General features: G+C 40.0%; 2 protein-coding genes across 4 annotated transcripts; one reads left to right on the top strand and one right to left on the bottom strand.

Annotated features, from left to right (window-relative positions):
• The first annotated feature begins 14,863 nt into the window (after positions 1-14,863).
• IL7 (interleukin 7) lies at positions 14,864-22,487 on the top strand. The gene is made up of 5 exons (XM_068397205.1): positions 14,864-14,993; positions 15,143-15,285; positions 18,991-19,077; positions 19,862-20,014; positions 21,488-22,487. Exons 1-5 carry the CDS (start codon positions 14,864-14,866, stop codon positions 21,638-21,640), a joined length of 666 nt encoding a protein of 221 aa, XP_068253306.1. The 3' UTR covers positions 21,641-22,487.
• A 4,358-nt stretch (positions 22,488-26,845) lies between these two features.
• On the bottom strand, positions 26,846-67,015 carry ZC2HC1A (zinc finger C2HC-type containing 1A). 3 transcript variants are annotated; one of them, XM_068396468.1, is made up of 10 exons: positions 66,944-67,015; positions 54,574-54,647; positions 53,732-53,848; positions 53,388-53,523; positions 50,054-50,202; positions 48,957-49,056; positions 47,934-48,042; positions 37,164-37,286; positions 32,217-32,324; positions 26,846-31,519 (listed from the first exon to the last, which is right to left on the bottom strand). In XM_068396468.1, the coding sequence occupies exons 1-10, from the start codon at positions 66,957-66,959 to the stop codon at positions 31,333-31,335; spliced, it is 1,119 nt and encodes a 372-aa protein (XP_068252569.1). In that variant the 5' UTR covers positions 66,960-67,015; the 3' UTR covers positions 26,846-31,332. The 3 variants fall into 3 exon arrangements, with proteins under 3 accessions (XP_068252569.1, XP_068252570.1, XP_068252571.1); XM_068396469.1 differs by lacking the exon at positions 37,164-37,286; XM_068396470.1 differs by lacking the exon at positions 50,054-50,202 and having other exon boundaries at positions 48,957-49,073.
• Between the last annotated feature and the right edge of the window lie 5,074 nt (positions 67,016-72,089).

Below are 72,089 nucleotides of genomic sequence, written 5' to 3'. Positions count from 1 at the left end.
CTGTTACCCCTGGTGGCTGTCAGCACAGGCAAGTCATGAACTGACTCCACCTTTGTCCCACCCAGCCATAAGCCCATCTCCTGCCATGGTAATCAGGCTCTCACCTGTGTCTCAGGCTACCTCTGCAGAAGGAGTTTATCACCAGGCTGATTTCATTCTGTCAGGCTTCCTAGGGACAGCTAGGAGAGCTGACTAGGGAAAAAGAAACAGGCTAGCCCTTGAGTTTATTCAAAAAGAGATCTCCAACATTATCATAATTAGTGTTGCACAGGGAAAGTCATGCCCACTTCACTTTCTTGCTATTTGGTTTTTTTTTAGACACTGTTTTAAAAGAAGTATCAATCTGTCATATTTATGATCTTCAATTCTTGTCTGTGGCGGGGCAAGATAACCACAAAGTATTCTCACAAAGTGTTTCTGGAGGGAAAAGCAAAATGCTGCAGCCTTCTACTCCCCTGTGCCAACAGATTGTGCAGACAACCTGAGAATCACAGAATAACAGAATGGTTAAGGGTTGGAAGGGACCTCTGGAGATCATCTAGTCCAACCCCCTGCCAAAGCAGGTTCACCTAGAGCATGTTGCACAGGGTTGCGTCCAGGCGGATTTTGAATATCTCCAGAGAAGGAGACTCCACAACCTCCCTGGGCAGCCTGTTCCAGTGCTCTGTCACCCTCAAAGTCAAGAAGTTTTTCCTCATATTGAGATGGAACTTCCCATGTTTCAGTTTGTGCCCATTGCCCCTTGTCCTGTCACTGGGCACCACTGAGAAGAGTCTGGCCCCATCCCCTTGACACCCGCCCTTAAGGTATTTGTGAGCATTGATAAGATCCCCCCTCAGTCTTCTCTTCTCCAGACTAAACAGACCCAGCTCCCTCAGCCTCTCCTCATAAGGGAGATGCTCCAGTCACTTGATCATCTTTGTGGTCCTTTGTTGAACTCCCTCCAGTATGTCTAGGTCTCTCTTGAAGTGAGAAGCCCAGAACTGGACCCAGCACTCCAGGTGTGGCCTCACTAAGGCTGTGTAGTGGGGGACGATAACCTCCCTCGACCTGCTGGCCACACTCTTCCTAATGCACTCCAGGATACCATTGGCCTGCTTGGCCACAAGGGCACATTGTTGGCTCATGGTGAACTACTTGTCCACCAGAACTCCCAGGTCTTTCTCCACAGAGCTGCTTTCCAGCAGGCCAACCCCCAGCCTGTATTGGTGCACAGGGTAATTCCTCCCTAGGTGCAGGACCCTACACTTGCCTTTGTTGAACTTCACGAGGTTCCTCTCTGCCCAGCCCTCTAGCTTGTCCAGGTCACGCTGAATGGCAGCACAGCCTTCTGGGAAGGGAAGGTTGTTACACCTCAGCTCCCTGTTAATGCCGGCCACCTTATCATTCACATGGAGCCGGTTCCTTCTCAGCACTCTCAGGCTGGCACACCAGGGCGTGCATCCCCGCTGCACACCCTGGGTGCAGGCCTGAAAAGGGAGGGAAGGAATCCCTGAGTAATTAGTAAGTTTGTTTACCAGGCCAGGTCTGGCCCTGCCCTGCCTTTGCATACTCCCCCTGGTTCTTCCTAAGACAATCATCCAAGCTATGCTCCAGGGCTTAGTAGCAGTGACTCCAACCTTGACAATCCTGAGCACTTTTTACTGTTCTGGACCTGGAAGCTTTTTGAAGTGCTTCTAGAAAAGGGGGAATAATAGATTTAATTGGCACCAGAAGGACCTGGGAGGTGGATATCCCACTGAATTCAGAAAGCCATGGGATAGAAGTAGGCATCCCATTTGATTCTCTACAGATGTGCTCCAGGGAAAATGCCTTGATCACTTTTCTGAGGCTCATGTTCGAAACACTTCCTGGGCAGGGAGCAGAAGGATGTCCTCCTGTTCCCCCTCCCTTATGGGGCTGCCCTGTCTTGTTCTGACCACAGCAATTTACTGACTGCCTGCGTAGAACTCCATCTTGGATTTACACAAACTTGAAAGGTCACTGTAGGATGGAAGTTTCCTTGGTGGGCTCCTAGGTAATTTGCCTACCAAAAGTTACTGACAACAGAGGGCTTCTTTGCAAGGCAATGGCTAAGAAGATATCTTTTGACAGAGTCAGTGAGAGGCAGGTTTCCAGCAGCTTAAGCCTGATTCCAGCACCTGGTTAAAGGTTATTCCAGGATCCTTCCTCAGGTAGCTTCTAGATGAACACAGGACACTTATTACATGGGGTCCAGGATCCTTCCTCAGGTAGCTTCTAGATGAACACAGGACACTTATTACATGGGGAACAGAGCCTTCTGCCGCACACGGACTCCAGCCACTGTGAACAGGAAGGATGGAATAGGAAGAGGCTGATAATCTTTCAAGGAACAAAAGTGAAAAAGCTGATAATTGCTAGCACTTCCCATACACTAGACAACTGCTGGTAACCTATATGCACACCAATATCATAGAATCATTTTGGTTGCAAAGGACCTTTAAGATCATCAAGTCCACATGCTGAAGTGCACTGAGAACATAGTCCAAGGGAGATCAGTCCTTGGGAGATGGAGTCTAACTGGTGGTGATGACAGTGGTGCTCACACACCATTGTGTCTTCATATTGCTGTTTATGTAATCCAGTTTCAAGGGAATATACTCCTGATATTTCAGTCCAAACTCTTTTTATAATGTTAGCTTTGCAGTCACATATGCACATCTGTATCAACCAAAAATACTGCTTATAAGACAGACTTGGCTTTTTAACAATTTTGCAACCTGCTCACATAGCACAGGTTTGTTTGTGCCATTTTACCCAGCTCTGGTGAGGCAGCAGGAGAGGCTGCTGCTGTCAAGGGGTTCATGGTCACTGTCTGTCATGCGGCCAGTGGAGTTCTCCATACAACACTGAGACCTTGAGTCCTACTTTTAATGGGTACATTCTCTGTTTACCATCTTCAAGTGCTAAGAGCCAAGGTGTCTTGGTTTACACAACAATAAAGTTTTTTTTTCTTTTATGAGAATTACAACATTTGGTACTTTGTATCTTGTTTCCTAGAGACTCACTTCCATAGAACCTCTTTTCCTAAAACCACACAAACCCAGGAAGTACCCATGTGTTCTGCTTGCCAAACTGAGAGTGACAGTGAGCTCTGATTATAGCCTAGAGACTGTTCCCAGTAAGGAGGAGTGGTTTACATGCCAGGGATATGGAGGCGACAGCAGGTTTAGCTTGTGCTCCAGGATCTGCAGCTAGAGGAAGCTGTCCATACAGCTCCTGAATGCCTAACTCCAAACCCATGAAAGCAAATGCCTGAGGTTTTGACCTGATAGTATATACACCAATAAGCACTGGGGAAGACATTTTGCCCAGGTTCACAAGCTGTGTTATGAGCACCACTGGGTAATGTTTGCATTCAGACAAGACCCTTATAAGCAGAGCAGGGGACAAGGAATAAGAGTTGGGGCAGGATAAGTGCAAGAAGGATGCCACATGGATTTGAGACTGCCATTTTGCCCAGGAGTACCTCAAGTATGGGTGAACCAGCAGTACCAGAAGTGCCTTAAGGGATCATAACAGAAATGTGAGAACACTATAGCCCAGGGATCTCTTTCCAGGGTGTTCCTCAGAAGCAACTGAAGACAGCGTATATGATGCCATGATGTCTGCAAGACTCTGCCCCCATGGAAGAAGATGTGGTAGTTCTACCACCTTATAAAACCACTCCTAATTTAGGGGTCCAGGTTGCCAGTAATGGACTAGCACTCCCAAAGAGGCCCATGTCCCCCTACTGCAACCCCTGTTCATGTCCTTAAATGTTTCAGTCACACAGTCTCACCTAGACACATCTTTAGCTGCCTTGCTCACAACCGTGTCCTAATCTTAACCATACACAGAAAAAAAGGCACTAAATTGTATCATCTGGGTCAGACAAGATAACAGACAACATTGGGCGTGACACACACTGAAAATGCCACGGCTTCTCAGTACCCGTATAAAAACACATCAAATAAAACAGGTGGCAAAATGAAACTCTGCCTGTGAAATGGCCAGTGAATTACTAGCAAGTTATTTTTCCTTCCAAAACTGTATGGCCCAGAAATCAAACAAACAATCCAGGGATAAGACATAAGAGATGTATGGTATATTTCTTCAATACTTCTAGAGAGGAAGTGGCTAAAAACTGCTGAGTCAGGAAACCTTTACTATTGATTTACTAAGCTTCATTAGCTGCATCTGCTATAGCTGTTGTTCCTTCAAAATTAAATGCCTTTTTTATAGGAATCTACCTTGAAAGAGACTCAAATCTTCAATGCAAAGTGGGGCATTCTAGAATATGTTTCTGAAATCACAACAGCTTATTAAAGATTGATTAATTAGACAGTAGCGATTATGGTGCAAGGCAAAGAGAGTCTGGACAACCATGTTTAGCTTTGGTCCTTCACCATCATTTTGAAAAATGCGACTTGAATATTTTGAGAAAAATTTCTGAATGTCATTTAAAACACTAAAAAAAAGCTACTATTGACCACTCATTTCTTCCTACTAGTTTTAGAGTTTACATTGTTATTTGATCCATTTTTGTAGGTTAGAACAATTTATAGCTCTTCACATATTTTCATTTCAGGTCACTTGCCATCTTTGAGAGCCAGTGTTGTTACCTCTGACGAAGAAGAGAACATAAATCAAAGACACTGAAAGGCTCAAACACCGCAGCAGCAGCACACACGTATCTATTCACTGCTTCAAAGTCAGCCTTTAAAATGGTTATCATAAAACAAAAAACACAGTACCTGCACACTGCTCTTACAAACTACATTTGCTAGGTGTTCATATAATATTGAGGTGTACTTTCTCTGGAAAAAAAGAAATTCAAGTCTCAGCATGTACTGACTGTTTTGATTTGCCAAGTGATGTTTATTGGGTAAACTGCATTAGCTCACCATATTTTAATTGTATTTTTTCTTCCTTCTTAACCACCCCCCCCTGCTCTAACCACGCACGGATCTCGCACTCACTGCAAACAAGGGAGAAATGCACATTTGTAATGGGGATCTTCAAAGACAGAGATGTGTTTGGAATTATTTTAGGGTAACTCCAGACAACAGCAAAATAAATGTCAGAAGTAAGTCAAATCTTCAAAGACAGAGATGTGTTTGGAATTATTTTAGAGTAACTCCAGACAACAGCAAAATAAATGTCAGAAGTAAGTCAAAGCTTCAAAGTGCAGATGCTCTCTTTTCAGCTGAGCTTCAAACCTGCAAACTAATATTTTGCTTAAAAATAAGCATGTAAGTTAGGCATGCTCAAATCAAGGGCTAAGCAGGCATGTGCTTGCAGGATTAGGCCCACAAAGTCCACACTTACAGTAAGTGATCTCTGTTTAAACAGTTTCTTTGTATCGATTGATTTTTTTTTTTTAAATCAATTTTAAGAATAGACTTCCTTTTCAAGATAGTTTACTACCATGCAATAAATGCAGCTCCTTGGTAGTAAAGGATGCATTTCATAAGATTTTTTAAGAGCATGGATTTAAACACATTGATGGGCCAAACAAGTGAAGTAAAAGTGGTGAAGATTGGGAAGGCACGGTTAGCAAAAGAAAAAAACCCTGAGGTTCACAAAAGTCATCACATTTAAATTTGTTTTCGTAGTTGGAGAAATTAGTCAGCTTTTTTTATGTATGAAAGATACAGAATATCCTTTCCTAAAATAAGCATTTATTCATGGAAGAGATTTTACAAAAAAAAAAAATCTTTCAGATGGAAGAAAAAAAAGTATTTCAATGAACTTAGTAACACACCTAAACCTTTAATCAGAATGGTTGTAATAGGACACATACATTTATTAATATAGATCCAAAGAAAGAGAAAATAACCATTAGCAAATAACCTTGCAATATATTTCCAAGATTTAAGACCTGAAACTTATTTCTCAGGTAGACTCTGGTTCTACAAAATTGAAGATATTTAATTTTACTCCCTGGCACGGTGTGTCGAGGAAAAGAAAGGGACAGTTTGCCATGGGTATCACTCACCAGCCACATTTTCTCAAGATAAATAATGGGCAATGAAGGAGAGGAGAAGAGAGGAGAGGAGAGGAGAGGAGAGGAGAGGAGAGGAGAGGAGAGGAGAGGAGAGGAGAGGAGAGGAGAGAGGAGAAAATTAAATAGAAAAGTTCAATAAATGCCTTTTTGTACTTGTATATGTAACATTGTAAAAAAGAGCCACCACTAAAAGACACAAGTTCACACAAATCATAAAATATAACTGATTATAATTTTGGAAAAACACTCTTAAAAGCACAACGCTAAACCCAAATGAACCTCACAGACCCTGAAATGCAATGAAATTTTCATAATTTCAATGTAGGTGAATATCTGCAAAGACCATTGCTGCTACCAAATGTCCCCCCCTCCCTGAAACTGCACTTGTTAAAGTAGGAAAAGCAAGAGAAAATGCATTGGCAGATACCATCCTCCCTCTTCTTTCTCCTGTGTCTCACTAAAGCAGAAGCAGGATTTTCATAACTTGTCCCAGATGAAATATTCATTTCTCCCACATTCGAGAGCCTTTTCTGAGACACCGAAACAGACAACCAGCTCGAAAACTTCCACTCGATTTGGAAGTGGGGTTGCGCTCGGTGAAGGGGGCAACCCCACTAAAGCCTCTCATTGCCATAGAGCTGATGTAAGGAGGTGATGTGGCCCACGGGCACAGTAAGGGCTGGAGTGTGGGCACACCCCAGGTGCCAACAAAGGGAGACCAGACACAGTGCCTGATGGACACTCCCCAGGTGCCTGCTGGACGCCTCGCCCGCAGCATCGCCGGGAGGAGGAGGGCTGTGTCCTGCGCTCAGCGCCCAGCCATCGTCCGTGCTGGAGTGCAGTCTGTGGTACCCCTGGCTGAGCAGGGACCGGAGCTCTTGGAGAAAGTGTCGAGGCTGCTCTGCTTCATTTAAATACAGATGTTTGAGGGTGCATTTCTGAAACCGAGCCTTCTTCTCGGTGAACTGAACTAGCATCCCTCCTCCTACCTGCAAGCAACCCTCAATTATAATAATTCAACAGCAAGCAGGAGAGCTTTAACAGGAGGGGCAGTAACAGCCCAGAAGGTGGTGGCAAGGGCTGTTTCTTGCTCCTTGGGCTGAACGTGCTGACCCACAGGCTGGAAGCCCAGAGGGGTACGAGGTTCCTTACGCCACTGGACCAACACACGCAAAGCCTGACTTACGTGCTGGGCTCTGGGATGTATTCGCAGCTAGGAACATGGATAGTGCCCCTGGCAGGCAGAAGTGAGAAGCCTGATTCCCACTACTACTGCCTTACACCACACCATCTCCTCCACATCGGTAGTGCTGCTCTTAGGAAACTCCCCCTTCCCAGTAGTGGTTTATCAAAATCCTTTTATTTGGCATGTTGTTCTTGATAAAAATCTTTATTGGCATCTTCCTGTATGGCAAGACAAGAAGATACAATAATCACTGCTTTCTATTGAAGGAATAAACTTTTCCACAGCTTGATACAAATATTTCCTGTGAGATTCCCATGCTTCCACAATTCTTAATAGTTCTCCAGAAATATTTTTTTTCTTTCCTAACCTCTATTGAGAAAATTACCTTGAATTCTCACAAAAAAAAAAAAAAAAGAGAGATATAAACATTACATTTGAGTGAATGTAAGATATAATTCCGCATTAAAAACCAGTGTATCAGTCAGTTCATGTTTTTTTCAGCACACACCCCAATGACAGGACAAATGATTTGTGCAGAAAAAGTAGCAATGGTAATTGAACAAAATGTGTGTTCTGGTGCAATGACAAAATCAGGTCCCTCGGTCTTGCTTAAATACGACAGAAGATTAGAACTTCCCAGACCTGAGTATTATTGGGTGCACAATAAACTTAACTCTGAATCCCAGTTAAGTAGGGTTCCTCTTGTGGTTTTTTTTTTTTTTTGGAGGGTGGGGTAGGAGGGAATATGTCTCTTCTTCTCCCTGTTAGATGAGAATAATTTAAGTACCAGACAATTTATTCTTAAAAATAAGAACATCAATAATGCTTTCCTGAGTTCCACCAGTTTGTGATGACTACAGCATGTACATTTTACTCCAAAATAAAATAAAAAAAATTATAACTTTTCAACTAATTTTATCCAATAATACAATCATTCACTAATGGTACTGTAAGTTTGCAAGCAGCCGAAAGTCAAATCTAAAGTCATGAGTAAAAGATCTTTTTAAGCTGACAAGCAACAGCTGCAGGAAGACAGCAACATTCCCAGAAGCACTTAGTCTTTTGAGAACTGAATCTTAACAAGAAATCATGTGCTTTGCAATCATGAAGCTACCCAGGAATACTGGTATTCCAGTGGAGGTTAATATGTAATGCCAAAATAGCTGCTTTTCTAACAGGTCAGGAGACAATTGGATCTTTAAATTTAAACTTGTTTAGAGAAACTATGCTCAGAAAATGTACTGAACAGAATCACGGAATACGTTCATCCATGAACAAATAAAATCACTGGTGCCTTTCAGTTGTTAGCTATGCAATTTGCAGTACTTTCTTTTACGGTTTTTAAAGTTATTTTGGAAAGCAGCGTGAAAGAGAAAACTGCACACATTTGCACTAATGCCCTGCATTAGACTACATTTTTCCAGAAGTTACTTGTTTGTAATTTTACTTAGTGAAATTATTTACATAGTAAAATTAATATATCTCTTACTAAAACAGCCCTATAAATTGTCAAGGTATTAAAGAGAAGTAGGACACCGAATGCCGGGGGAATTCTACAGAAACATTTCAGTTTTGTTCTCTCCCCAAAGGTTTTACCCACAGCCACATTCAAGTCACAGGTTAATTCAACTCCAGAGGGAGAGCTCTCTATTCACAGCTCGGCACCAACTCCGTTTCGCAAAATGGGGAAACTGGTATCAGTCATGTAGACTAGGAAAGTCTCAGATGGGGTAAACTTTTATACTTTCAAGACACCTTCAATGAGTTCTTGATTAAAATAGGCTCTTAAGATGATATTCATATAATTAGTCTTAAATTCTTTCTTTTAATATTTCAACTGGTTTGTGTCTGTTCTTTCTTTAAAAAAGAGGCAATTAACATCTGCTGAACATGGTCTTCTGCAGACTTGCATTCGATCTTTCTGCAGGTAATCTTTTAAAAAAAAATCATTGCTAAATCACTAAAAGAAGTACTTTGGAAACAAAGTGTGTATAACGATTCAAAATATTTTAAAAATGACATAAAAGTTACAGTCAAAGCTTGAATATTTAAGCACCCTCCACATGCAAATACATCAAATAACATGTATATCATAACTGTATGCCACAGTCCATGGTTAGGTCATAAAACAGGGATTGATTGGGATCTAAATACATTATTAAGGCCAAAGTACAGATCACACCATCTATTTGTCACTTTAACTAAAGAAAAAGTTCCACATACATTCAACGGACAGAATCATCACCTTCTTAAAAAACAGCAGACAAGACTCTGCCACGAGTGAAGAAAAAAGTAAAACTCCTGTTAACACCCCAGCATCACCTTTCAGAATCATGCTCCCATTAACGCGTAAAGCTACTATGCTGACTTCCTCCATCAATCACACTATTTTTTAAAAAAATTAAATTGAAGCAATTATCAGTCTTCCTGATGTTTCAGCCAGAAAATTAGCATAACCACAGCAGCTAAAGAAGTTTTCCTTTGTATTTTACACTCTATTTGCTAGTATCTGCATAAAATACCTCATTTTGTGAGCACATATGTACTATCATAAGAATTCAGAACTACTTGCCTAGATGGAAAGTTGATCTTGTGGATATGGGTTTGCATGACTGGAGCTTTATTTATAGTGCAGCTTTTTCAAAACCTTTGAGTTTTGAAAACGCCAGCCTCTAAGTGCCAGACCCTAGAAACAGCTAGTCGTAAATTTGCTTGCATTACACCAGGTACTATTCCCCCCAAAAAAGAAGAGTCCCGTGGCATTCCCCGACCTGCACACACCAGCAAATTCAAATGTGCATGGAGGAATGTTTTCAGACAATATTTGGCAGAAGAGGGAAAAGAAGACAATAAGTGGAAAAAAAAAGAGTGACAACTTCAGACACATCTAAGAACTAGATCATGTAGCTATTAGTGAGGTAAAATCCTTGTCCAAATTCAAGATCTGAGCCATCCATCACATCCAGCTTGGCACACATTAAGGGAACAAGCAAGGACAGGTGCTTGCTCTTTGTATGGAGCTGTGTTGATATGGATCACACTTGCTTGCCCAAACAGTGTGGTAGTGATGTGAAATTACTACTAAAGTCAACCTGCTCAAAGATGAAGGGGTGGAAAAAACCCTCACTCTTGAATCTTGCCAGAATACTTCTGAAGTATTGATTAAATTTTTCCCAAAGAAAAACTCATGAGAAATGTATACCCAATACAAGGCCCAGTGTAGTCCAGAGACAAGTAAAGAGTGCTAAGTGGCTCCTCATACGCGAATGAAGTGGCACAATTCCAGTACGAGAGAATGGGAGGAAACCATCCTGAGCAGTCTACACCTTAGCCATGTCCATATACTTGCTCTTTGATATTCACAACCCTATATCCATCGCCCCCCTTAGATAAGCACCCTTATGAGAAGGGAGAGGGGCTGTGGAATCAGCTCTGTGTGTTCCTGCAGAGCAGAAAAAGTGATGTAGAGCTCAAAAAGTATGTTGGGAGGGAAGGGATGTTAAGGGAATGCTACAAAGACATTTCGTACCCTATTTTATTCCAAGCCTTTTCACCAAAGCGTCAGTTTTTGCGCTCTTAATATACCTACCAAAAAAAAAAATAAAAAAGCTGGCTACAGCTATGTCTTTTAGAACTTGAGCTTCCTCTCCATTAAAACACCTTCACCTTCTCTTAATCCTCTCAGATTTCTCAAGATGAGCTATTGGAGGGGGACGAGGTCTGCAGAAAACCATCCGCCTTGTGCTTTTGAGCTGATGCCAGCAGCCTGGAGTAACCCTCGACCTCAGACGGAGCCCTCCCGGCAGTACCGCCTCCCAGGGACAGCTGAGCGAGCGACAGGGCACTGCGGAGCGCCTCAGAAACCAAGGCTCTCCTCCAAAAGAGCGACTCCAGAGCACGTTGGGCTTCTTTTCCCACCCTCTTTTTTTTTTGTTTGTTTTTTGTTTTTTGTTTTTTTTTTTTTAGGATTTCCTCCCCGCGGATGAGCGGCTCTTTCCACGCGCACTGCCAAGGTCCATCCTTCCCTCCCTGGCCGCGCACACGGCACTGGGCGTGTAGCCGGGACCCTATGTAATCCCCGCCGGCACGGCACGGCCCCGCCACAGACGCTCCGGGCCGCCCGCGGAGATCCCGCCGGCGCCCGCCGCTCTCGTCCTCCTCCGGCCCCGGCCCCTGCCCGCCGCCGCGGGACGCTCGCCGCCCTCCTCCGTGGCGGAGCGGGGATGCCTCCTCCCCTGGCAGCTGGCCAGCCGCCCGCTCCCGCCTCGCCGCGCTGAGGCCGCGGAGCCCGGCGGGGAGCAGCGCGGCTGCCGGCGGAGCAGAAAGTGAAAGTACCTGCCGCCGGCGGAAGCCCCATGGGAAAAGCCAAGCCCGGCCGTCCCGCAGCCGCCTCTGACAGCGCCGCGCCCCCCGCCGGCAGGCGGGCGGCGGGGGGCTGCTGAGCCCCGTCCGGCCGCCGCGGCTCCGCTCGCCCCCCACCCTGCGCGGCGCTCCGCGGGCCGCAGGCACCATGGGCGAGGCGGCGCCGCCAGCATGACCGCGGAGCCGCCGCCGCAGCTCCCTGCTACCCTCCCCGCGGACCATGCAGACCCGCGCGGTAAGCCCCGCTCCACCTGCGCCCGGGCTGGGCTGGGCTGGGCTCCGCCGCGCCACTCCGCGCCGCTCCGCATGCCCGGCCGCGCTGGATCCTCACCGGCTCCGCTGTCTCCGCGCTCCCCGTCCCGCCGCCTCGCCTGCTGTGGCGGCGCGGTGCCGCCCGGTGCCCTTTTAAACCCGCGGTGACGGCCAGGGAAATTCCCAGTTTTGCTTTTTTTTTTCGTCTTTTCCCCTTAGAATGAAAGTAAAAGCGGCCGGTTCCCATCCCGCCCGCTACCGGGAAGCGGGGTCCGGGAGTGGCGGCGGCACCGGGACGGTGCAGGGCGGGGGAGCTTGCGGGAAGTGTTGCTCCGCCCCGCCCCGCGCTGCACCGCGGGCACCTGTCGCCCCGCGGGGCGCGCCCGGAGCAGGTGTCGCGCAGCGCCGGGGGTGCCGGACCCCCGGGCCGGAGGAGCCCCGTCTCCTCGCCCGGCGGGCGGCAGGAGCGACCCGCGGAGCCGCGGCGCGTCCGGCCGCACCTTTGCAGCGCTTCAGCGAGGCAGAGGGAGAAAAACTCGGTGTTAAGCGCTCCCCTCGGGGACTGCGGGCCGCGGAGCGGGGCTGGGCGGCCGGGGCAGGGGGGCAGAGGGTGCCGCCCGCGGAGATGCGGGTGGTTTGGGGGGGCCGGGTGGCCCCGCAGGCAGGCTGCTGCAGGGAGCCCGGCCGGGAACGCGCCTCGGGGGCTGCATGCACAGGAGGAGTTTTTAATTAAAAAAACAAGGGGCTTTTTTATATTTGGAAATACTGGAACACTAAACTCTTCCTGGCTTTTCTGGGAGAATTGTTTGGGGCTTTCCAGATCTGACTTACGAGTTTTGGGGAGTTTACTGAAAGGATGGGATATTCCCAGTAATAGCCGCTCCCTTTCTTTTGAAGTGCTGGTCATATGGAGCACTATCAATTCTGCTTCTTTTCATGTTACCTCACTTTAAGAAAATTCCTTTCAAATTTCAGACTAAAGCTCCTGTAACTTTTTATGACTCTTCTCTTGAGGGGTTCCAGAGGACTCATTTAGGAACATTTGAACAGGTTTCATTGCCATCCTGTGATGGGTCAAGGGACTTCATGAGTGTGCAACATCTCTTTCAGAATTATCTGCTTTGGTTCTGTAATTTCCTCATTTAAAAAAGATTCACAATCTGTACAATACAGAGCAAGTAAAAATGAAAGAAGTGACTTTGCAGTTTTCACTTATTGTCTCCACTTGTTGCTGCACAAACCACGTTTTAGGGGATGGAGTCTGTTAGATTGATTTTAATTTAGAAGATTGTTATTTGTGTCTTTTGAAGCATGTTTTTGAAGCAGCATATACAAGTTGCTTGTGTCATTGTTATTTGGAAAAAGCATTGCAGTTCTCTGTTTTGCACTGGAATCAAGAAGTACAATGCTATATCGGAAAAATGTTGTCCTGTAATTGAGTTCTTGCATTTTTTTCTTGTAAACTTCATTTAAAATGTTAAATCTCAGACCTACAAACTGATAATTTGCTTGGAACAGGTAGCATAGAGATTTACAAAGGTAAAGCTCTGTGGAAGTCAGGTGTCCACTTGGAGCTTGAAGATCATAATAGGTTCACCTTACCTAGGTTTTATATGTACTACATGTAGGATCCATTTAGGATCCATTTAGCTCTTTAGGCTAGATTTTTTTGAGATGTTAATAGACCTCAGCTGATCAGTATATGAAAAGGTTAGAAAATTTGGTTTTCAGGCCATCAAATTTCCCATTAAAATTTGGCAGGCAGCTTGCCACAAGAATAATTGTGGAATTCAGCTTGTACAGGTAAAAATTTTCCAGTCCTGTTAATAGGACAGAGGTGTACATCACAGCGTGTTCACAAGTAATCTATCAGAAAAAAAGGCTTTGGTAGTCAGGAAAAGTGGTATACATTCTGCTTTGAAGCGGCAGTGTGGGGTGGGAGTCAGCTGGGATGGGCTGTGAGGGACTGTGTTTCTCTGAACAGCAGATGAGCTCATGGTGTGACTGTGGTTCTTGCATCACGGGGGTTAGGTGGCTCAGTAAATATTATGGTCAAGTTTCATTTTTTTCTTCTTAGTTATTCAAGATTTCTCTCTGAGGCTGGGATTTACTAGTGATACCCAAGTCCAGCGACAGCAATCTCTGAATGCTGAACTGGATGTACCCAGTGCTCCCATCCTCACTGGAGAAGAAGGAAAGTAGCAGCTAGGGTCAGGGCATCCCTTCTGCCTTTCCTGACTGCAGCCCCACAGTTACTCTGTATGCAGTTGTTGTTCTTACCGAGTAGCAGAGATGGGTAGAAACAGCTCATACTAGTCCAGGAACTGCTGTGATCTTTGCTAATTAATCCTTCAGCCTAAATTTCTAGCTGTGTTTTTTTTCCAAAACCTTCCATTTAAGCATCATCCTAGCCAGCCTAGCTGTAGGCCAGAGTCCAATTATGAGTTTCCTAATCCCAACATTGTCATGTACCCAGTCTCCTGCAGCCTTCAGTTACCCTGTTCAGTTGCTTCAGGCTCTTTTGATAATTTGGTCTTCTCTCTCTGCCCATCCTTACAGAACTCGTATTTTCCTGGATGTGTTTACCTGGTCTAGTGGAAGGTGTCCCTGCCTGTGGCAGGGGGGTTGGAACTAGATGATCTTTAAGGTCTCTTCCAACCCAAACCATTCTATGATTCTATGAATCTATGTCATGCAAGGACAGAAGACCAGGGGTCTGAGCAAAGCAAGATGGTCCACTGAAGGGAGAAACAAAGTGAGGGGCAGTGAGATTTGCTCCAAAAGATTGCAAAAATCTTGCAGAGAAGGGTGTGTTGCTGCCTTGTCTCATGTTATGGCTGCTAGTATGGATTTGTACATTTGGTCAGCCTGAAAATGTGTTTAAACACACTTTTGACGTAAAGATGTGTTCATGGGCATTTCTAGAATTTATCATATGAAAAATGGACAATTAGGATGAGATTCAGCTGCAGATTAAGACACTTGAATGTCTACACCTATTTGACTAAGGCACTTACTTGTCCACATATGTACTAGGAGGTTATGGTCCAATTATGGGCAATGGAGAGACCTTGTCAACGCTTGCAGTGAAGCCTGGAGATGAATTCAGCCCAAGCAGACACCAACTGGCTGGTCAGCTCAGTAGCTGTAGGCTCTTAACCACGCTGGCTAAATCATCCTTGAGTATGAGGGAGTTTAGACACCCAAATAGTGTCTTAATCTGGAGCTGAATCCTTTTTAAACTATTTTAACAGATTACAGAATGTATCTGTTAATACAGCGTACACTCTATGGCATTTAATATGTACTTAACTCCTCTTCTTGTAATCCAGCCTTTTTTAGATCTATCTTTCGGGTTCTGCCACTGCTCCTTGTTCTGTCTCCAGTGAATTCATCTAGCTGTGCAACGGGAAATAAAACAACTGATATCCGCGTGAAGTATGAGAATATACTAAGCCACGATATCAATGAGCTGGTAGGTAATAGCTCTCGGGCTTTCAAAAAATGTTGATTATTTTTAGATGATAACAAATAATAATTAAAAAAATTTCTAATGTTAACATACGATAAAAGACCAATTTAAAATCACACATTATCCTGGAATGGTGGCTTTATTTGAGGGGGTGCGACAATTCAGTTTCTAAAATCTGTGAAATCTGTGGATGCTGCCTATTTGCCTGTACAAATACTGTGATACGGGTGTTTGTGGCTGTGCACCATGTAGTTAGACACATGTATCATTTGGCCCTAAATAGTATAATACATTACATTAAAAAGTACTCTTTTCTGAAGTAATTTCATGACTACTTCTGTTTATGTCTTCTTATCAAGAGACAAAAGCATTACACAACCTGTAATTTGTTCTACTAATTGTAGACTTCTTGACTGAAGTTTTATGTTGTCCATTGAATACAAATGCACAGACACAAAATTCATATGACAATGAAGGTTTCTTTGTATTTTACCTACTAATATATCTTGTTTACCCAACAAAGAATCAACTTCCCTAGATGGCAGCAGAGAAAAACTTCTCAGTTGTAAATCTCCTCCATTATGGCTTTATCAGCCAGATTTTTTACAGTTTTGCAAAACAGTATCATAACAGTTTACCCATCTATGCCCGAAACCTACCTTCCAACTCTTCATCATGAATTATTAACAATTAAATTCATCTGTCAAAAACACTTTCATGGGAGAAAGCACTTTCCATAGTTGGATTAGCAGAGGCATTTCTATGAAAATGGGATTTTTCTGACATTTTGTCACTAAACGAGAACTCACGTTCTGTTGCAGTCTTAAATCAAGATCTATTTGAATGAAATGCAAGTGATATACAGGGCTTTTCCAGAGGTGGAATCAGGAGCCATTGCATTTCTTCACACTTACGATCCACCACCATCTTTCAGAGCATTATGCTAGTGGTTTCCAACCTTTCTCTACCAAGACACATCAGCCCTCATCTGGAAACAAAATACCTTTAGGGTCAGGGAATGATCATTTAATCTTCAAAAACATTCTGATCATGTTGTGTTTGTTGAGATTATTGGCTTATTATTAAGCATTGGAACAGGCTGCCCAGGGAAGTGGTGGAGTCACCACCCCTGGAGGTATTTAAAAGACGTGTGTATGTGGTGCTTAGGGACATGGTTTAGTGGTGGACTTGGTAGTGCTCGGTTTGATGATTCTACTATCCTGAACAGTGCACCGAAGTTGAACATATTAGAACAGATAAGTAGCCCCTTTAGTTTGTCATCTTATTTCTGACAAAGACAAGTGTTTCTTAGAGAAGAAAAATAAACTCCCTTGGTGAGCAGTTATAGGATAGCTGACCTATAAGAAAAAAAAATATGGCTGGAATAACAGCCTCTGGGAGGCAGATCCTGCTGTCTTCCTGTGGTGGAGAACCATGAGGCGCATCACAGCTCTGCTGGAGCTGCAGGGTCAGGGAAGCTGGGGCGGTGTCCTTGGATGGAGGTGGCAATACCTTGCCACTGCCCAATTCCTGGATGGAGCTTGATGCACTTGGTGCACAGGGTGCCATCAAGGATTTGAATGGAGCAACACCATTCTTCCACAAACATTTTGAAAATCTTTTTCTTTTTTATTGTAATAAATATTATAGAGTTTTTTAGGAGATAGAGTTTTTTAGGAGACTGTATGAGAACTAAAACTGTTATCCAGTTAAATAAATAAAAAAATAAAACCTTAATGAATTAATGTTTGTGAAAGGTAATGGGAATACTGAACTCTGAAGCTTTTACTTCCTGGAATAGGCATGTACAAGCAACTACTGTGCAAGTTTCTTCATTTTTCCTGTCTTTATTTTTCCCAGTTTAAGAGAGATTCATTTGTCTTCTATGTAAAATCAGTGCATAGTCTTGTCACTATAACTGAACAGAAAATATTATGGACATGCTGTTCGGCTGATAGTAGCTGCCCAGTAGGCACTTTCCTGCAATCGCAGAGCCAAAGTCAATAACTTTCAGTCCCTCAGCCTGATGTTTGGAGGCAGTTACGGAGGTGACTAGTGGGTTATATACTACACCTCCATAAGTTAATTTGATTGTCACTAATGCCTTTTCTGAGGCCAGGATTTCCCTTAGGTTGCTTTAGTCACAGCCAATAACCTGCCTTCAGAAATGTTTACTGTATATTATACTAAAGATAATCTGAGGAAGTCAGTGAGAATGGGTAAATCCCTTAGCAGTTAGCAAATGAAGCCACAAATATATAAGTTTTAGGGTGATTATTTATTTATCTATTTATTTTTAAAACTTGGTTCTGTGTGACTGCAGCAAAACTTCATTCTGTTGTGGTACAAGCAGAGATATGCATTATCTTCCAAATGTTGTTGTTTTCGGGTTTTTTGGTGTTTTTTTTTTTTTTTTTTTGGTCAGTGAATATTTGACTCTCAAAACTCTTCGTTTTGAAAACACTTCCTGGATGAAGTTCTATTCATCTTGGGTGAACTTCTGAAAAACAGGCAATATTACACAAAAATTTACAGAAAAACTTTAAGAATTGTCTAATGTGTTCATATGCACACCTAATTGAGGAGATCTAACACAATATTTTCATGAGCTGCCTTTTTTAAAGCCCTTCTAGTTGTATTAGGTTATCTGGATACAGGCTGAAGAGGAAAGCGAAGGAATTTTGTTGAGCTGGGTTCAGTTGTCATCTTGATGACAAGTGTGAAAGCAGAAGAAAAAAAGAACCAGAAAATAAACCATTGATAAAAGATTATGGTCACGCAAAGGGAGCAAGTGATATTGCTTAGGACACCTTCTGTTAGTGCATATGCGAAGTGAGTGCTACAATCTGTTTAGATGCCTGGGGCATGTATTTTTTGAGACAAACATGGACTAACATTGTATTTGATGTCTGTGTAAAATTTAAATATTCCTGTACATTTTAAAATGCCAAAGAACCAAGTAATTTGATAGAACATGAAGGTCTAAAATGAATAGGTTTGTGTCCAGTTCTGGGCTCCCCAGTACGAGAGAAATACAGAGCTACTGGAGAGAGTCCAGGAAAGGGCCATGAAGATGATTAAGGGACTGGAGCATCTGTTCAATAAAGAAAGGCTGAGAGAGCTGGGACTGTTCAGCCTGGAGAGGAGAAGGCTCAGGAGGATCTCATCAATGTATAGAAATACCTGAAGGGAGGGTGCAAAGAGGATGGAGCCAGGCTCTTCTCAGTGGTGCCTGGTGACAAGACCAGAGCACACACTGAGCACACACTGAAACACAGGAGGTTCCCTCTGAACATCAGAAAACACATTTTCACTGTGAGGGTGACTGAGCACTGGCACAGGTTGCCCAGGGAGGTTGTGGAGTCTCCCTCCTTGGAGATATTCAGAAGCCGCCTGGACATCGTCCTGGGCAACTGGCTTCAGGTGGCTCTGCTTGAGCAGGGAGTTGGACCAGCTGACCTCTAGAGGTCCCTTCCACCCTCAACCACTCTGTGATTCTGTGTGATTCTGTGAATACCTTTAGAAACTGTAGCTGGATTAGGGTTTTCTCTGCCTGCTTGCCAAGGAAAAGCTCAGAATTGTACACTGACCCTCCTACACCTGAGGAGATGCTACAGAACAATTTAGTGTTCTGCCAGCTGTTAGTGAGAAACTTGGCTCACTTGATTAAAAGTACTTCCATGTTTAAACATATATGATATTTTACAGGTAAATATGTCTGCAGAGTATCGTGACAGGTGCTGCAAGAATAAAAAACATGAAAATAGCAAAGTGTTTTTCTGCAACGATACTCAGGTAAAAATTAACTTATCAGAATTTGCTTTAGAGAATACAAACTCAAGTGGGTTCTTTGTACAGTCCAGTCCCTGAATAACATATTGTGATAGAGAGTAATGTTAACTTTTAATAGTCAAATCATGATATTCAGGGTTGTTCCTTTTTTGAATTTAGAATCACGCAATTTGTCAAGTAAATTGATATTTTTAAAATTAAAATATTAAGTGATTCCATATCCAAGAAATGCTTTTTTTCTCTACTATTCCAAAATAGTACAAAAAACTTATTTTATTTTGCCAAAATAGTACAAAAAACTTATTTTATTTTGCCAATGGAAGTAAACATAAAAATTTCCCAACATCTGTTTTCATTTTTCTACAGAACATTGTATTGACTAAGCTTTTCATTTCAGGTCCGAAAGCTTTAAAAGTAATCGTTTTGGCAGAGCTCAAATGACAGAAAGCACAACTGTCAGCTGTTGCTGCGAATTTTATCATGACTTGATAAAAGGACTGACTCCAAAAATCATTCACTGTTTCCCTAACTGATTTCATTATGGCTATGATTTCTCCCTAACATCCTTATGCTATTATTATTACTACTCCAAATTGATACTTTAAATATTTTGAAGAGATGGCAGGTAGGTCAGATTAGTCATGTGTTTTATTGGAAAAGATTGGCACTATGAAAGCAAAAGAAACTAACAGTAACTGATGGAGCTTTTTTTAAAGACAAACCAATATTATAAAGAATTAATGGTGCGCAGACTTTTCAGGACGTATTTTTCTTGCTCTCTTTACAGGAAATAGAATCACTACAGAGTATGGCATGCAATATGCTCAAATTCTTTCATAAGCAAAAAATCAGCAAAGACTTTAGATGGAAAGCAGCATTAGTCTCATGTGGGACGTTACAGGTTCTACAGTGCAAATGTGAAAGACATAAAAAAGAAAAGGTGAGTGGTAGTGATGGTCTACAGCTTATTGGAAGTATGACTTATTCCTTAGAGCTGTTCAACACAGAGTATCGTGTCTACATCTCAAAGGTACAACTATAATGCACATTATACATGATGAATTTTGCTCTGTATAGCATATGTCTTGTAACAGACATTAAGATCAGTGCAAAGACTAAATAAGGCAATGATCTGGAAGTCCATTCTGAAGATATATGCTCTGGTTCAGTACTGAAATACCTGAGTATTACCTCCAGTAAAAGACAAAGACCACAGCTGTGCGGAGAAGGCCTTTTAACTTCTCTAGTGTATAAAATCATAGTTGTTACTTCTCATTGGGGTTCTACCTTAAGATTAATGTTTAATTTGGTTTGTTTCAACAAAAAATTAGTGGGAGTTTCTCTCCTTTCCATAATCCCTTTGATATTTATTTTAACCACAATATCTCAAACTCAACAAGAACAGTTAAATATGAAAAGACTTGGATTTTTAGTCATTGGCAGAATCTGATCTTTCATGTGTCACTCAAATCTAGTGCAATGATCTACAGACTGCCATAACAAAGGAAAAGCATTCTTTTAAGTATGGCTCACAGTTACCCATTGAACACAAAAATATTGACCAACATCAAAAAGCCTCCCCATAGGCACCAAAGGATATAATTCTTTATGATTGGCTTAAATAGTTGAAGGCTGCATTTAACTCATTCTTTTTCTCCTTGAAATGGAGGAACTCCTATAATCTAGGGCCAGATATTCAAAGTAATGTTGGTGTTTATATTTTGTTTAGCCACCTGTGGTGAATCCAATGTTTGCCTTACCACAAAAGGTAACCCAGTTAAGTCATAGAAGTCAAAGAGTGTCACCCTTGAAACTCTTGCCTAACCTTGGGGATGCCTGGTTTTATTTAAAGGCCAATTAAAGTAATTTGGTAAAAATCATGAACAGTCATTGAATACGGACAAGACCCACAGTCATCTTGTCTCTGGGTCAGATCCTGAACACTAGGCCACAGCACCAACCCCCGGGAACAGGTCTGTCTTTTTCCACCAGTCTCAAGGTACCACACGTGTACTCCTATCCTTTGAAGTTTGGCTCACAATTTAATTGGCTTTATTTTTCCAGTACTTCAAATAATGGAGGATAAATTTTAAACCACTGACAGAGGATGTACATGTTCTCAGTTGCACACGCTAGTTTCAGCTGTCCATATTTGCTGTGTGTTAAAGCTGCGTTCTCCCAGTCTGGTGGGCAGGGGAGGCGGCAGGGCTGTGCTCAGCGTGAGAACATCAGAGGGATGCAGGCTGTGTACTGCCACAGCACGTTTTGTGAGTAGCCCAGCTTTCCGGCTTAATTACCGTGTAAGGTACCTCCATTATTTATTCAGATGTAATTGCATCAGTTTGTTTTAAAAGATGTCTATATGAGAAGAATAAGCACTTCTCAATTAACAACACAAACTGTTCTTTTTCAGGTTTGCATGCAGGTAAATACACATAGTAAAGAAGATACAGAACCAGGTGAACAGACCAAAAAGAAATGTAATCAAGAATTGTGTGAACTGAAAGAAAATATATCTAGCCTCCGATCCTGCTGGAATAAATTTGAAAAAATAATTTCTAGGTGATTCCTAGTGAATCCTGCTCTTTTCTTTCAAAGTGACATTCCTTGGTATCTTTGCATTTTATATGCATTCTGCGAGTAACTCTGCTCACTTATATGACCACTTTATGCCAGAATTCTGATGGAAAGCTACTGTACCTTTTTCCTGGAGATGGAATAAGCAGAAACGGCTAAACCAAGCTGCTGAAGCCCAAGAAATGGAAATAGAAGACCAGTGTTTGAAACAAAGAACTCTGCAGAAGGCTGTGTCCCACCTTCCTGCTCTGGAAACTACTCTGAATTTTCTGATCTTTCGACTAACTTTATAATACCGTCATATGAAAGCGATCTACTTATACGTCTACTGCAATTTATAAAAACATCTTACAAGCTGCAGGTGGAGAAAACAGTATGGAAAAGTAGCTGGTTTCTTTATACCTATGTAAACCACATCAAGGACCAAAAGGAACAATTTACCAAACAAGCAGCTGATCTTGGGTCTGTTCTGCTGATGCAATAACGTTTTCACCGTGGATATCTCATGGGTCTGCAAACTGATTTAGGTTTGGAAAAACAGGCAAAAGGTTAACTTTTTGAAAAACTTAGGAAGGGTACTGATTTTTGAGAGATGTAGCACACTTTTGCTGGCTGAAGTAGAGGCAAGACAGCGAGACCAGTGGAAGGCGAAAAAGGAGATGCCTGTTTGTTCAGCTGACTGGAAAGAGCACGAGCCTTATGTATCTGGTTATCCTAGAGTTAGCTGCAGGAGGAGTCAGAATTTCTTCCCTTCAGATGATTGTGATTTCTTATATGCAATTATTTTATATAACGTGTTCAACATGTTAGACAAACGTGCCTTAAAATGTGTGAATATTTTCAGAGAATAATATATTGGCATTTAACTAATAAAATGTTCATATTTAATTTTGGATAAATAGAAGTATTTTTATAGTTGTTTATAACTCTTGCAGTTTCTTACTTTGATATTATAACTCCTTTGGTAATAAAATATTTGTCTTCTATGGAATTGGGCTGTTGACTTTTTGGGTGTCATTACTCTGTTTTTGGCTTTTTTTTAACAGCTAGTCATGAAAAGCACAGCTGGTAATGTCACCTCCAGCTGCTTGGAACTTCCCCTTATAAAATACCTATTTCTTAATTGCTTATAACCTGACCAGCTTAGGTAGCTATTTCCATACCAGCTATCTGCCTTGGACTAAACATTTTAGGAAATCTTTAGTTAAGTCAGCCTGTCGTTTCCTGGTTCAGAGTAAGGTAACATACATTGTTGTATCTGTGCTAAAAGAAATTTTCTGTGGAACTACTCTTAAATTTTTTTGGCATTCAGAACAAAGACCTGAAAGAACAGTGGAATGTGCTTCAAAGAACTGTACAGATCTCCTTTGACTGGAATAAGATCTGCTGCACTGAATCCATGAAACCCAGCATGCCCTACTGCTAATGGTGAGGGAAGAGGTTACGAGGAAAGCAAACATACTGTTATGCTTTCCTGGAATACTACCCCCTCCAACCTCCCATCTATTTATGGTGAAGAGACTTCTTGAGGTAGGAGTAGTATCTTTGTAAAACTGTGATTGAGACTTTCACGTATGGTCTTTAGCTTTTGATGTAAGAGATTGCAACTTTAACTCCAAACACTAAAAAAAACCCTGCAGACCCAACCCATAACTCTTATGCAATAGGGAAGGAAAACATTTCCCAATATCATACTGCAGATAAGAGAATGTAACCACTATTGTAAGGACTTCTCTGGAAATCCCTTCTATGGAAAGAAGTCCCAGGAGACTAAGGATTACATTTGTCTCTGAGACTGAAGAACAGTTGCTTTTTTTTTTTGGAAATTCAGGAACAGTTGGAAAGCCAAGATTTATTTCCTAAGATCCACTTGGCAAGGAAAGGTCAGTGGGAATGAAAAGAAAAACAACAGATGCAGTATCAGCTACTATGAAACTAGAAGTTTAGTCAGCTTAAATGACTTTAAGCAGCTGCCCACAACTTAAATCTTGAGGCAAATCAAGCAGTTTCAGGCCTATCCTTGGGAAAGACCAAGGTCAGATCCACAGCAGAAATTTTAATGGAGTGATTATGAAATCTGATTGCTTCTCTTAATAAATAGCCTGCCTGCCTGATTCTTACTGCCAAATTTCCTGAGTCACCACTTACATGAAGAGACTAACTGCTGAATGCAGTGACTTGTGCTCTTTTGATTTGTTCCTTTCATTTGAGAACCTTCTCTGGTGTCTCCTGAAATTGTAAATGTGACAACAATAAACTGCTCTGCAGGAATGGGCGAAGGGGTGAAAATCTTGCAGTCTATCACCACCACACCTACCTCCCTGCCACTTCTGTTTATTTATTTATTTATTTGGCCACTGCAAAGAAGAAATATGAGTAGGTCAAAACCACGATTTAGAAATACATGGAATTTATGAGAAGGTGGCAAAGGAAGATAATCTAGGTATTTAGTAAAAAGAATTTTAGCATTATTGTTGCAAAGGATGAGAAAGCAGAAAGGGGTGACTAACCCCTGTGAGCAAGATAATGTTGCACATTTCTAACAGCAAGAATGAGTTAGGTGCTTTGTGGTTTATAATGAGAAAGAATTATTTCTGGTGTTTAGGAAGCCAGATCAAGGAAGGCCACTGGAAGAGAATGTTCAAATCTCACTTCACACCATCAAACAGGTCTTTACAGCTGTAGTTCTTTAGCTAAAGATGCAGGAGTAAACCTCTTCTGGCTGGTTATGTTTCCTTCCAGTTCCATCTCTTCAGCTTTGTGCTGAGAAAAAGAGATGTTGGCTCTGTGACAGGTTTCATTCAGCAGCTACTTAGGCTTTGGTTGGGTTTTTTTGTTCGTTCGTTTTCTCCTGCTCTCTGATTAGAATGGTTCATGGTGAACTAGAACAAAGAGGAAGCCAGCCTGAGGGCCATCATGGAATCTCAGTGGTGACAAGAGATTTTGCAGACTCTTGGCACATAAATGAATTTCATCCAGAATGAAGGGAAAATGTATCTGCCTTCCTCTGAAGAGGGTGTGGTGAAGCAAACAAAAGAGGCCAGTAGGAGGAACTTCCCCCTAAAAAGAGGACAGAAAAGAGGAATCCATCTCTACTCATCTCTATTTAGCCAAAAAAATCAGGAACCCAAACCCTTATTATGATTTCTGCTCACATAAATCAACTTCACAGGAAAAATGTAACTGCTGCTTTTTTTTTTCTGCTTAATCATTTAATCAACAAAACAGCGCTCTAACCTCATGAAGGAGAGCAAACCCAGATCAAGCTTAGGTTACATCATATGCCTTACAGCCGCCTTAAAAAAAAAAGAAGAAATTATTTACTACAGGTATCACAGTGAGAGCATCTATATAAACTACACTCTCTATATAGTTGGGAAAAAGCAGAGACAGAGAATCAACTTTTATGATCACACTGATTTAAATATCTGGTATATTTTTCAAGGTGACTGAGGAATGCAAATCTCGTCTCGCAAGTCAATTAAAAAAACCTGTCCTTTGGAAAGAATAACGAAGTGGGTTCTCTCCCAGCCACTAGGAGAAGACAGTGGATGGTCATCACATCAGGTCTGGTGTACTTGAGACCAAAGACATCACAATATTTATAAGGTTGAAACGATGTTACCTATTCCTATGCTATTTTAAGACATTTTCACATTTGGCTACAAAAATGTGTGCATCACAAAGTTTTACTGGCATATTAGCTTTATTGTTAACAAGTGGCAAATTAGCATTAGGTGGTGATTTACATTTATTAATTAAAACATAACTGACAATTTAAAATAAACATAATATACCAAATAAGATGCAAACAAATCCAGGAATTCTGAAAAAAAACCACTGGATATTCAGAAACACAAATATTCGACGTACTGAGGGGCAAGGCAAACACAATAAATGCAATGCTGACAAATCACCTCAAATGCACAAAGGAACACTTTATTTAAAAACATGGAACATCAATAAATAAACTTCAGAAGATACATAGTAAGTATGATATGAAGGATGAACACCAAGAGTTAGAGCAACCATATAAAGTAGGTATTGTAACAGTCGTAGAATACTCAACACTTTACAGATCAGACCCAAATCCATTCACACTTCTGCCAGAAATCCAAATACAAATATAGAACTATGGTAAACCATGCACTATTATTTAGAACTTAAGGTCAATATTCAGCTATATTAAACTGAATATTTGATTTGCTGACTCAAAAGCTAATGTTCACATTGGAGAAATATGATTTCCCTATTGATTACTTTTGTAAAGAAGAGACACTAATTATTTAAAAGAAAATCTGAATAGCCTGTTTTCTGGCAACATGAAATGGAACGGAGCTAAACAGGATCCTCCAAAAATGCATATTCTGGAATGACATAACCAAAAAAACCCCACCAAACAAACTAGTATGCAAAGTAACCTCTTACACTGTGAATATTGGAAAGAAAGTATCAACTAAGTAATTGGTGAATACAGTTAGAGAATCTTTCACCTAACATTTCCTCCACCACCACAATTAGGTAACTCAAACCTTACTCAGCGAGTTGGAAAAAAACCCCCCAGCAACAAAACCATCACAAATTGGAATGAGCTGTACTTGAAAGGCAATACAACTATTTTCACCAGAGTCACCAAAACTGATTTCACCAAAGATGAAAAATCTACCCTGTCATAGAACCCATATATATTCATAGCTTAGTTAAACTGAAAAGAATTAAAGTGGTAAAAATTGCTCTTACAGAACACAGATTTGTCAGTCGAGATTAAGAAAAACTTGTAACAAGTTTGTTCTTTGCACATATACAGTCTATGCAATGGAAACTAGCACTTCTTGAGAACTTTGCAATACACAGACAATGCCATTTCATTTTATACTCAGACTAATTACATAGCCTACATCAGTGTGCACTGCTACACACCTTGTTTATTTAAACTACTGCAGTCATACCTCCTTCTACTGATTTGATAAGCACGTATCATGAAACTGTTCTCTTTGCACACTGCATTTCAGGCATTAACTCTCAGTCGCAATGGTGAATTAGGAGCTAGTCTCTCTCAGGTGATAAAGAACTTCCATGATGCTTGAAGATTGGGTCAGGTTGTAAAACACACTTTGGAGTTACTAGGCTGTGAACCTCGCTACCTGCAGCACACGTGGAAGAGCTTGAGCAGCTGCTGCCTGCAGTGCTGCACGAAGAGGATCAGTGCCCAGAGCACCATGGAGAGCTCCCCAGACACCGCCGTTCCCTTCCCGGCCAAGGAACCCAGCAGGTTGAGCTTCTCAAATCTGCTCAGGGGAGTTTAATGGCTCAAGTCTCTTTGGCAAATTTCAAAAATTTCATAGGTACAAGCTGAAATGGTGGTAAAGCACCTCCCCCTGCCCACTTCCCTGGAGTGGTGTGTAAGACTGAGGATTTAACTTTCTATATAACCATATATTTAAGTTGATGTATATTTAGGGATTCCAGTTCTGAAACTACCTAGGGTGTGAGTACCATGCATAAATATAAAACTGTGTAAGATACATCATATAAAGATTAAGCCTTATGCTATGTTGTTTTTACTAGTGAAGCTGGTATTTTTTTGTAACTCCATTGCACTTACATCAGTATAGTTTCAATCATCGTGTGCTCCTTTCTGGCACAGAGATGTCCCTTGTAGCCAAACAGATAGCCAAAGAAGCAGAATGGGAATGCAAACACCCTCATGCCAGACCTCAAAAACAACCTTCTCCTCGTTTCTTTAGATGAAATTTTACCTTTTGACTTTTTTTTTTTTTTTAAATGTAATGGAAGAACCTTAGTAAGCACATTAGGAAGATAGAGTAGCATACAGTAAAAGAAAGTCTGTCATAGGGTCAGCCATTGGTATAGAAATCATTATAATAATCACATCAATGAATTTCACTTTAAATGGACAGTAACTACATTAGTCTACTGTCTAAGACTTTACAATCCTCCAGTAGCATTCAGTCCTGTTCTGTATCTATTTTGCTTTAATGAAACAACTTTTAACATTTGTATAACTTATGAGTTCTCACAAAATACATGTGTGCTCATGTGCACACCCCATATATATATATATATATATATATATACACACACACACACACAGAGAGAGAGAACTGGAAAGACAGATGCTATATGGAGTAATCGTATCATCTAATTCTACACATGAACTCTTAAGGAATTTATGTTTTTAAGTTAAAAATCTGTCAACAAGGCATCCAGGAGATGACACCAGCTAAGTTTAGACTCATCAGTGTAGTGCATCAGCGGTGCATAGTTAATCTAGGGGTTGTATCTTCACAACTATCAATATTTTGCCATCTACAACTACCTGAAGGGAGGTTGTAGTGAAGTGGGAGTTGGCCTCTTCTCCCGGGCAACTAGCGATAGGACAAGAGGACACAGCCTCAAGCTTCGCCAGGGGAGGTTCAGGTTGGACATTAGGAAGAATTTCTTTTCAGAAAGGGTTATTAGACATTGGAATGGGCTGCCCAGGGAGGTGGTGGAGTCACCATCTCTGGATGTGTTTAAGAAAAGACTGGACATGGCACTTAGTGCCATGGTCTAGTTGACAGGGTGGTGTCAGGGCAACGGCTGGACTCGATGATCCCTGAGGTCTCTTCCAACCTGGTTGATTCTGTGATTCTGTAACTATCAATATTTGGATTCTTGAGACATTTTGGAACATTCTCCTTTCAGTATATGCATCCATGGGTTTTCCTCCCATGAAAACCAAGGCATAAAGGCAGGGAGGAAGACTAGGGCAAGAAGGTTTGGACCTAGGTTGTTAATAAATTAAATCTGAGAACTTCCTGACACATGTAATGTACCTAAAGATTCAAAATTCAGAGTCCATCTCCCTTAACAGTCTATTTTTTATTTAAATATAACAAATTTGTTTCCCATATTCAGTTCTGCAGGTGCATTATGAAAACAAATGTACTATTTCCTAACAAACATTCCATTGAGATGGAATTACAGCGATCTGTGCTGATAACCTGTGTAATACAGTCTCTGGTCTGTAACATCAAAGACTTTAGAAACCTAAGTCATTCAGTACCAAAACTAGTTGATAAAAGTGTAAAACATACTAGGTCTCCAATAGTCTCACTTACAGTAATAAACTGCATATATTTTCATTGTCTGCTTATCTTTATTGTAGATTCAAACACATCGACATTATCCAATGTTACTATCAACAGTCATTTATGTTTCAGTAGACCTTCTTGAAAGGCCAAATGAAAAAAATCAGGATATCTTTTTAAAATTCTTCTTTCAGTTCAGGTTAACTCCCTGTCTAGTCCTTGCTATAAACCATGTAAGTGTAAATAAAGTAAATGATGTGTCACTCGAGTAATTTACTAAATGCTGCATTGGAAGCAAAGAGTTACACAAACAGCTCAAAAAGCAGAAATTACGGTAACTGTATATGGATTGATTTAAAACTAGGAAACCTGCCACCTACAATTCAAAGGAGAAACAGTCAATGTTTTTTTTTCTACAGTTACAGAAATCCTAGAAAACGTGGAAGACATTTCTTCCCTTACTAAAATTTCCCTTTGTAGAAAGCGTTTTCAATAAATGGTAAAACACATTTTTCCAGCTGAAACAGGAACTGGAAATTCATCACGTCAGATAAAGCAACTGGTTCCTCAGTAGATTCACTAACTGATCAAACCTATTCTGGACTTGTATCTTTGCTGATGGCCACTCAGCTTGCAATACTTCAGTCTGCAGACCTCCAGGGCCCAAGTCCAAAGCAAATTTTCTAAAGCAGGCTTATCCATGCAAAGGATGCAGGATTCCAATGTTTCCAAGTACAGATATGAATGTGCCCAAACATGGATCCTGGAACCTAAACTACCTAGAACATAATTTGGCTAAGATTTGTCAGTTCTAACTATCATTACCAGTCATCCATCCTACCATGCTCAGTAGCCAGCTTACGCAAATTCTAATAAAACAAGACTACACTGAACGAAGGATAATTTCTAAAATTAATTTTGTATAAAAAGTGTTAAGACAATTCTACACCATTGAACTAATTCTAAAATATCAATAGTTTGTGGCCTGCAACATGACTACATCAAGTCTCTTAAATCTCTTATCCTCCAAGCCTGGTACCTGCTTTGGAAATGCTTTTCTTCAGTCATGCTTTCTGCAAAATTGGCCCCATTGAAAATAATCACAAGTTTCTAAAATGCAAACAATGATCATAATACTGTTATGGAACACTACATTATATTTTGCATAAGTGACAAAGAAATTACATGAATTGATACTAATAGTGTTTGTGAGCTGAAAGTAACCATTTCTGACAAGAACAGTGTATTTATTGTGGGAAAGGCACAATTAAGTTCTTTCAGATTGTCCTTTCACGTGTAACTAAGATGGTGCCAGTACTTCACAGCAAAACTTCACAAAACAAATTACTACATCAGACACAAGTTAAGTGATTCGGCTTGTGAATGGTTTTAATATCCTGTGTAATTTATAAAAAACCCAATAATTTCCAGGGCCTGACCCTTTTTCCCAATGAATTAATGTGAAGTCTGTTACTAACTTCAAGAGGCTGCTGTTCAGAGCCCAAGAGTACACAAGATTGGGGGGGGAAAAAAAAAAAGGTTAAAGGTAAAAAAAGCTGTGCTATTTGCACAGGAATAAATAAAAACCAGTCACTACTTACATCAAGTTCTACTGTTCTAATAACATACATTTCTGTGGAACTCTTTTTTGTATTGGATACACCAAGAAGGCTGTTTTCAAAATAAGAGTTCAACATTTAGGTAGGATAAGCATAGACTTTGTCTCTCCTTCAGGAAATGAGGGAAGAGAAAAAAGGAGCGGGACCTTTGGAAACCTTTAAATACAAAAAGCACAAAACTTTTAGATATGCTAGTCATGGTGAGGCACAGGATGAGGAAGACAAATATTTCTGAACTAAAGGAACTTAATAAAATGATGATATCATATTTGTCCTTATAACTACATAAAAACAGAACATGTAAAGCCACAAACAAAAATCTTGTTTTTCTTCTTACATGTGAACAGAATTCTCAGGTAGTTTTTCCACTTTGATTCTTTAAAAAATCCTAGGAAGTAACTGGAAAGTCCAATTAGGATATTACTGTTAAAAGTGTTTAAAGGGATCCAGACTTTTTGCACTTTTAACTAGGAATTCACAAGGAGTTGCTCACATTGTTTTCACTAAGAACATAGCATCTAAGTTATGTCACATATGAAGGAAATGACTCCACAGAGAAACTTATGAAGCCTAAGTTCTTCATGGCTAGGTCCCTATAGGTAAGTATTAACCTACATAAGTGATTTAAATAATCCTTTATCTAATAGGATTTACAAGAAAAATAACATTGAACCACTTCTGCTACCTAAGTTAACACATTTTTACCTTAATTTTAAATATTTCCAACAGAGATTAGAGTATTTCCTTGAATGGCATAGTTTTAGGTACCTCCTGTTTTTATATACAGTATATATATTTGTTTATAAATAACTGTGTGACCAGAAGATTGCACTCAGAAAATTACAATATGATGTTTCAACGTGTTTGCAGCATGAAGTCTAACTGGAAGGAGTGCTCTAGCTTTCCATGCAGCAGTACATAGCAGATGCTTCTGATTTCTCATTTTCTTTTTGCTTTTAAGAATGTGTTCACACAACCATTCTTCGAATTCCACACTCACAGCAAAACTTTGCCCATTCCACTGGATACCTTGTTCCACATTCATGGCAGAACTTTGATAACTGCACAGGTGAATTTCCTTCACTGCTTTTTGAACTTCCTCCATTGACTGAGGATGGGTAGTGTCCACTGTCATACCCAATTTTACTGTCAGACCTGAAAATCCCCAGATAAAGAACATTCTGTGTAACTCAGTTCAGTATTACTGATACACAATAATTTTAATCCTTGCAGTGAATTACTGCTATTGTTACTGTCATTTTCATGCTTACACTTCCTTTTTTATTTACAGTGGTATACCTTATAACTCTAGCCAGACTCCCCTACTTATGTCCAGATACCCACCTTCCCTTCCCTGCAAGAAAACAAAAACCACCAAAATTTTAGGAGCAGGATCGAATATTTGATTCACTAATTAGATTAACTAGAGTGTTTGAAAACTTAAAAGTTAGATTGTCAAAACAAGAAAGGCTAAAACAGCAATACAATTTTTATCCTACTCTTTAAAAGGGCAGACATCAGACAATTTGTGTGCTTAGCATGCAAATTTCATTGAATTTCAACTGAACCACTCACTTCCCATTTGAAAGACATTCACCTATTTTTTCAACAGCTCCTAAAGGTTTTTGACATTTTTAAGTCTTCTGTGCACACCTGAGACAGCTGATGACAAAGGTGTTCCATTAAATGATAAATATGCAAAATATAGAGTACCTTAAACATGCCAAATAATATTGACCATGAGTTATCTATTAACTGCAGAGAACAATATTTTCCCCAACTTCTTTTGTAATAAGTACTCCCCTTTAATGAAGGTTCTATTGCTGACAAAATCCACAAAGTTAAAAGCTACCTTGAGTAACTGTCTGAATTGCTAGTTTTTCTTTTGTTTGTTAGAGCACCCGTGCTCATGGTTCTTGCCACACTAGGAGGGGTTGATGTCCGTGTTTTTATCGCACCTCTAAAATAGAATAAATATTTGATGAATTACATACACACAGAAATATATACCAGAATAAGCATTTAAAAATGATATTAAAAGAGTTCAACAATCTACACACCAATTAATTGTATGAAAAATATAACCTATTTCCTAACAGGAGCAGACAGAAGAGCTTTGACATGAACTTGCATGCTTTGGACTGAGTATGACTTGAATCTTACAATGACAAGCTCAATGAAACAGCAAGTCCCTTCCTGTTCCTGTGTTTCACTTGCTATCACACCAAAATACAGGTAGATCCTGCACTACTAGTTGTTTAATATGTTCTAATGTCTACCTTGACAGACTAAAAGTCACTTCTTAGGACTCATGGGGCTTTCAGAGACATAGAGAGCACCTGACTGCAGGTCTTAATAAAAAACAGAAAGGATAATATATTATCAGTATTTTGTGACCAATATGAAGTAAGTCAGAAGACTTCTTTTTTTTCTTCATAGCCACAGCCTTTATTTAGGATGCATACTTCGCAGGTAATGCTGTAGATCCTCTTTCTTCAAAGCATAAATACTATATTTATAAATATAAATAGAAGGAGAAGAGGAAATAAAGTCTATCCAGCTGGGCATTGGGGCCTATTTTTTTTCTAGCCTGTCACAGGGTTCTTAAAGTTGGCTTCAAGAGTATAACCACATGGCTGTGAAAGCTGCTCTCCTCAAGACTCATGGGTTTTATGAGAAGCCAATATGCAATTAATAGCACATCCTAAACATACAAAACATCTCACTGTTTGCTTTGATGAGGAGAGAAACATCAGAATCCCCTGAAAAATCTGAGTAGCACTAAAAAAGAGACAGGAGGGGGCATCCTTCTATCGTTAGTGACTAAGAACAGAATTTTTCGTCATCACTCAGAAGAATTACTATTTACTGGGATTTATTCTTCTTTGGCAAGACTTCAGTGACTATGACATCTTGTGCATGACTCACCAAGTTTTTCTCTTCTCATTCTTGAGCACCGATGCATAAATGAAATCTAAGTTGGGACTGGCTCATGGACAGTTAATTAAAACAAGACTCCATTTTAAAAATTAGTCACCAAGAGCCTAATCAGCAACAAAAACCCAAAAGTGATTTTTTTTCTTCCCTTCAGATAAACCTAACTGCTCCTTTCAGAATTATGAACAACTTAGTCTTGGTTTGGTTTTCAAAGTATGTGTAAGGAAATGCATTCAACTTCAGTAACTTCAAATGCAGCACTGACACAACTGAGGAACAACAAAATAACTCCTGAATTTTAGACACGTTGCATAAAACATTTCTTCCTTCATGTTGTGAGTGGAGGCTAAAGATGGCTTTTCCAGTTCTTCCAACACTTAAACACTTAAAAGTGTTGGAAAAGTGATCAAATGATTAAGCACAAAAGTGGAAATTGGAACTAAATTTAAGATTAAATCAAGTGAAACAATATCTAATTGAAGTATTCAAGTTTAATAAGAATGGCTTCTACATGCAACAGGTAGAGTGGAACCATCAAAGATTCTGGCCACTGGGCAGAACATCAACCTTCTCCATTAGTTTTCCTGTCTGCCCTTTTATTTAGCAAGGAGATTCTAAAGATGGTTAATAAAAAAAAAAAAAAGCAGTGCTTTTCAGTCTTCACAGTAAGTCATATCAGAATTAAAACCTATTAAAAGTTATGTCAGTCTTTCACAAGTTACAAAATTCCAGGATAAAAGTTCTAAATGTAACCTGAAATACTGTTACAAGTATGCACAACAGTACAGATGCTAAATGCTCTGTCTTGTGTTATTTCCCCTATCTCATTTTACACTGAACGGAGACTTTTCCTTATAATTGGGTAAAATTCATTAGAGCTCAATAGTGGAATAAACATACTGGACTGTTATGTTACTTGTTATGGAAGCTAGGAAAGCACATAAAGAAAAATTCAACTGTAGACACAGAAATGGTATGGATCATCATGGATCAGGGATGATCAGACAATAATACAAAGAACAGAATTGTGCCTTAATTCCTGTTCAGAGAACTCAACGTAATTTTAAATAATTTTTGCAGAAGAATTACTGACTCAAGTTTTCTCTGAATTTTCAACTTGGGACCAACATACTACTTTTTCAAAACTAACAGCATTAATTTCTTAAACCGAAGTCTCTTCAAGGTGTACTTTGAATCAATAATTTTTGAACATAATACTAGGAGTCCTAGATATTTGAAAGAAATTAACATGAAAAATTGTCCACTATTCTTTTCTGTATTTCAACTGTTCCCTTCTCTAAAATATGTATAATATACCCTCATCCCACTAAGTACTCTGAAAATTCACCTGATGCTTTAATACTAGGTGTATACTAAAGAAATTTCCCAGAAATCAGTGACTTAACATGATTTTTGTGTTGTCTAGTACAGCATACAGGCCACTGATTGAACCAGGGGGGAAAAAAAAAAATCTAAATATTGAATAGCCATATTGAAAGTGCACTGTCCACCCTGTCTATTGAGGGAGGCAGAGTCCCAAGAACAGATAAAACATCATTAAAGGTTCAACAGGACATCTTAATTCTGAAAAGTTTAAACATAGCATTCTGCATAATTTCTGTAGATTTTTTCCCAATTAATTTTCTAAAAATACAGAAAAAAATCAAATCCATTTTCACACTAGAAACTTTATATGAGTCTTATAATTAACTGCAATGATTTCTGCCATTTTGATGAGTATATCTACAGAAGTAGCAGGCTGCCACTCCACAACTTCAATCATCCCAGACCTATACACATAATTAGCATCAGGTTTCATGTATATTTGATGATAAATCTTGAAATTGCATCCTTAAGTTGCAATCTGATCTCCAGAGACAGATATCTTCCAAAAAAGTCAGATGTTCTTGATATCTCAACTTTTGTCACAACAGCTTGGTCTCTTCCGATCTGTCCAGCCCTCTGCCACTTCTATCTACTTGTACAGTTCTGTGGTTTTTTGTTTGTTTGGTTTTTTTTTGTTTTGTTTTGTTTTTTGTTTTGTTTTTTTTTTTTTTCTGCTTGGTTGGATTTTTTTATTTGTTTTGTTTTTGCAAAGGTATATAAATCCATGTTCTAAGTTGTACCACGTGAAGTATTAGGGGAGCGTGACAGCAGATGAAGCTGCGTACTAATGCCACCTTGAACTCTTAACATTTGAACATACCTTTGAAGACATTTATTATCCATTCTCAATTTCAAAAGAAATAAGATTGAAGGCGATCTCCCCTCCTAAAGAAGCTCATGTTGTACATCTAGTTGAATTACCACTGCTTGCAAAATGAAAAACTGAAAGAAATTTGTAAAAGTAGCTTGCCTTTTTCTATTTACACATTCACAATGTAGTTGGATTTTGCTATAAAATACTGAAATACCAAGCTTGCTTCCTGGACAGGGCGTTTTCAGATATTCTTGACAGCTATCACTGTCACCCACCACAGCTCATAGTTCTGTGCAAAATCATAAATAAGTTCCTTATGACTAACAGCATGCATGCCAAAGTCCAGCAACCTTTGCCATAAACTGTAACCATCCACGCTGCTATGCTGAATTTAACAACAGCTAGTAGCTATTCACATTTGTCCAGTGCTGTTGGCACATAATATATTGAATAACCTCCTGCAAGGAAGCTAAATTTAATTCACGAACCCAGTGGACATTTGAATAAGAACAGCAGTGATGTTATGAAGAGCAGAGTAAATGCCTAAACTCTTAAAGAAGTTCTCTCAAGAAGAAAAATCAAATCACTGCTCTATGGATAGGGGTTATTGTAAGCATGTTTAGTAACTCACTAAGCCAAATTTTCAACATCTTAGTAATGTTTTATAAAATGAAAAACTGACCTAATTTTTGATGGTTCACAGGATTTATAGCTCTAACCAAGGAACAACAACAATAAAACAACAACAACAATAAAAAAAAAATCTGTTTGTCTAAGAAGAGCTTCCCCCCTCTTCATTCCTTTTGCTTCTTCAAATAGAAACTCAAGTTCAAATATTCTGGCCCTGTCTCAAAGATACTTCAGCTTTCGTTACAACACTAAAACAGCATTAAGAGATTTAAACACATTTCTACTATTTAAAGCATTACATTCCATGTACATGTCACATAATTCATGACTAATTTATCTTTTGCAATATGCTTTAAGGTATTGTTCATGATGAATCAGCCCATTTGAATTTGGCATCTTCCAAATTATATCAAGGGGTTAACTACAATGTATTATCTATTCCCTTTTTAAAAGATTGGAATGCCCTTTCTTCCAAACTTAATCTTAAACTTGATGAATATTCATAAGCCTTTATACAACATAAGTAGGACTTAATAAAAGACTTCACCTCTCATTACAAAGTCTGCCTCGCTTACTTTCTTGGACAACCACAGCCATCTTACAGAAGTAGGAGATAGATAAGTATTTGACTTTAAGAGAATAAAATTACTTTGTCATAGAACACTTGCCTGTAAGGCAGATATTTGTACAGTTACAAGGCTTAAATGCTTACTTCAGCTTTACATCGTGCAAATCCAGTTTCATCTCAGGTTTACAACGGCAGAAGTTCATTACTCTCAGTCCATAATCAGTCAGTGACAGAAGAAATCAAATCTGAGGAAAGTGTTCACCCTTCCTGTCCTACTATGAAACTGTTTACCTAGCATGAAACAGATACTTATACCAATTATATTATATACTCTTCTCCCACAGCATTTATATTGAAGACATACTGGGCAGCAGATGTCTGTCAAGGTCACACTTTTACTATTCCAACGCTTTAGAGGAACATTTCTGCAAAACAGATAAGCCACGCTGATTTGTAATACTTACTTCTTTATAGGCAAAAACTCATTTGGTCTTTTGATGGCACTGTCTGTTTTTGTATCAGTGTCATAAAACCTTTGCACATCTCTTCCAGTTCGCAGTGGTGGGCCTAACTTGTCCATCTTACTACTAAAATATATAAAGGGGTATTCATAAGGAGAACGCTAGATTGCTATTTAAGTTATCGCAAAAAAAAAATTAAAGTAGTACTCACAATTAAATATTTATATTCCCAAAAAATTTCCATTGACTAAAAAATTATACAAATCAGACTTTAATAATCCAGCAAACAAAAGGGTTCTTCTTACTTTAAAGAGGAAAGGATTTCATAGACTTATATTTGGATTAGGTTTCAAATGCATTTTTAAAAATCTTTTTTAAACAAAACAAAAAAACTAATGCCAGTTATCCTCACAGTCTGCACAATGCACTCACATTCGGCCTTTTCTCTCTTAAGAACAGCTTTCATAATGTCAAACTTATCACATCTAGAAAAAAGGGGGCTCATAATTACAAGTCACAATAACTTTATTAAGATGTTACAAAATAAGAGAGATGTAAGTCCAAGCCTCCTTAACTGTAGAATTAGCAAGAAGGAAATTTTTTCCTTTTTCTTTTTTTTTTGGTAAAGGCTGAACATTGTGCCCAGAGAGAATAACATGCCTTCCATTTTCTTTTCTTTTATGGAGATTAGAAAAGAACAGAGGAAAGCCTTAAAGAAAACCAACTTTGTTTTAATACCAAAAACCCCACTCACAATAGACAGTACTATACACACAGGCAATACTTTAATACTTTTTTACTATTATGGATAACATTTCCAAAGTAAAAAGAATAAACTAAAAATAAAATTTTAAAAACATTAAATAAAAAAAAACCCCAACAAAATAAAACACACCACCATCCCTCCCACGCATCATCATAAGGACAATTGTAGCTTTTGAGAAATCACAACTTATATTAGAAAAATCAGGTGTTCAAGTTCAGTTCTGCATTTTTAGCATCCTAAACCATACAGTAAAACCTGCAAAAAGCCCATTATATCTCCACCCCTACCTCAACAGTGTAACAGAATTTTCTTATTTTCATAAAAAGTCTAGTAAATTAAGCCTTAACTGGAAAATTACGACACTTAAAGAGTATTTTTATTGATCTTTCTGAAATTAAAGAAGTATAAAGAAACAAATCGAGCAAGATTGATGGAAATGCCTGGGTAGCTGACACTCAGCTCTTCTGTAAGCTTCCCACCCCTAAGGGGATGTCACAAGGAAAAAAAAACAAACAAGCAAAACCAACAAAATACACCCTCACACAGACAGAAATAATTTCTTAAAATTACTGTGCAGTTTTCTGATTCTTGTCATACAACCTTAATAAACTACAATGCCAAGAAAATTACTAAACAGCTAATTGCTGTCAAGGAAGCATGTTATTTTCAATACAGCTTTAAATATATTAAAAAAAAGGCACTGGTGTATCTCCAACACCCATATCATACTACTTTTCATACTCTTTCTACAATAACATCATATTAAAAGGCACAGAACCTATAAAGCTTGCAACATAATTTGTATTTTTGGGAAGCTTCTGGTGTGAACCTTGCAATCCACATGACATCTGTAAAGCATCAAAGGAAATTTCCCCATAAGGAACAAAAATGCAACAATGCTAAATGATATTCATTCTTTATAAAGTCAGGAACACTGAGATTTTAGTCTTGACAATTTAGCCCCAAACAGTGCAGACTGTAAGATAAGTTCCCCTAGAGTTCCTCTTCCCACTCCACCTCGCAAACAGATGTTCTAGTTCAAACTAATTAACTCAGGAAATGCTTAATCAATTCCTGTTTGACCAAATATGTACTCTTTACATATTTCCCAAGGACTGAGAAGCAAGACTGAGGTCTTTGACACTGCAAGACACATACTCCAACCTATCATGATTTTCTTAGCTCTTTTCTGAACCTTTAACATTTTATCAACACAATTTGTGAACTCCAGAACTTCATAGAATACCAAAGACAATAACCTAGAAGCAGTCATGATACTGCCCAAATAAAGAACTACAGTATTCTTCCACACTTAAAAAACAAAACCAAAAAACCCAAAGCTGACAGCCCTTTCATGTACTAATAAAATAAAGCACCATCATAAGAATCTTCTGAAATGCAAAAACCACCAAGACAAATTCTTGTTTACCTTGATTTCATTGAATAAAGCTGTGTAAGTTATAGTCTTAATGAAAGGAAGAAGCTATTTTAAAAATACAATGTTTTTAAAGGCTACATGTGCTGTATGGCAAATACATAAGCGGAATTTAAAATTTACTGATACTGGTTAGGTGTGCCAATCATATTGCATTTCAGCTGTAAGACAGTACTGGGTGTGTCACTAGCAGACATGATTCCCAGGAGGCATTACTTCAATAAGCTTAACATTAAATAGTATGTTTTATCCCCAAAACAAAAGTGACAAAGTAATTTTTAAGGGTTCATTTGCCATACTGAAAAAAATCACAATTTTCCACGTCCCAGAAAAAGAAATACCATTCATAAATTAAACATGCATAGACAATTAATCTGTACATGCAAAAGATTTCTGTCTGGCCACAAACAGTGGTGTCAAGTTCTGCTAGGCAAAACAGTTTGCATGTAGGGGTGGAGTTAGCCTGTTTGTTTAGCCTTAGGATAGGAAGAACCTACCCAATTTTTTCTCACGAAGATCTGATTACTTCTGACAGCTTACTAGAACTGCCCTGTCCCTCAAGAAATGTAAGATAGTGCTAAACTCTGTACTCTTACAAAATATGTATCGAACGTAGGATCTTAATATGATTCACTGTCAGAATATAAGCCTAACTACAATTTTTGTAGAATTAATTTTCCTTTTCCCAGTTCTTCAACATCAAGAACGTCAAATCCTATTTTCACGCAAGTGAATGAAGGTTTTCCTACTGACTACAATACAGAGTCACACGCTACTCTTGGACTCTCACTTGCTTCTCTAGGACTCAGAAATGATGCCCTTCTGCTATACTTCCATTAATGCTTATAACTGGCTGTGCTCTTCCTCTGTCCAGGCAGAAAAAGAAAACTCCCACAGCAGAGCTCAGCGGACACATCCTGATCTACGTGTACAAAGTAAGCCTCACTAACACTAACCTAGCTTCTGTTGATGATGCTGTGTTGTGCTCTCTCAGTAGTCCTTTGCTTGGAGAGCAGAGGAGGAGAATTCAAATTTAAAAAAGAAATAGTATAGCAAAAATGACTTAATAAGGGAGTCAATAAAATTTGGTTGCATTCTGCTCATACAAAATAAAAAATTATACTGCGATATTGAAGTTGAACTTTATATGAAATGAAGTTCAAGAATCATTCCTTTATGGAACTAAACACCTTAGAGACCCAGTTCGTTTAGTCTTCGCCTTCAACACAAATGCACCAAACAGCTCCATATGCCTATCAGGCAGCAGTTCAAGAGTGCCACCTAAAGAGCAAGAGGGAAACTGCATGCCTGTATATTTTAACCACTTCTGGCTGTTAACACTAGCCAGCAAATCATCGTTTCTTGCCCCTTCACAGAAAACAGGTACCATGATTCTACAGAAAGAAGCACTGTGTGATTAAATTGCCCCCCTCCAATATACATATAATGCATCCTTGATATTGTGCAATGTAATTGTAATTCTACTATTAAGCCTCACTACTTCTCTGCCAAATCTGGAATTACAACAATCTAGGCAAAAATGGAACATTTCACTTAATAGGTAAAAAAAACCCAAAATTACAGTTTGCCTTAGGGCAAACTGCAGCAGCTTGTTCTTACAGCAAGAACTGAAATTTAACCTGGTCAAAAAAGTGTGTAGGCTCTTAAATATTTGCCAAGGAAAAAAAAAAAAAAAAAAAAATCACATGATCTCTTAACATTCCATTTGAAAGATTGCCCTCGAAACAATACATGTGCAACACTGTGCTCAGTAAATCAGTTCACTAACAACCCAGAAGGAAGAGCATGACATTTTACAGCACCAGCTCTGCCTGACTTAGGTACAACAGAATTGCAGTTCTCATGCTATGGCTTTTCATTTTACTGGTTACATCGTTAAGTGTAGCAAAAGAAATGCATCTTGTTTTGTCCTAATGAAAGTTATTTTTATAAAATTTTAAAAGCACTTATATTTTGTAAAATAATTCTAGCTGCAATTAGCTATAGCCTAAATTATAAGATGCTTTAAAGTTTAAAATCTGTGTCACTACAGTATTAACTATTCTTACTCTCTGACTTAGGATGTTGACTGTTAGTGTCTCAGTCCCTGCTCTGATATAATTTGGTAGGTATTTCAATAGAACCCTACATATTTCCCCCTCACACCTCAATACTGAGGCTGAGATGATTAAGTGCAAAATTGTGACCAATTTGAGACACTTAACTCTTCCATGTTGTAACTGCTCCTACACCTCTTTGCTTCAACATAACTCCTGACGAACTTGTTCTCAGAAGTAAATGCCAAGTAGCTAAAAGAAAGAATTGCTAGGTCTCAGGTAGAACTCCTAGAAGAGAGACACACCCATCTGTGAGAAGACTGGTTAGTATGACCAGCAAGAAATCATAAGGACTGTTCAGCAAAGACAAGAAGAGAACATAAATTCTTTAGAACAGAGAAGTGAGAAGGACTGCAGGCAGAAACACACTCATCACATCCATACTGTTAAAAACTGGAAATTGTGTAGGCAGTTAAGTGAGGTTATGAGCCAAGCTAACATTCACTGCCTCTCAGCAGAGATCATTATCTGGGAGCTATGCCAATCAGAAGTCATCTATTTCCAGTTAACAGCATGTGTTAACAGAGAGAACCTGTGCAAACATCTCTCCATATATTAACTGCTATTTGGCTTGGTCACATCACAAGTCTTCCTCCAAGCTTCCGAAGAGGAAATGGAAGACTACAGAATACAAGGTAGTAAATCCAGTGAGTAACTGACTGGTAAAAATAAATAAAACTTCCTCGTTAACAAGTGAAGACCAAAACCTGTACCTCCTCACAAACCAATACAGACTGCAATTAGAAACTCTATCAAACAGGGAAGACTTTCCCAGACAGCAGAGATTCATCACTGAAGTAAGAAACATGCCTTCAAACTATCTTAGCTGACTTGTTTTACTGTGGTTTGCAGACCTACTTGTTTGCCATTCATCAGCAGGTGTTAATTCAACTTCTGCATTTCGGCCACCTTGTGCCTTCTCCACATTGTTTTGAATGACATCCTTCTCTAACCAGCCTTTCCACCTCTTCTTTCTTCCCCATATCACTATTTCTCTCTCACACTGATCAATGTTTCACATACTAATCCACCTCTCTGCCTGTGGTAACATTCACTTGTTATCATGCTATGCCTGTCCAACCTAATCCCCCTTGCTTCTGATAAAAATAATTTCCTTTTGCTCACATTCATCTTATGCCGTTTTCCAGAACTGCAGAAGATGACCCTTTCCTGTATTCTCACACCCCATTCATTTGTGCTTCTGAAATATAAACAGACTCTGATTACATCACAGTTATCTATGACACACCCATAACCTGATGATTCTCTATAGGCTCTCATTTCTCACAATGACCTAAATCACTATTACCAGATTTTACAATTCTGAGAAAACACACGAAGAGAGAGCAGCAGGAACAAAAAAGCTGAAGTCTGATGCAAGGCAAAGAAAAACAAAGATCTTCACCATTCAGGGCAACCCAGCAACCCTCTTCCTATTACAATGTGTTTCTTCATTTAACACGAAGAGTAACAGAGTCCTGTGATTTGTTGAAACATATGGAAGGTAGAGATGTAATTAAAGACAGCCAACATGGCTTCACAAACAGCAAATTGTGCCTGAATAACCTAGTGAACCTCTACGATAGAGTGACTGCATCAGTGGACAAGGGAAAACCTACTGATGTCATCTACCTGGACTTCTACAAGGCCTTTGATACAGTCCCCCACAACAGTTTTGCCACTATGTTGGACAGATATGGATTTGACAGATGGACTGTTAGATAGATAAGAAACTGGATGGCCGCGTCCAAAGGTTACAGTCAATGGCTCAATGTCTCAGTGAAAAACAGTAATGAGTGGTGTCCCTCAAGGGTCTGTTCTGGGACTGATACTATTAAATATCTTCAGCAATGATGTACATAGTGGGACTGAGTGCACCCTCAGCAGGTCTGCAGATGACACCAAGCTGACTGGTGCAGCTGACACGCTTCACAGAAGGTATGCTATACAAGGGACCTTGACAGGCTTGAGAAGTGGGCCCAGGTGAATGAAGTTCAACAAGGCCAAGTGCAAGGTCCTGCACCTGGGTCGGGGCAACCCTGTTTATCAACACAGGCTGGGGGATGAAGGAATTGAGAGCAGCCCTGCAGAGGAGGACTTCAGCGTACTGGTGGATGAAAAAGCTAGACATGAGCTGGCAATGTGAGCTTGCAGCCCAGAAGGCCCACTGTATCCTGGACTGCACCAAAAGAAGCATGGCCAGCAGGTCAAGGGAGGTGATTCTGCCCCTCTACTCTGCTTTGCTGAGACCCCACCTGGAGTACTGCATCTAGCTGTTGAAGCCCTCAGCACAGGAAAGACATGGACCTGTTGGAGCGAGTCCAGAGGAAGGCTGCGAAGATGATCAGAGAACTGGCATACCTCTCCCATGAAGAAAGGCTGAGAGGGTTGGGGTTGTTCAGCCTCAAGAACAGAAGGCTCTGGGGAGACCTTATTGCAGCCTTTCAATACTTAAAGGAAGCTTGTAAGAATATGGAGAGAGGGTTTTTACCAAGGCCTGTAGTGACAGGACAAGAGGCAATGGTTTTAAACTGAAAGAAGGTAGGTTGAATTGGATATAAGGAAGAATTTTTTTTTTTTTTTATGAAGGTGGTGAGACATTGGAACAGGTTACCCAGAGAAGTTGTGGATGCCTCATCATTGAAAGTGTTCAAGGTCAGGTTGGATGGGGCTTTGAGCAACCTGATCTAGTGAAAGATGTCCTTGCCCATGGCAGGGGAGAAATGGACTGGATGATCTTTAAAAGTCCCTTTGAAACCAAACCATTTGATGATTTCAAAGGCTTTCATCTTGACTTCTCAACTTCTCCCATTCATTTTCCACAGTTCTAATGTTCACAGAGTTTCAATTTATTTAGTCTTCCCCATGTCCTATCCTCTACGAGGGCTGCTGCTGGGAACTCCTAGTATTACGAAATTCATATGTACATGAACTTGAACTTGTCTTTTAGTAAAACACATTGCAAAAGGAATGAAAGGATTGATTCCACAACTGCCCCCACATAAAATACGTGCACTGGCAACAAGAGCAGCAGCACTGGCAACTTCCAATTGGTTCTGTTCCATCTTCAAGTTTGTTGCTTCACAGTCATCCTTCCTTTCTTCCAAATACACTATTTTGTCCTATCACATCCCCTTCAGCCCCTGCTTCTTCTAATTTTTGCTCTTAAACTGCAGAGGATCTTTATCAGAGATCTTTTAATCAAACAAAGCTTTTCCATTGCATGTGTTTTCTCTTTTCATTGTGTCATCTCACAATTAAAGAATTCTAATGCTTGTTTAACTGAGTCCCACAACCCAGCTATTTTTTGTTGGTTTGCTCAAGTCATTCCCTCCTTTCCCTCCATAGAAAACTTGTTTTTTCAGTAATAGAAAGATTATCTTTGTCCTCTCAGCTTACGTTCCTACTCCTTGCATGATCTTGTCCTTAACATTGGAGACTGAAGGGCTCATTCTCTTCAAGTTCCAGTCGCTTCACCAATTTCACATCACATTCTTGTTTCCCCTAAAACAGGCTTTTCTGGCTCCATTTCTTAAGACTATAAATATACTATAACCACTTCCATCTTAAAAGTCCTAATAATCTTTGTGTGAGCAACAGGTCCTCCTGGGCCCCTACTGAGACAGCCTCCACAAGAAAGCTAGAGACTGTCTAAAGAACACATCAAGGCCAATGACTTGTCCTTACTCAGCTAAGAGAGAGACGGTTGCTGTGTGAGCATAACAGCAGAGTTATGAAAAAATATGCTGCTCTGGCATGCAAAGCATTTGCTTTGAAGATAAGCAAGTGCTTGCTTAATTTGAGCTCAGTAGAGGTACAAAGGTTAAAGTCAAATTATTTGACTTAGGAAGCCTGTAAGGTAAGTAATACATAATCAGTGTGACTAGATAACCTAAGGGGAGTTTTGGAGATCTTTTGTGCGTTAGAACCTTGTAGGGCAACCTGTACCTGGGTAACCATACCAGTAACACCAGATACGGCTGAAGTTACCTAGATAACTATCAGAAACATCAATTTTGGGTACAGACTGGACAAAATGGGGACCAATGGAGAAAACAAAATCAGAGTGATGTTGCTTATTTGAGAGGAGAGTGGGCAGAAGTGATGAAAAAAGGCCCAGAAAATGGCGTGGCAAGGGGTCAGAGGAAAAAGGAGAAATGGGATATAAAAATCAGTCAGTGCATAAAAGAGGGTGTGATTTTCTGACAGTAGAAGCATAGATGCCTACAAACAGTACTGAAGCTGACTTGTAGACCAAAGACTGCTTCAGGAGACCGGAGCAGGGGGGAGATGGTGGTGAAATTGTTGACAAACTCACGGACTCTGCCTCCAGTCTGTGGCTGAAAGACTTAGTACAAGTGGGTCAAGCAAGGAGGGACGGAACCACATCCTCATGCTACATGGTGGCAGAAGAGAGGTGTGACAAAGCTGTAATTCGTACTTGTGGGTAACTTGTAAGACTTAAGAGCTAAAAACTAAAAATCACTAGTTTTATGTAATTAATAAAGCTGTGTATACCCATGAGTTCTTTCAGAATGTCCCTCCTCTTCCTCACAAACTTAAGCTGTTGTTTTTCTTCACCTTATACAGCCTTCACCTAATCTGATACTCATTTTTATAGGAAGAAGTCTTCTTCAATCACCAATGATATAACTGCAATCACATTGTTGTATTTTTTATGTTTTCTCTCAGTGCTCCTTGGTGCTTCTCAAACCTCTGTAAAATTGCACTACTTTTCTTCAATTCCTTCATTTCTTTTTTGAGATAATCTGCACTGACTATCCCCCAGCAAAATATCAGTAACAGCCTTGATCACAGCAGCACTTTCACTGAACTCTAGTAATCTACATCTACGGCTTTCTTGTTGCTGTTGTAGAGCACTGGTTTCTGCTCCCTTATTTGTGCTCATTCATGTGTTGTCTCTTGAGTATTTTAAGATAGGAAAGGGAAGAGGGAAAGTATCCATCCTTTTGTGTTAAGAGGGAAGATCCTGTCACAACTGGCTTGTGGTCTGTGGCAGAGGCCTCTTTCTTTTATTTCCACAAATTGCAGGAAATTATGCCTAATGTTTTATCCTTTAAGTCTTTTCACTTTTACAAAGAAAAAAATTGTTCCAACCACTTCTGCATATTCTGTAACTTTTTAATCTATTTATATCTAGTTTTATCACTTTATGTCCTTCGCTGTTATTTCAACATTAGAAAACGCATCCTTGCCTACTCCAATGTTCCTTAAACATTAATTATGCTTATAAAAGGTTGTAGCGAGGTGGGTGTTGGTCTCTTCTCCCAAGTGAAAAGTGATAGGACAAGAGGAAACGGCCTCAGGTTGCATCAGGGGAGGTTTAGATTGGGCATCTGGGCAAGAACAACCCCATGTACCAGTACAAGTTGGGGACAGACCTGTTGGAGAGCAGCGTAGGGGAAAGGGACCTGGGGGTCCTAGTGGACAGCAGGATGACCATGAGCCAGCAGTGTGCCCTTGTGGCCAAGAAGGCCAATGGCATCCTGGCGTGTATTAGAAGGGGTGTGGTTAGCAGGTCAAGAGAGGTTCTCCTCCCCCTCTACTCTGCCCTGGTGAGGCCGCATCTGGAATATTGTGTCCAGTTCTGGGCCCCTCAGTTCAAGAAGGACAGGGAACTGCTAGAGAGAGTCCAGCGCAGAGCCACGAAGATGATTAAGGGAGTGGAACATCTCCCTTATGAGGAGAGGCTGAGGGAGCTGGGTCTCTTTAGCTTGGAGAAGAGGAGACTGAGGGGTGACCTCATTAATGTTTATAAATATGGAAAGGGCAAGTGTCATGAGGATGGAGCCAGGCTCTTCTCAGTGACATCCCTTGACAGGACAAGGGGCAATGGGTGCAAGCTGGAACACAGGAGGTTCCACATAAATATGAGGAAAAACTTCTTTATGGTGAGGGTGACCGAACACTGTAACAGGCTGCCCAGAGAAGTTGTGGAGTCTCCTTCTCTGGAGACATTCAAAACCCGCCTGGACGCGTTCCTGTGTGATATGGTCTAGGCAATCCTGCTCCGGCAGGGGGATTGGACTAGATGATCTTTCGAGGTCCCTTCCAATCCCTAACATTCTGTGATTCTGTGATCAGAAAAAATTTCTTCACCGAAAGGGTTGTCAAACATTGGAACAGGCTGCCCAGGGAAGTGGTTGAGTCACCATCCCTGGAGGTATTTAAAAGACGTGTAGATGTGGTGCTTAGGGACATGGTTTAGCGGTGGGCTTGGCAGCGCTAGGTTAATGGTTGGACTTGATAAACTTAAAGGTCTTTTCCAACCAAAACAGTTCTGTGATTCTAAATACAGGATAAATTCAAAACACTGCCCTTCTGAAGCTTACAGGAAAAAAAATGCAAGTGAAACAGACCACAGAGACTTATAGGACTAGCACAACATAAATAATGAAATAAAGTATGAATGTCAACATTAAATGGAAACTTACCCTGCTTGTGGGTTCACCATTCCCAATGAGTTTTTATGAGCTGGTGATAATGTCTGAATTTTGCTCCCACTGGATCCAGACGAAGGTAGTGCTTTACCTGAAGAGGCACCTTGCAGTTGAAACCAAGCATGGAAACATAAGAAAAAGTAAGATTTTGCTGTTGGAATGATACAATTCATTATATATATTTTTAGTAGTAAAGTCCAAAACAAGAGTTTTAGAAATATCAAGATATGAACAAGTGTCAAGATACTAGGAAAAAGCGAGTATGCGTATTTTCTGTAAATTTCTGGAAAAAAATGAGATTGCTCTATTCTAATAAAAAACATTGGATCTCAATTACTTTCTTCAGAAAGGAAAAGGAAAGCAAAGTAGTCTAGAATGTCAAAGTATGTACAAGCAGAACATGTTTGATATCTGATATCTGAAATCAGATAAGACTGGTGTTTGCATAATTATCATATACATGGCTTGAGTATGTATTTTCACCATTTCATGATCATATTCAGCATACAAATTAGTTACAGAATTAAGCAACAAAAATTCTCAGGTGAGAGATCAGTGTTAGATACACTTATGCATTACTACACAGAATGATTTTGCAGGTTCAATTCAGGGAAAAAGCCTAATTTGACTCGATACATAAATCACAAGAGGATCCTATGTGCTCAGGTCTTGCTGGATAGATGCCAATCAGTGCCCCTTCCAACTTTATAAATGAGTTTTTACAAATCACTATATCAATTTCAACAATAAAGTACACAGCCATCATATATGTAAGTCAAAAAAAATCATGTCAGAATAACGTTGATTAAAAAAAATTGTGTTATGAAAAACAGATGCCATCTTATCAACTCATGTAACGCGGAGCTCCTCCTACAATTTTTTTTACTTTGTCAGTTTAAATCAGTGGGCAATGCTGTAGAAATTTTTCCAGATATTAAAATTATACTACTTTTACTGTATAGTTTGAGAACTAATATTTAGAAAGGAAATGGAAAATTCATAACATTTATTTCATACCTACAACAGTTTTGCTAACACCACTTGGCTGTGGTAAGCGTGATGATGGTGATGGTGTTGATCCCACAGAAGGCATCTTCTTAATTGCAGCAGGTTTGTACTGTAACAAAATACAACCTAGAAATTTAAGCAATTAAATCAAACTATATAACACGATAGGTACTTATCTCAGGTACTGTGGGAAAACAACAATTACCTACTAGGTAAACTGCTTCTGGTACAGGATCATGCAAATGGTTTCCACTAGTCTGCTTGCTTATACATACAGATAATCCAGTAGGAAAGGTTATCTAACTTTACTCAGTGGTTTTGTTTTTTCATTTAAGTGCATGTCTTTGTATCTTCTGCTTTTCTACAGCTTTTCTCATCTTTTTCCATAGCTGTCTCATGAGCTTAGCATTATCACCTCATTACCAGTTAATTTTAAAAAGAATACTCAAGGGCAGGATCATTTGTGCCTTTCAGATCTTACTTTCACCTGTGTGCTCTGGACCAGTCCCAGCACTGATTCAGAATACAGTGCAAGAATCATTAACTGCTTATGTCTGTTTAACACTTCACAGGTTCCAGAAAAATGAGCATTATCACTAAATGAAAACACACCTACACTTTAATCCTTCATTTGTTTCCACTGTAAGTTAACTACTGCAGCTCTTACCTTAATATGCCTGTATTCCTTTAAGCCTCTAACTAGCCAAAATTTTGCTGTCAGTTGTCCTATAGGCATGTACCTTTGTTTGTTCACTTAAGGAACAGTCTTAAATTGGATTTAGAAAACTTGCACAACAGAAATTCAACTTCCTTTACAAACACTGCATCTCTACCCTCTGCTGGTACCCTCACCCATCATTTTCACAAATCTCTGAATTATATTTATGACTGTTTTGGGCTTTACAACTGCTGCCATCTGATTTGTGGATCTCTGCAACTCTGTAAGAAAGCAAAAACCTCTTCCATGCTTAGTGTCTAATTTCAGTCTAGTGCAAATAGTAAAATTACAGAATAAAAGTTAATTCTGTTTAAGAGCAATTCACTATTTAACAAGCTTGATTTGATGTCAAATGCAAGTTACAAGTTAGAAAAATGTTGTAGTTCACCTGTGTTCGAGTAGGAAGCTTCCCTTTGGTATCAGCTGCCAATTTTCCCTTATTAGTAATACGTGCTGCTTGTTCCTTACAGAAATTGATGTGTCTGTCAGCTGCATTTTCATTAAATCTCCTCTGACAATATGGACACTGAATGTAATCTTAAAAACATAAAAACCTAACATTAATAATGTTTTTTAAAAAATAAAGTGTTTTAAAGTCTTTTAAAGACCAGCCCCAGCCCCACCCCCAGAGAAAATTAGGGGCTCTTGAATCTGAAAATGAAATATATATTGCTGGGGAAAAGAATGCTGTCCACATCTGTGGACAAAAATCTGTTTCCTCTGGCAGTTTTTAGAGGACTGAGAAATACTAACTGCAATACTGGAAATGATCATTAAAAAAATTGGAAATTTAACAAAAAAATAATCAGAGGAAATCCAGCCAAAATTAAGAGACATCTATAGAGACATGCAAAACAGGGTAATTGGTGGCTCTATTATTTTTCAAGATTAATGTAGTCACATTACAAACAGTACTATTTGCAGGAAATATTATTACTAGCATTGGGGAAAAAAACAGGAAGGCTATGTTTAAAATACTAAAAGATCCCACATCTTATGCTGGAAATATACCCCCTGGAATACCTCTTGGAGAGTAAAATGTTTGGATTGCAGTTTCAGATAGACATTTTAGTGTCTAGAGACATGGATGCTGAATTCCCCAATACAATATTCAAAATCATGTAAACACAAGCTTCAGAAGAGCTGGACACTGGCAAAGCAGGTTAAATTAGCATGTTCCCAGGTGATTTTAGAAATGTATTGAAAAAAATGAGGAGAGATTCAACAGCCACTGCCTCCAAGATAACAGTTAGATATTATACAATCCAAAGTAAGATTTCGATTACATGTTACTACTCCAAGTGTAGCAGATCTGGCTTAAGTAGTTATCCCTTTAAATTAACAAAGAATTTTGATTAAGTCAAATGATGGAGTGGCCACCAAACCATGAACTGTGACCCAAGAAGTGTAAGCAAGGGACACAGGAAGAACATAGGAATCCTTCACAGAAGTGACAGCATGGGAATCTCATGTGATAACAACGATTTTTTATTTATTTATTTTACATAAACTCCACTACTGTCACAATACTCAAACAAACTATTCTGAAGAGACAGAAACTCAGAAGAAAAATAACTATAATGTCTGTATGGTCAAACCAAGATAGGCCCAAACAAAGTCTTTTTTTTTTAAAAAAAGAAAGATAAAAAAAGCAAAACAGATTAATGAAGCAGCTATGTAAGCCCCTAGATAAGAAAAGACATTTCTAGCTAGGGCACAGCTCAGTTCCCACAGAAGACTTTCAAAGCCCACTAAAGTAAATGGATCAGGCTGTAGAGGATTAATGTACACTCTTTTAAAAATCAGGGATTGTATCTTCATCCTTTTGTAAAATGCTTAGCGCCAGTCAGCCACCTGGCTGTGTGGAAGTACTGTTTGTACTGTCCAGAAGAACTGTTAGGATTCAATGTAAGCTTTATAAAATACAAACTGATAAAAATAAGTGGGCAGTACACACATGCAGTCAAGTTCAATGCAAATGGGGTGACTTAAGGTCCTTCTTAATATCCTGAGGCTATTCCCCACTTCTTCTAAGGAAAAGGTGGAACAAGAGATCAAAGAACCAGCAATACTGCTCATTTGTAAACTCAAAGCATGCAACTGAGTAGGAAATATTAAACAGAATTCTTTTATTTTAAAGGAAAAAGAATTGCAGCTAGTTAGAAATAGGCATGCCAAAGACAGAACTGAGTAGGAGAGGATGGATATACTTCACGATACCAAACATTAATTCTCCCACTCTCCTACACATAAAGTGGAAAAGGAGCAAGGGTAGCTGCCCCTGCTCTATTTTTGTTCTGTTCTGTTTGTGGGATGAGAATCCACTGATCAATTTGTGCATCTTCTCTTCATTCCTGGTTCCCTCCTCCTAAGTCTTACCCACTGCAGCAGCAGTCTTACCCATTCCTGAAGCCAGAAGACTACAAACAGTAAAACTCAGCTTGGAAAAAGTAAAAAACAGAACGAAGAGAAACAGAGGCCCAATACGTTTCTCTTCCCTTTACCTCCTACCTGCTTTCAAGCAGGCTGAATAGAGTTAATTCCTTCACTTCAAACTCATTTGTGGTCTCTGGAACCAAGGGAGCATCATTTTAGTAGCTTTCCAAGCTAGATTTAGTTCCGGGCTCTTCTGCTTGTAATTCAGAACCTATAACTAGATTATTAATGATCCTTTCCTTACAAGAGCCTTATGTTTCTTATCCACAGCATTAGCTATTGGTTTTACTTTACTTTCAAATGCATATGGCATTTCTAGATAGAGCGTACTGAATGCTGAATAATACAACTTCACTTCTTATTATGAATGCTGTCACGGTTTAAAGCTGGGCCAGCTATTAAACCTGCGCGGGGAGACCCCATTGGATCCTAATACTGGACTAACATGTTCCCTGTAGAGAAACAAGGTAGGGAACACTCACGTCCTCACTTGACCACTGACAGGCAGAAGCAAACAGATGATTTTTTCTGTTTTTCCCAATCTTTCTGAAAATAGCCACTGAGCTGATCAAATGGTTTAGCTCTTAGGACAAGAGGAAGAAATATATTCTCCAACCTATTATCACATCATAGAAGTTAACTGAAAAGTATATTTCCTTCTCACTATCATCAGACTGCTTCAACACTTTACCCAGCCTCAGTTCTGAAGGTACCCAAGGACTGTTACTCCCTTGTTAATACAAATCCCACACATCTCACATGCCCAGAACACAACTACTCCCACCATATGAGGAAGGATCACACGCACACTACACACACACTGCACACATGATATCAAATGTGAATTCAGGACAAAATGGGAGAGACTACATTTGAAGAACGTAGTTAATGTGCATTCCTATAACGCAGATAGATTGTGGGTGTCCAGCATCAACAGCTAATTAAAAAGGTAGTCTGCTCTTTCTGAGCAGTTTCACTGCTATGGACAGAAAGAAGGTGTTGAAACAATTTGTCCAGCCTATGGTTTGTAAAACAGTAGCAAGCTGCAAGTTGGCCACAACTACCTCTTGATGCATTAAAAACAAAGTCATGGGCTTTGAAACCTACACAGCATGCTAGCCACCCAGACCCACAGTCACAAACCAGCATACGCACAGGGATAGTCAGAGAGTCATCTTCAAGAACTTGTGAATATTGTATTCCAGCAAATTCCTTTCCAATTCAATTTTTTACAAATTAACTTTAAAAAAAAAAAAATCTCTAAAGAACTCAATTTTTTTACATACCAGGGTCATATGATGGTGGAGGTGGTGGAGGGAGTTTTCCACCATCTTTAAGATTAAGTCCTTTGGCTGCTCGTATAGTTGCTATAAATTCCTCGTGCTTTCGTCTCCAGTTGGAAGGCTTTTTGGGTGGTTCTGGCTAAGAAGCCAAAAAAGAAAGAGCTTTATATGTTTGAAGCTTACTTCAAGCTAAGTACATGCCTTATTTTAGCACCCAACATTACAGTTAGATCAACTAGGATCTGGAAGAAATCTAAGTATCACAAATTGCCAGCAGAAATAAGCCTTATTATAATGCATATAGATCTTGCCTAAAATGTTCATACGCAGATTAAATTATAACATACCCGTGGCTTAAGAGGTTTTACTGTGGGAATGTCAGTTCCTTCCGCTCTCTGTCGGCTGGAATCAAATGTCTTCCTTTTCTTGGCAGAAGTTTTTTGGCAAATGGGTCCATGCTTTTTCTACAAGCAGAAATAAAACAAAGGGAGAATATAGAACTTAGTTTTGAAAATAGAAGTTATTAACATGTTATTTTCCTCTTTCTCAATATGCCAATGAGCAAACAAGGCCCAGCTCTTGATGAATAAGATCAGACTGCTTTCACACAAATATTTATGCCAGCCACTACTTTTAGAACAGAACTACAGGAATTCACAAATGCATCTATATGGTCACAAAAACTTACACAATGAGGAAGAAAAATAGGAGACATCTGTATTAGCTCCTTGCAAATAAAAATTTGATGGTAGGTAGACAGCATTTGCATTGAGTGGCAAGACAAATAAGAAGTGTCAGAAATCCATATTCATATTTAAGGACAGACCAATTTCTATTCAGACTGGAGAACACAGTATTCTGAAGACGGCTAAAAAACCATCATTTACTATCTGAGACTGCATTATGCTAGGGATTACATCTACAGAAGCAAGGAATGATTCTGTGACCCTAGAGAAGATGCTTTTAGAAGCATGTATTTTCAGAAAGTGATGGGATGCTGAAATAAAATTAACCTCCTTCTAAGGAGCTTCAAAATGCAGACAACTGGAATCAATCATTATTTGGGAAAAAAAAGTATAAAGAAACCACCAACACCAAGCATCTAGTTCTACTTTATTTAGCTATACTGACCATTGCATCCCATATCAACTTATCAGATCTAAAAGCCAACAGTGCTCATACCACTTACCAGTGCTACTGGAAAGAAAGTCCTTCCACAAATCCTACACGGCAGCAGATCTCCAGTTTGCACTGTAACCTCACCTTAAAAAAAACAAAAAACAAAAAAACAAACATACTTCTATAAGAAAATTTGTTCAAATCCGTGATAAAAACTTCCTCCTAGATTGCCAACCTCATATACTTAGCAATAACAACAGTTGCTGCTGTAAAAGTATACATCCTTTGAACTATGCAGAGACTGTGCAGATCAGAAAGGAAAAGATGATACACAAGACCTTACGTACTTTTGGAAGCAGTCAGGCCCAGTAACATGTCAGCATCAATTCTGATAATTCACAATACCAAACTCTGCACCTTTAAAGGGATGCCTGTATGTCAACATGCAAATAACAGATTCATTGCAAGTCACATCAACAGCCCAAACACACACCAAAAATAACAATATTTAGTGGATATTTCTGTGTCTGTGGAAGGGAATCACCTGTTACAGCATCAAATATAAGCCTGTCATGGTTTAGGCCCAGCCAGTGACTAAGTATCATGCAGCTGCTCGCTCACTCTTCCCCTCCCACAGTGAGATGGCAAAGAGAATCAGAACAAAAAAAAAAAAAAAAAAGGTAAAAACTCATGGGTTGAGATAAGGACAGTTTAATAGGACAACACAAGGAGAGAGGAAATAATAACATCAATAATAGTAATAAAAGAATATATGAAGTGAGTGATGCACACTGCAATTGCTCACCACCTGGAACCCAATGCCCAGACGGTTCCTGAGCCACGATCCCACCTTCCCCCAGCGAACTCCCCTGGTTATATTCTGAGCATGATGTCATATGGCATTGAATAGTCACATGGTATCAAATATCTCCTTGGCTAGTTCGGGTCAGTTATCTTGGTTGTGTCCCCTCCCAGCTTCTTGTGAAAATTAACTCTATCCCAGCTGAACTCAGGACAAAGTCACATCCCATCACTTATTCTCCACCACAAAGTTAAACTATTCAACTTTCTATTGGAAAGAAAAATTCTTGAATGCTATTTTTACTATATATTTTTTTTCAGATTATACTCACAGCTTACAAAAGCATTTCTGATGTTGCTATTCAAGCACTGGTAACAAAAATGTAAATGGTATACTTGACATATGACAGATTCACAGAGAGATAAAGACCAACAAATCAAAGTATCCAAGCCCGTGCAAGCAAATATATTCATAGAGTACACATTATGCAAAGGACTCATGGCAGAGATGAAAAACTCCATAGGGTTTCCCAATAACAGGCATCTATTATATTTAGTACTGTACCAGAGATACAGGGATATTTTTATATCACGTATACATCAATAAAGAGGCTGTAAATTTGGATTAAGTTTGAGAATTACTAGTTGCTTTCTCTGTACTCAGTCTGATTATTGCAGACAATACAGCTCCTTCTATTTATACAAAGTTAAAACAAAAACACTTTGAATTGACTTGTATTTTAGACAAACTAGTGGCTTAAACCAACAAAGTTATGAACATAGCAATGTTCAATGATTTGATCAGTTTTTGTTCCCAGTTCCCAAGTGGAAAACAATCTTCCATCTAAACATACATACTTGTCAATTAACTGTAGGACCAGTCCTAAAGAAAATGAAAAACTTAACAAAATGTTTCATGGCAAACAAATGTAGATTCAAGTAGCCATGATTCCCACTGGAACACTTTTTTTCCAAATGCAAAGATTAAAACTGAGTGAGATTTCTAGTACCAATAAGCAACTGTTAGGTCTATTTCTGCCTTTTTCAACTACTTGAATGAAGTTCATCATCAGTATGCAACTACGTATAACGTATTAATTGTATTAATACACTACAGAGCACATTCCATTTTAAGAATCACAAATCATATGAAGTGTTCTGCAGTTTAAATCATTTATGTTCATATCTTTAATTCATTTATGTACCTTTTTCATGTAGACATGAATAGGCCCTTGTCACAGCACAGCAGCAGCATACTGACTAACTTGAGTTTTACAACTGAAGTCATGATCAAACTTCCTTTTGTGTCATCTAAATGCATGTGTGTTTAGATATACCCAAGTATGGGGAAGCAGGAAAGAAAATGTGCAGATAAACCTTGTTTTTCTTCTGTTCTTGCATCTGAATTGTACTTGCATGTTATCAACATTTACTAGGAACTTATTTTTATTGTTAAAATAGAGATTGAAAAAATACAGTTAAACAATTGTGTCTGAAAATTTTTCCATAGGCCTGTTTTCTTAAATTCACAAGCCAGAGCATAATGTTAATCACAAGTAATAACGTGCACACTGGTCATACATAGCTTAGACGGATGGAACCTGCCCTCACCATTTTCCTCAAGGGTAAGCAGCAATGGTTGTAAGACTTTCTTAATTCTCCCACTCAAAAATACAAGGTATGCACAGATTTTTGTTTGTTTGTTTCATTACTTCACTCTTCAGAGTTCTCAGCACTCTTAAGAATGCTAACAGACATCACTGCAAACTCACTTCTGCTAGAGAGTTCAACTTCCTTTCATCAAATTATTCTAACACAACCCTCAGCTTTGCAGAAACAAGTGAGAAGGGCATTTCACAGAAATACAAAGTGACGCTGTTTCTGTCTTTAAGAAATGATCTGAAATAAATCAGAATTACTGATCTTGAAATCAGGTGTACAGTACAAGATTAAGGATTTGACTAAGAGAAGAATTCCTTCAAATATATGCCTTAGTAAAAGAAAAGCTGCATTTTCCACCATATTCTTCTGTTCACTGTACTCTGAAATCTGAGCTTGTGTTTAAATTCACCATTAAAAGAAGTAGACTTGATAAATGCTCACGTGATCGAGCAGTATTTACATACGACATACCAATGCATGACGAATGCCAATTAGCACTCACTGCAGCTACAGTTACAGAGCTGGATTTCCTTACAGCATTCCTAACCCTCCTCTGCTGCTGGCAGGTACTCGGTCACATTTGCCAAAAGCCATTTCTACTGCCAACACCTCCTCCCCCCTAATACAAGTCACTGACCCAAAACGTAAAAGGAAGTTATTTTAAAAAATGAAAGTTCCATAAGTTTTGTTGAAAACAGGAAGCCTCCAGTCCTTTATATTTGCACACTTATCCCTTCCATTTCTTAATCATTGCTCTGCAAATTTCCGCTCCCTTAAAGCACCCCCCTGTCCTGGTTTGGCCCAAACCAGGCCAATTAGTCTTAGAGAAACCAAGGTCACTGCTAAATTCCTCACTGCTTACAAGTGAAGAGCCAAAGGGGGGTCGCACCTGCAGGGAGGAGCGGATGGGGCAGGTGGCCCAGAATTGACCAACAAAGTATTCCATCCCATACACGTCATTCTCACTTTCCTATTTATCACTAACCCACTGCCTCCTGGAGGTGGGGCCCAGGAGGGAGGGGCCCTCCTGTCTCCCACTGATTGGTACCAGCTTTGCCAATTCTCCAGTTAAAAGCCTGCAGGTGTGGTGGCAGGGGGAGCTACTGTATTTTCCCCTCTGCCCATGCTGGGGGGGAGCAACTCTGCCTGAGGAGGATTTCCAAGCTCTCGATCTTGGTTTTGTATATATTTGATTATTTCTATTATTATTATTATACTCTTTTTCATTATTATAGTTTATTAAAACTGTTTTAACTTTCCAACCCATAAGTCTCTCTCCCTTTTCCCTTTCCCTTGGGCGGGGGGGGGGGGGGGAGAGGATTAACAGAGAGCATCTGCCACCGGGTTAATAGCCAGCCCAGCTTTAAACCGTGACACCCCCCCACCGCAAAAACACCCACCCCACCACAAAACCCAAAAAACCCCACCACAAACAAAGCAAAAACCACAAAATCTTAACATTTCTCTGTAGGAGCCCATGAACCTTCCCTTACAGAGGGGTTAGCAATGTCATCAACATGAAGTCTGATAATTTTAAAATAAAACATGGGAATAAAACTGTGAAAGTTGGAAAATAGGTTTGTTTTTTTTTTTAAAAATGCATTCATGCATAATATCTAATGCCATCAGTACACCTGTTATTTACATAGTTTCTGCACAAGTGACATAAATGGGGAAGGAATTCTTACACATTTTTTAGTAGTCATGTAAAAAGTTAGTATTTCTAACATTAGCAATAAACAGGATGATAACTTTTTTCAGTGAAATGACTGAATTGTTTCAGCTGTAGTTTTCCAGCATAATAACTACAAAATGCAATGAAAATGCAAAAAAACCTTATTATAGTCTGATAAAATTAATGAACAACAAACAAAAGCGAAGTCTCACAGTTGAAAACTTTGGGATTTCTTAAACAAAAGCATGGACTGACTGAATCTTTCTCCTGATCAAAAGTTAACAGAAACGGGTCGTTAAATTGGGATGTATTGGGGAGGAGGTAAAAAACAGGGAACACTCAAATCAAGAAACAGAAGGATTTGCTTGGCAAATGAGTTTGAGAATAGAAATTGGTAGTAAGATGGTGTCATAGCAATTTTCTTCAGTCTTCTTTATGTCTAGCAACAATGCAGGGATTGCTCTCATTTTGGTTATACAACCACAGAACACCCATGCAGCGGTACAGGCTGGGGGAAGAGTGGTTAGAAAGCGGCCCAGCGGAAAGAGACCTGGGGGTGCTGATCGATAGCCAGCTAAACATGAGCCAGCAGTGGTGCCCAGGTGGCCAAGAAGGCCAATGGCATCCTGGCCTCTATTAGGAATAGTGTAGCCAGTCGGTCTAGGGAAGTGATTGTCCCTCTGTACTCGGCACTGGTGAGGCCGCACCTTGAGTACTGTGTCCAGTTCTGGGCCCCGCACTTCAAGAAAGATGTTGAGGTGTTGGAGCGAGTCCAGAGGAGGGCGACCAAGCTGGTGAAGGGTCTGGAGGGTCTGACCTACGAGGAACGGCTGAGGGAGCTGGGGTTGTTTAGCCTGGAGAAGAGGAGGCTGAGAGGTGACCTTATTGCAGTCTACAACTACCTGAAGGGAGGTTGTAGTGAAGTGGGAGTCGGCCTCTTCTCCCAGGCAACTAGCGATAGGACAAGAGGACATAGCTTCAAGCTTTGCCAGGGGAGGTTCAGGTTGGACATTAGGAAGCATTTCTTCTCAGAAAGGGTCATTAGACATTGGAACGGGCTGCCCAGGGAGGTGGTGGAGTCACCATTCTGGATGTGTTTAAGAAAAGACTGGACATGGCACTTAGCGCCATAGTCTAGTTGACATGGTGGTGTCAGGGCAATGGTTGGACTCGATGATTCCAGAGGTCTCTTCCAACCTGATTGATTCTGTGATTCTGTATACCTAAGTATGCTTCTGCACTTAGAGATAAAGTATAGAATGCTTCAAAGAAACAAGACTGCACTTGGTCTCAGTTAACAGCATTTTGTCATGTTGTATAATCTGTTTGACTGCCCTTCAAAACCTTTTATTTGTATTTACTATCACAGCAGTGACAGTACTAAACTACTGTGGCCAGACAACTGTGATAATCAGAATCATCAAGCCTCACTGAATTCAAACTTGCAGAAACACTCTGCTATGATTTCCAGCCTTGAGACTAGGTATCTAGTTGAAACCAGCAAGTAATCTAAGGCTGTTGAAAGTTATTACTTGAACAGTGCTTGCCAAATTCCTCCCCTGCAAAATTAATCCCCTCTCATGTCCAAAAGCAGGGTATTTTCCACTTAAGAGTTCCATATATATACTTCAGGTACAAAAAAATGCAGTGCATTCCCCACATTAACTGAAATCTAGATCATCAAGCCACAGCATCTAGTTCTTTGGGGGCTGTCAGTCTCCAACATATGTCCACTAATCAGTACTGACTGGGTTATATTTTTTAATCAACATGTTAACTAACAACAGCCTGAAAAGATTAATGACAAATAACATAAATAAGAGTCACCTAAAAATGATACTGATGCAGTGACATAGGTAGCGGACACTTCTTTGAACAGCCAAATACAATTTAAAGCATTAATTTTTAAAGGGTAATTTTAAAGAGTATTAAATAAAATAATGAAAAGACTAATGTATAAAAGTAGGAAAAAAGTGAACCATAATGGTGTAAGTTTTGCAAGTTTTCATTATTTTGTCAAAAGGAATTCTGAAATGCAAATGAAGGTCAGATAAAAACATCATACTGCTTAATAACAGGCAATACTTTCCATACTTTGGTATAGTCTGCTTGGTAACTGACGATGCATGTGATTTACCCCATCAAGGAAATCCCTTCTTGCCTATGCTATTCGGCAGGCTGCAGGAAGAGTTAGAGAAAGGAAGAGGAAATCATAGTAAGCTCTGTCTCTTAGTATTCAACCTTTCACATACTTTGAAATTTTACACAATTAGCTTATTTGCAATTGTATAACAAATAGCAAACCAACCTACTTTTATCTATCTAACCCTAATTTTATAGGAAAACCTCACAATTTCTCTTCTATTTCTGTATTGACAATGCAGTCTAATCTTGTATAAACCTGTCACTTCTGCTTCCAAAAGATAACAAAAAGCAGCATAACTTCCATTCCTTCAAGCTTTCATAGTACCTCTGCACGTTTTTATATCAGCTCTTCAGTCTAACAATGCAAGTGCATTATATTTGCCAAAATTACTGTTATTGCATTGAACATGAGACTGATGATGGTGAGTTCAGTATTCCTTCCTTGAGAACAACATATCAAGGAGAGCCCCACTGCCTCAAAGTGACAACCTGGAGGAAGATTCTGTGAAGAAGGTTGTTTCGTGACTGAAAAATGAATTGCATGTAGTCAAGAATGGCTGTAATGGCAGTACATGCACAACTCGCATTGTGGTATACTCCCCTTTCCTGTAATCGTATGTCCTTCTTTCTTCCCTTCCTCATATATACATAACTTTTAATATGAAAACACGCCGATGTCACAGTACATATCCTTAAAAATAGCCAGCTCTCCTGGACTCACCTCTAGGGCTATCTCTCATGGGATTCTTCCAAGCCAATCCCTAAACAAGCCAAAGCCTGCTCTCCTGAGTCCAGGGTTGAGATCCTGCTATTTGCCCAGAAGCCTCCTAGATTGCTTGTGCCTTGCTGATGTGTCCCTCCAGCAGGTATTGGGTGGTTAACGTCCCTCATGAGGAGCAGGGCCTGTGAATGAGGCTCCTTCCAATTAGCTGAAAGAAGCCTCATCTTCTTCTTGATCAGGTGGTTTGTAGCAGACACCCACCACGATATTTCCCACATTGGTCTGCCTGCTAACTCTGATCCTTAAGCTCCCAGGCGGCTCCACAGCAAAGCTCCGTGCATTCTTGCTGCTCTCCCACATAAAGGGCAACTTTCCCCCTTGCCGTCCAGCTGGTTCTTCCTGAAGAGCCTGTACTCATCCACCGCAACACTGCAGTCCTGTGAGCTGTCCTACCACCTACGCATGATCCTAACAAGATCATAGCCTGGCAACTGCATGCAGACCTCCAGTTCCTCCCATTTGTTCCATACTGTGAGTGTTAATGTACAGGCACTTTAGAGAGACACTCAGTTGTGATGATGATCCAGAAAAATCTGAGAGCGCTTCCCCTATAATGCGTATGGAGACACAACAAAACCAAAGGCAAATAAGCAGCACTCTGATCGATCTGGCTTCCAGATACATTATCTGGTCTTCTATTAATGAGCTTTAAGATCAACTGAAGCCACTAGGAAAGCATGTGATCTGCAAAATCTATGTACATGTTACACAATTCTGCTTTGGCATCATAAACTCACTATGCCCCTGTATTAGGCTCCAAGCACCATGATGACTGTAAGCAGTTATTAGTTCTAAGATGCTGAAGAAACTAATCTGAAACTTTCAAATTCCTGTCTACGCATATTACTTCTTTTCCTTTAAAGGTGAAGCATATTCTGATACTGTACTTCCCCTATTGTATCAGCCTAAACTTAGCTTTCAGAATTTTTCCTTAAGTAAAACATTTCAATTTCTTCCCCAAAACATAAACATTAATCAAAAAATAAAAACATAATTGCCATAGAAAAATGTAAATACATTGACCACAATTCTATAGTATCTTAAATGTCAAAATCAGATCCCTGAACAGAGGTGCAAGTATGCCTAGTGAAACACAGCAGTTCAATGCAAAGTCATATTTATCACTGTGTTTTAACGGCTACTGGAGACAAACAACTTGTTAAAAAAATATATTCATCAATATTAGTTTTGCATTTCGATCTTTATAATAGTTTCCAACTTGCTCATTTAAGAAAAGTACCATAAAATTAATTCTTGCTTCTGTTGGGACAGAAAAAAGAAAAAAAAGTTGAAGTGTTCCAAAAAGGCAGGAGCCTCTCTCAAATGGAGCTTAAGAAAATGGCTGCCAAAGTAAGGAAGCACTTCATGCATCCAGTGAGGCAAAACAAAGATGAACACTAAAGGGAAAGGAAGACTCACATTAATATTATTTTTTGTTTTCAAAACAGAAATAATTTTCTATACTATTCGGGGAAAAAAAAAGAGACTGGGCATTAGCTTATTCAGAGATTCTGTCAAAGCAAGCATAAGCATTTGCTTTCAACAGTCACGTTACTAATATAAAACCCCAAACTAGAATGCTTTCTCCGTTTGGGGTGGAGGGGAGCGTCTCAGACATTACCAGTGCCAGCGAAGGGTCCAGGGACATATGCTATTACAGCACAGATCTCAGCTCTCAGCAGAAGACGCTATACAGCGAGCCTTATTCTTACGAGACCTTGAGGGCACACCCAGACTGCTCAGAGTCTAAATGCTTAATCACAGTAGTCCCTACTTGGCATCTGCAAGGGAAAGCTCGGGGTTTGAGACTGCCGGCTATTTCCTGAGCAAGCAGTCACTCATCCTTTTCCAACCACAACCAGCCTTCCCAGGCTGCTGGAGCGTAGGCTGAAGGAGAATGCTGGGGCTGGGTAAGCGCTGCCATCACCTACCAGAGAGAGCTGGACTTTTGCCCTCAGACACAGCTGCCCCTCTGCCCTTTACTCCTTACGCAGCAGCAGTCCCGACCCGCTGGGATGGGCTGTGAACAAGTGTGGGAAGCAGCATTTAGTCGGCTCAAGCAGCTGTTGCTGGCATCCTCCCAGAAAAAACAATAGACTGGAAAGAAGCCGATCAAACACCACCATTGGATTGCTCTGGCTTAAATGAAGTCAGGAATTCAGTGCTTGGATCCCCTCCTCCATCTCCTTCAAGGAAAACAGAGAGCAACAAACATGCCAATGTGACAGCTTTTTTTCTTGCCAGTGACAGCTTTTTTCTTTCTTTTCATCCAGTAGTGAAAGCAACAAGCACGTTAACCCACCAAAAATGGTCCTGAGATTCAGCACACAGTAGACTACTCAGGAAAGTGACTTTTAAACTCACCTTAGAAATCACTACATTTTCAGGCACAGACAGTCCATAGCCGCAAGTATTTTCACCAGTAAATTCAGTAAAAAATGAAAAACAGCCAAATAGCACACAGGCTCCAAAGTAACGAATGCTAACGACTTTAGATTTAACATCAAATTTGTCACTTATAATAATAAGTATGCACTGATTCCTTTTACAGAACTTTAAGGTTATAAATTTGACTTTCTGTATCAATCTAGTAATATAACAATACTGATAGACAAATAAAATAATAAAGCAACAGACTTAAAAAAAGCAGCAAAAGTAAATTTTAGAAGAAACTTTTAAGTCACACAGAAACCTACTTTGCCATTTCACTGAACATTTAAACTTGCACATAGTGAGGAAATGCAACTGCAACACTGGAAATATTCTTTAGCTTTTTAAATGTCACTACTGCAGCTCCACAAGCCAACTAACACACATTCAACTCTCCACATTATGGAAAGAATCATTATAAACTGGGTAGAGTTCTTTCTTATTAATAGCATGCTTAAATAAACAAAAATAAAACAGATCTTGCATCTATAATGCTGAGCTTCAGAAAGCAAAGCACCAGCTTCTGAGGGCAGAAAGTCCAAGCCAAGCATCCTGAGCCTGAGGGGGTCTTCCACAGTCATAAGAACACACCAGCAGACTGCTGCCAAAAGACAAAAGTCCTGCCCTCCACCGTAATCATGTCCCTCACATGCACAACTGCCAGGACCTGCTGTACAAATCAGCTCTGGGAATTGATTTTGCTAAGCACTAACACACAGAGGGAGCAGGCTGAGCTAGATTTCAGAAGGAGCCCATACTTCCATGTCAGATGGATACGATTGCGCAACTGTGCTTCTAAACACCAATTTAATCTAAAATGGCAACCAGAAATGTTCTTCTGACATGCCAGTGGCGCAATGACTAGAAAAAAGCATAATCCACAATGAAATAATTTATTATTGTTATTGTTTTTTCCTACATTTTTCCTGTCTTGGGGATACCTTTCTATAGAAACTTCATCTGAGCCTAACCTAATGTGTATCAAGAGAGACAGCTTAAACTGAAAAAGTGTAAATAAAAGCAAAACCGCTTGCTTCAAATGTTTTGAAGCAAGAGAGGAAGTATTTTATGTTGTGGCAATTTGTTTAGAGAAAGAAAAACACAGCACAAAGTGACGCACAAAAGTGCAAAATACTATATTCTTCAGCTCCAAGAACTTCAGCGTTCAAGGATGCTGGATAACAGTGTGGGATATGAGTGTTCACAATGCAAGGACATCTGAAGTTTTAGAAATAGCTTATTACATGTGCTATTCTCAAATTAATCTTGAGTGTTCAGAAGCAATATTTCACATTATGGAAAAATGCTTTGATAAGCTCTAGCTTTTGAAAGTACTTTCAAGAAATGGTTCACAGAGTAAACATGAGATTTCACCTATGATTTAGCAGTTCTTCCCCCTCCTTCCTCCTTCATTAGGTACCTAATGAAATACAAGCAAAATGTAAACCTTTTCTAGCAAAGTCAGAAGTTGGACAAATTCTACTGCAAGAATGACATGGTTTTTCAGGCTTCTGCTGTTATCTCTAGATGTGCTTTCTTCCCATCCTGTGTTATGAAGGTGCTAGAGCTTATACAACACAGCTGGCATAGCTGCCCATGCACAGCCAAATCAATTGATGGATGGGCTGCAGATGATATGCAGTCCCAACTGCAGTCAAACACATAGCTTACTCAAAATTAAAGCAAGCTTTCCCCTTCTGGACAGGCAACAGACGATTGTCACAGGATTGTCATGAGAGTCAGAATGCCTAATAAAGCATTACTCGATAAGCCACTGGACACCACCTTTCAAATTTAAAAGGCATTAATAGTCAGCAAAGCATAAAGAGTAAATCAAATAAAAGAGAACCTCTGGGAATTTTAATGCCAAATCATGTTGTCCAAATTTATAGTCTTGATGAAGTCACTAGGCATAAGAACAGAGTCTGATGATTCTAAAATCTATTAAAGACAGAAGGCAGGTATTCAGTAAGCATTACTTCCTTTGTCCAACTATGCTAGAAGGGATAAAGAACAAAGGCTAGTTTGTGCTCACTCTTATTTAAGCACTCAGTTACTTCTAATGAAGCAGAGCATAGAAGACTTAATGACTGTTTTGTGATAGTCAGAACTGGTCTGTATAAGTAATATGGTTAAAGCAGCTTACAAAACACAGTAATGACAGGCCTACCGAGATGCTCAGATAGCAAGCCGTAACTTCATAAATTCCAAGCTGATATCTATGCTATGATGGATACTCTGGAGGGTGAGGATATCTTCATTAACGCAGCTAGCACAGGATAAAGTTACAAATACTCTGTCAGCAAATATATACTTAGTCTTCACTGCACTGAACACGTCCATAGCATAAGCGTATCCTATTGCAAAAGAAATGATGCCTGGCAAAGATGCCCGCACGACTCGATGCCGTACCCACCCCAGGACACCCGCCGCCTGCAGCGGATCACCGAGCAGGCTCACCGCGCTCTGAGTTCGGCCGCGGCAGGCAGAGGCCGGCGAGGAACGGCCACAACCCCGCGGCCCGGCTGCGAGAGCCGGGCAGCGCCCGAGACAAAGCGCAGCAAGGCCGGCCCTGCCCGCCGCGCCCGCCTCCCCGCCCGCCCCGCGCCCGGCGGCACCCCCCAGCCCGCCGGGCTCCGCGCAGGGGCCCGCCGCCTCCCACCTTTGTTTGCCACCCCAAAGCACGTTGTCCCCCTCCGCGGCGCTGCCCCGCCTCAGCCCCGTCGCCCCTCAGCACTCCCGGCCGCGGAGCGAGGCGAGGCCGCCACGCCGCCTCAGGGGGCTCCGAGAACAAGGAAGGCGGCGCCCGGGCAGCAGCTCCCGCCGCCACCGCCCAAGCACGCCCCGCTACAGCACAAAGGCGCGACACGGCTCGGCTCGGCCCGCCCCAGGCGCCCGCCGGCTGCCCTCGGCGAAGGGAGGGGACGCCCCACCGCTGCCCCTCACCTTCCAGCCCCTCCATGGCGCACCCCAACGGCCACCAGCCCCGCCGCTGCTGTGGCAACGCCACCACCTCCCGGCCTGTTAACAACCGCCGCTCCCATTGGCCGGGCGGCGCGGGAGGGCGGGCCGAGACGGCCCCTCACGGCCGCAGCCCCGGGGCGGACGGACGGGCCTCCCCCGCGGGCACTGCCCCCCGGCAGCCGCCCGTGGCGGGGAGCCCCAGCCCCCCCCTCCCTCCGCTCCGCCCGAGCCTCACGCCTGGCCCGGGTGGTGCCACCCACCCTCCGGCTGCGCCCCGCTCGGTCGGTGTTCGCAAGGGAGCAGGGCACCACGTCTGAGCATCCTCCTGCAAAAACCAGGCTTGGCCCAGCGCTGGTACAACCTGACATGTCCGTAACGTTGAGGGTACGCTACGATGAGGGTCTTTCTTTTCTTCCGAGAGCAGCACTTGTATATGACGAAGGCCGAAGTAAAACGTGAGGAAGAAATAACCGTGCTGTTGAAAAAGCAGCAGATCAGGCAGGCCCTGGGTGGACGCAGGGAGCAGCCGAGATGGTGCCAGGGGCCTGCCGCCCTCAGCACTTACGGGCCGAACAGAGGGGTGCTGGGGTGCAGCGCAGTGCGAAGCTGTAACGGGTGCCTCCTTGCTTGCAGGAAAGCTATGGACAATCGCAGGAAAAACACAAAAAATGGTTTTCAGATTCATGTCCTAAAAATAATTGCAGGCAATGGATTCCTCCCCCTTTTTTCCTCCTGTGATTTTCTTAACTCAAAGAGATGCTCATATAAAATTAGTATCTGAGGGTATCTCCTGCTACAGGGTAACATTTGAGTAATGGATGTTTTTGGAAAACAGTACTACTAAATTGCTGTTGACTAATGAATATGAATAATGCTTGATACATGTTGAAATTCTTCTGTTCCTTTTACAAGAGCTCTCCACATTTTTAGCAACATAAGCATTTCAAGATTTTTTTCTCCAAGACATTATTTTAGAATGAATTCTTAAGATCTTTGTCTTTCTTGTGGCAATATGCCATGAGCAACTAATAAAGTTTTTCTATATAAACTACAATAAATCTTATAGAAATTACTACCATCTTTACAGGCACATGCAAATCATTTATCTTATTCTACACAAGTTCGTTGATAGAGATTTGCTTGTCTATAGAATGACAGTTACTGTCCCAATCATGGTATATCTGGAAACACAACTCAAGGAAAGTAAAACAAATACATAAAACCTAAATTAAATTGGAGATTATGATCATGTTGTCTTCTCTGTATCCCCTTAGCATGGGACAAATGGATCCAGATGCTGCATGCCAAACAGCCAGCATGTAAACCATTATTAATATATGATCAAAATCATCCTTTGAGACCAAAAGTTTGAATATATATGGTAATTCTAGCTGCAACTTGTCTAGGTAGTTTAGAACCATACTAAAAATACATTTCAAATTTGCCTTTAATCTGTAGAGTTTATGATTATAAAATTAGAGGCCATTCCAGGAGCTAGTCTGCCACCATGTTGCAGGGTCCTAAACTTTGCAAATTATCCCTTAAATATTTGACATAAAACTTAAATGAGCCCATAGCTAACAAGCATTCGCTGTTTAAGTGTATCAGAAGTGCCCTTCTTCGCATGGTATTTCTGTACTTGGACTGCAAACTCAAAAACAGAGGCCTAGGATAATTTCATCTCTCATCAGGCAAATCCTTTATAATGAAAACATAAACATAAACATTTTTTTTCTTGTGTTCTCAGTTTAGTGAAGGGTTTCATATTAGAGGAGCATTTAGTTTGCTTTGGTTCGTTGTTTCTCTTTGAAATTTGTGGTTATTTTTGCTAAAAACTGGGGCAGGAGGTAACTTCAGCTCACCCATCTTTAAGTGTCTACAATGTGGTGCTCACATCTGAGCTACCTGTCAAGTTCCCCAATATAGTCTACAGAGATTTGTCTCTGTAGTTAATATAGTCTATGGGACTGAGGGTGCAATCCACCTGGCCAAATGTAACGCTGTTTCAGGATGACAGACAAGTAAATAGTCAACACCCGCATTAGAGTAGACAAATCCTACTCTACATTTCTTCAGGCTGAATCCTGTACTGAAAACAGAATTAATGCTTAGTTGTGCTCTGCAAATGTGCCATTGATTGACGTTGTTATCGCGTTACGCACATAAAAAGTGACAGAAATAAAAGCTGGCTTATAAAATGAATGGGCAAGTGGCCATTCTGCTGCAAATCGAAAAGGTTCTCCTGGCTTTTGTGGCTGGCGTATGAACATTTGTTGCGTAACTATGCATATGGACAGCATACCTTAAAAGACTCGTGATGCTGAAAAGTAGCTGTCTTTTAATTGTGGTGTCCATGTGGGGAACAGGGGACTAGGCCTCTATTATCATAGCCACTGTGCTACATGAATGCCTTCATAAATTTACCTTAGCTCCATACTGAAAAAAAAACCCAAGCCTTTGTTATTCCACTGCAGATCTACTACTCCAAATGCAAGTCTCTTCTGCAATGACGTTCCTATAACTTTTAGGATTTCATTTTCCAAATTCTATGCTAAATTTATTAATTACTAGTTTGCACCATGTATGCTTGTGCCAATATTGGTTTCTGGCTTAAAAATTTTCCTCATTGTTTGCCTCTTTGATGTATTTATAGGCAATTAGCATGCATTCTGTTTCAGTATTTGGCTTGTTAGCCTAAACAAAATGGAGCTCTTCTGAACTGTTCTCAGAAACTAAGCTTTCCATTTCCATAGTCATCATGGTACCCTTTATTTGCACCTATTCCATGTTAGTTCATATTTCATATGTGACCAGAATCTTAAACTGTCCCTCAGAGGTGATCTTATTGCATCACTTAGAGTTCTTCACCTCTGCTGGGAATATTTCTACTAATGCATCTTAGGTTACATTTGCTATGTTATGGTAAGCTTGTAGGCACCAGTATATATTTAGCTCCTTTTCCATATCAGTTGTTTTGCAGAGGCAGCAATGATGATAGGAATTTCTGCCTCTAAAGAGTAATACAGTCTGAACACCTTATGTTCAGCATCTTCAGTATCTCTGAGAAGGACCAAGAAACTATGGCCCTAAATGCAAAAGTCACATCTTCCTTGCTTACACTTGTTTTAAAGAATTGAAATACAGACTAACACAGACACAACTACCTGTGTCCAGATTTCAGAAGGAATTCCAAAGACGAGAGGTAAAAGGTAACCTGCGGTAAGCTCAGACATTAAGCAGGAGCATAGAGATGCCTCCTAAGATTCAGAGTTTCCAAAAAGACTCAGATCTCTTTCTGCTGGCCAGTAAAGAGATGGTTTTTTTCAGTTTTAGTTGGTAAAGAAGAGGAGACTGCCCACGGAGGTAAGTTGTGAGTGATAAGTTACGAGTTTGTGATAAATTGCGAAGACACACTTTCCCTGTGGTTTGTGGCGTGAATAAAAGTTACAGCTTAGTCTGAATCTTCGCTTGCATTAAGTCAGCATTTTCAAAAGTGCCTAGAGATGTGGAATCGTGGTCTAAGATTTGAAAGGGTCCTGAATTTCAAAATGCAGGGAAGCAGTGATACCAAATCTTTCTGCCAGAATCTGTCAAGGCCTCTTGCAGAAGAACTGGAGGACTGTACTTACAGGTCCCAGGTGTATTACTGACACCTAAGGCTGTTTTTTTCCCTGGGCATGATGCTCGTGACCAGCAGAGCCTGACTGGTCACACAATAAACTCAAGCTATCTCCTATGTGTAAGCCGTGTTTGTCATGCAGCTCCTCATGTGACATGTATCCAGATACCTGGATTTTGATCATCTGAGAGGTACCTATTGATCACAGGATTTATTTAGTAAAATGCAATGGTGAGAGGATTCTGGCATTTAAAAATATTCATATGGCCAACAGTGACTCCACGTACGGAGGGCTGCTGTGGGAAATGGACTATGAGTCTTATAAACAGTTCAGACAGGCCAATAGGAGCTGTGGAATAAATATGGCTTACTGTCTATGTCCATATAGAAAAATCCCTCAACTGAAGCGCTCCAAATCTTTAGTCACTTTAGAAAGTGACTCTGGGATCCAGAGTTTGACTGACAATACATTGCCCTGGATCTTTGCAAAGCTATGCAAACCCTTCTTTTGGGGCAGAAGTGTCATAAAAGGACCAAGTCCTGTAAAATGATCAGAATTTCATTAACATTTCAAACGCTCTTCTTCACCATTTGAATCCCTGTCACGATGACTAAAATCTTTATAGAAAATAAAGAAACTGTTCGCTATCTTTCATGTTAATAATGAACATTGGATAAAGAAGGATTTCCCAAAGTGGCATTTTAATTAATACACTTTGCACTATAACTAGCTTCCGGGAATTCAGATATGCTTGCACAGGGGGACTTTAAAATTTAAATATTCTTAATAAGCTTTTTCTTACAATTAACACTAATTGAGGACTACAGACAAGAATGATTACTCTCCTACTAAAATAATTCCTCAATTGAATTACTGCAAGAGTGCCTTTTGTTCTTCTGTGGGTTATAGTCCCAATTTATATTCAGGATTGGAGTATTGTGATTTTGCTTTCAATCTTTTTAGGAACCCAGGTTTTTTTCAGTACACTTTTATAGTTTTGTTTTCTGTGGGACTCCCAAATTAAACAGAACAAGACCAGAAGCCACAATGAAAACTGGTGAGCAGTGCTGGAGTGAACAGTTTTTGCTCTCTCCAAACATGAATTGCTCAATTTATAAAGCTGAGTCTAAACTGAAAGTACTAGAGCAAATGAGATGTAATAATGCCCAGAACACAAATAAAAGAATAGTTTAAATTCTAGGTTGCCATGCTGTTAGGCATATTTACTCAAGCCAAGTAGCCAGTAATAGGAAGAGGCCAGGGACTGTGACTTTATCCGAGGCTGTAATTCTTCAGTTGGATAGCAAACAACATAAGAAAGGCTATTTTTTTTCCATTGGATACTCTGCTGCTGGAGAAATGCCATACCTTCATGATCAGTAAACCATCATAGCCACCGAAACCAGTTGTACTTCTCCAATGACCACGGTTTCTCAGCTCTATACCTCCTCCTTGTGCTGGCCCACATGTTCATGTGCTCAGGTGGTTTGGGGATTTACCCAGCTCCA

This window comes from Nyctibius grandis, chromosome 3 (assembly GCF_013368605.1).
Source record: "Nyctibius grandis isolate bNycGra1 chromosome 3, bNycGra1.pri, whole genome shotgun sequence".
In the NCBI taxonomy this organism is placed as follows: Eukaryota; Metazoa; Chordata; class Aves; order Nyctibiiformes; family Nyctibiidae; genus Nyctibius; species Nyctibius grandis.
Note: the sequence above shows the minus strand (reverse complement) of the source record. Positions and strands in the feature narration are given on the sequence as shown.

Bases quoted from the DNA above. Each gene is read 5' to 3' on its own strand.
- ZC2HC1A (XM_068396468.1), bottom strand. The intron at 53,524-53,731 runs GTATGTTATAAT...TTGGCTTCTTAG, and splicing joins TAAAACCTCTTAAGCCACGG to CCAGAACCACCCAAAAAGCC. The intron at 48,043-48,956 runs GTATGAAATAAA...TTCAACTGCAAG, and splicing joins TGTTAGCAAAACTGTTGTAG to GTGCCTCTTCAGGTAAAGCA.
- IL7 (XM_068397205.1), top strand. From the start codon at position 14,864: ATGGGCAATGGAGAGACCTTGTCAACGCTTGCAGTGAAGCCTGGAGAT. The intron at 19,078-19,861 runs GTAAAAATTAAC...CTCTCTTTACAG, and splicing joins TTTTCTGCAACGATACTCAG to GAAATAGAATCACTACAGAG. The intron at 20,015-21,487 runs GTGAGTGGTAGT...GTTCTTTTTCAG, and splicing joins AAAGACATAAAAAAGAAAAG to GTTTGCATGCAGGTAAATAC.